The sequence below is a fragment of the Macaca mulatta genome, chromosome 6 (genome assembly GCF_049350105.2).
Source record: "Macaca mulatta isolate MMU2019108-1 chromosome 6, T2T-MMU8v2.0, whole genome shotgun sequence".
In the NCBI taxonomy this organism is placed as follows: domain Eukaryota; kingdom Metazoa; phylum Chordata; class Mammalia; order Primates; family Cercopithecidae; genus Macaca; species Macaca mulatta.
In genome coordinates this window covers 179640537-179712625 of record NC_133411.1, presented here as the reverse complement: position 1 = coordinate 179712625, position 72089 = coordinate 179640537, and the positions used below count along the sequence as shown (strand labels likewise).

The 72089-nt window shown below is 42.4% G+C and overlaps 1 protein-coding gene across 7 annotated transcripts; it reads right to left on the bottom strand.

Annotated features, from left to right (window-relative positions):
• Positions 1-45070: 45070 nt before the first annotated feature.
• GABRP (gamma-aminobutyric acid type A receptor subunit pi) lies at positions 45071-71763 on the bottom strand. 7 transcript variants are annotated; one of them, XM_077937441.1, is made up of 13 exons: positions 71576-71763; positions 70636-70716; positions 67585-67760; positions 66797-66891; positions 66217-66335; positions 62249-62316; positions 61168-61385; positions 59107-59189; positions 53325-53462; positions 50401-50553; positions 49373-49560; positions 47549-47668; positions 45071-47173 (listed from the first exon to the last, which is right to left on the bottom strand). In XM_077937441.1, the coding sequence occupies exons 2-13, from the start codon at positions 70685-70687 to the stop codon at positions 46871-46873; spliced, it is 1713 nt and encodes a 570-aa protein (XP_077793567.1). In that variant the 5' UTR covers positions 70688-70716; positions 71576-71763; the 3' UTR covers positions 45071-46870. The 7 variants fall into 7 exon arrangements, with proteins under 7 accessions (XP_077793567.1, XP_077793571.1, XP_077793569.1 ...); XM_077937445.1 differs by lacking the exon at positions 67585-67760; XM_077937443.1 differs by lacking the exon at positions 70636-70716.
• Between the last annotated feature and the right edge of the window lie 326 nt (positions 71764-72089).

Here is a 72089-nt window from a genome sequence, read left to right as displayed (position 1 = left end):
AAAAAAAAATGTATAAAGGTAAAATCCAGGTCTAAATAAGTCTAAACGATCTCTTTCAATAAGTACTTAGTAAGAATTCTAAGTTGTGTTGATATAGTTCAACTGTCAGAGTTTTTCTTTATTCATGGTATATAAAATAATTAGGCTTATTACAATTGATATGTGCCTTAGATTTGAAGAAAATCAGTCAGTGGTAATTTTTGTTATCCTTGAAATGGCATCACTTAAATAGTTGACACACATAGACAATAATCTGCAAAAACATGCCGGGTCCCTTGGATCGGTTCCTTATTACGGCAGAATTCATTTGGAAAAAATATGTAACCTCTGAGAGACTGTCTTCACCTAGGAGAACTAAAGTCGTGCCCATCATGTCTGCATCATTAGGAATATACTTGAATTGCTGTTTAATATAGGAAAAAATGAAGATATACTCTAGGCACATGTTAGTAACATTCATCATTAATTAACTAATAGGGTCCCACTCTGTAGTTGTCTGAGAAGTCAAAATATTGGCCTCAGGGGGCCAGGAGAATCTGTGCAAATATGGATGTATTAATATAATCAAATTTTAGTGTTAAAGGAGACCATGGCTGGCTAATGCGTTGGCCATGTGACTAAGAAGGGAATTCATGACATGATAAAAACAACATGGAAGCACTCTGTGGACTGACGTATAGCTGGCCACTCTGTGTAGTAATATTGAAATCTCCTCTGAAGGGATCCACTGACAAAGTGATGATAGAATCCATCTGGACAGTGGTTTTTATTTCTGTATGGTTTACCACAACCAGCATATTTGAGGCTGGGGAAGAATGTATGGCATTTCCAAAGTCCCATTTGAAACCAGATCATTTGAATTTAGGCTAAAGCAGAGGCATGTCGCCAAGGGGTTACCATTGGTCTGACACCTTCAGCAAGGACTCAGCACTGGCCATTTTACATGTGCCTAGCACTGGACATTTCCTGTGTGGGACCTCTTGGACTACCTTACCTGCAAACGATCTGATATTGACTGTTTTACAAAAGAAATATCAGAATTTTGAAAATGGGCCAGGAGAAGGCATATCTTAAATGAGCTATCCTAGCCAAGATTTTCACCCCGCTGTTTCCATTGATCCACACCCCTCCCCCCACACAATTTGGACAATCTCTTTAAAAACTGGATGACTTATGCTATTTTACATCTGTCTCTGCTGCCATGTTGACTGTAGATGAAGCAACCTTAGTCATTTCACAAACTGGTTAATCTTCCAATCATTTGCTGAGGGTGGGCTGTGGGCAACATTTTACAAATATCCAATTGCAAATCATTTTATTGATTCTTAGAGTATTTAAAGATTGCATTGTTAAGCTATGTGTGAAATAGAGAATTAAACTCATTTAAAATGTTAATCTTCAGTGCATGAATCATGCATTCAGCCTGTTTTAGTTCTTCCATAATGCTCATCAGAAAGTTTAGCATAGAAAAGTACTTACAGGACCACTGAATTATTCTTGTCAACTAAAGTGATATGTAGTCATCATGTGAGTAAGACAGGCTCTTAAATTGGGTGAATACTATTAAAAAACTAGATCCTATTTTGTCTGGAAAGAATAATAATATTTAACATTTTGATAGGAAACCTCGACCTCAACTTTCTAAAAAAACTATCGTAAGTATATAAGTAAATACACATATTTTATGTGAAATGTCTATACTCGTATAAATGTGTTTCCTTTTAGTCGATAGGTTCATATTCTCCCTCTTCTTCAATATAGTCTTGAAATCTTTTTTTTTTTTTTTGCTTTTTGAGATGGAGTCTCACTTTGCTGCCCAGGCTGGAGTGCAGTGGCACAATCTCAGCTCACTGCAACCTCCACCTCACTGGTTCAAGCAATTCTCCTGCCTCAGCCTCCCGAGTAGCTGGGATTACAGACACCTGCCACCATGGCCAGTTAATTTTTTGTATTTTTAGTAAAGATGGGGTTTCACCACTTTGGTCAAGCTGGTCTTGAACTCCTGACCTTGGCCTCCCAAAGTGCTGGGATTACAGGCGTGAGTCACCACGCCTGGCCTGTTCAATATAGTCTTCATAATCTTTATTATTCTTTGTGATTCAGTTCCATGCAGGAACTTGATATGTGAATGAAGAGCCTATGCATCCAATAGATTAGAGGTGACATAAGTGAAAAATAGAATGTACTTCATAATGTGCTACACTTAGAGGTTTACTCTCAGGCCAACAGTTATGAAATAGTGCTACCCCACTATTTCCCTACCCCTTGTTGTGGATTGATCGTTTGTGTTCCTCCAAAATTTGTATGTTAAAGCCCTAACCCTCAAGTGGCTGTGTTTGGAGATAGGACTTGTGAGGAGGTGATAAGGGTTAAATAAAGTGGGTCCTAATCTAGTACAGCTGGTGCCCTTACAAAATGAGGAAGAGATAGTAGATGTCTCTCTTTCCACCATGTGAGGACACAGTGAGACGGTAGCCATCCGCGAGTCAGGAAGACCACCCTCACCAGAAATCAAACACTGCTGGACCTTGATCTTGAATGTTCCAGCATCCAGAACTGCGAGAAAATAAATTTCTGTGGTTTAAGCCACAGAGTCTGTGGTATTTTTTTATGGCAGCCCAAGCAGACTAAGGCACTCCTATTTGGCCTTTCCTCCCCCAGTACACACATCCCTATAAATGTACTGGTATTTATCAAGCCCCCAGATTAAACTAGACCCGTGCCATGTTTGGATTACTTTATATTATTACTGGGTGTCTTAAAGTGTTTGAGTTCAATATTCCCTAGACAAATCACATTGTGTACCTTTATTTAATATACAAAAAACCTAAGAGCAAAGAAATTTGTGTTCTTAAGTGGCCAAGTTTTACTCTGACTTTTCAGTTCTAGAATCTATGAAGACCATTTCAAATTATTCACAAACTATCTTGGTTGATTCTAAGTTGCCATTCAGTCTTGTATTAGAATGGCAATATCCATTAGCTAACATTTGAATCTCTATTCTCTGTAAGTCATTCCACTATATATTTGGGCAACACAAAGTTTAAGACCATCTTTGCTTTTAAGAGACTTCTAATGCAATGAAGAAACAAATCATAAACTGTTAGAGGCTCAATTTTGCATTCAGATATGAGGAAAATAACAACAACAACAACAAAAAAGACATCACAAAGTCACAATCATGCCAAATGAAAGGTCACAAATGTGGAGTATTAGTATTCCTGAATGGAAGCGTGAATACATGCTAAGGTAAATATTTCACAGTATTCTTAAAGAAGGGAGAAGATATGGATCACATCATTCAAAGGACTGGGGTGAATCAGTTTGGTTTGTAGAGAGGACTTGGGAAGGTAAATAGTTGATAGAAGCTTGACGAGGTTGGCTAAAGCAAGGTAATGGAGGAACATCAAAACCAGCCCGGGGTCTATGGACTGTTCTTCTGCAGGTAATGGGAGAGAACAGGATGGAAACGAAGTCAAAAGATGACTGTGGTTATAATATTCAGGCCAAAGTGCAGGGGAAGGCCCAGAAGGTAGGTACCCCAGCTAAGGGGCTTTTGTAAGAACTGAAAGAAAGGATCAGGTGCAAAAGACAGCAGAGTGTAAGTTAAAGAAAGATCATACAGAAAGGTGGATGCCACTTGCTCTTTAATTATTAACTTTTAAAAGACAAAAGTAGTATTCCCATGGTATATATATATACCACAGTTTCTTTATCCACTCATTGATTGATGAGCATTTGTGTTGGTTCCACGTTTTTGCAATTGCAAATTGTGCTGCTATAAACATGCATGTGTATCTTTTTTATATAATGACTTCTTTTCCTCTGGGTAGATGTCCAGTAGTGGAATTGCCAGATCAAATGGTAGTCGAATGAATTAATGGCATTCACAGCAAACTGGATGACATTGGAGGCGCTTATTCTAAGTGAAGTAACTCAGGAATGGAAAACCAAACGTTGTATGTTCTCACTCATATTTGGGAGCTAAGCTATGAGGATGCAAAGGCATAAGAAAGACACGTTGGACTTTGGGGACTCATGGGGAAAGGGTGGGGAGGGAGTGAGGGATAAAAGACCACAAATTGGGTGCAGTAGATAATGCTTGGGTGATGAGTGCACCAAAATCTCACAAATCACCACTGAAGAACTTACTCATGTAACCAAACACCACCTGTTCCCCAGTAACCTATGGAAATATAAAAATTTAATAAAATAAAAAAAGACAAAAGTAATAAACTTTCATTATACAAGTTTAGAGTATTTATTAAACATTAGCATTGAATTAAAAGTGTAAATAGCTATTATTATCCCTTCTCATGCTGCATAGGGGTAACTACATTTAAAAGTACAGCAAGATCTTTCCACCATTTTTCCTGTTTTTGCCTCAATTTGAAGTAAAAAGCTACTTACCAGCCTTACATATGCATACACTATCCCATATTCATCTTTGGTGTGGCAAGCATCAACACATTCATCTGTTTTCCTGGTTCCTTAAGTTCGCAGTCATCACCACCTCTAATCTGTTAGAAACATTTTCTTTCAGATTTATGCATAACTTCCTACAATGGACATTTTAAACATATATAAAAGAAGAGAGGGCCAGATGCGGTGGCTCACACCTGTAATCCCAGCACTTTGGGAGGCTGAGGCTGGCAGATTACCTGAGGTCAGGAGTTCAAAACCAGCCTGACCAACAAACAGAAACCCCATCTCTACTAAACTTACAAAATTAGCCAGGCGTAGTGGTGCATGCCTGTAATCCCAGCTACTTGGGAGGCTGATGCAGGAGAATCACTTGAACCTGGGAGGCAGAGGTTGTGGTGAGCTGAGATCATGCCATGACACTCCAGCCTGGGTAGCAAGAGTGAAACTCTGTTTCAAAAAAAAAAGAGAACAGATTAGCATAATAATGAATGCTCCTATACCATCACCCACAATATACATAGGCCAGCCTTTTTTCATCTCTTATTCTCTCCTTAGGATCTGTCTATCTACCCGCTACTAGCTTATTGTAAAGCAGTTCCTAGATATTATACTTTAGGATGGGTCTCTGTGAGATAAAGATTCTTTTTTTAAAAAAACATAAACATAATTGTAGTATAGCTCTTAACATTTTTTTAACAGTTCCTTAATATCATCCAATGGCCAGTCAGTATTCACATTGATTCAATTAGTTCACATATATCTTTATATATAATTCATTTGAATCCAGATCCAAAGAAGGGCCACACATTGCATTTGGTTGGTATGATTTTTTCTTTTTGTTTTTTCTATTTTGAGACAGGGTCTGGGTCTATTGCCGAGGCTGAAGTGCAGCGGCACAATCATGGCTCGGCTCACTGCAACCTCTGCCTCCTGGGCTCAAGCAATCCTCCCAACTCAGCCTCCCAAGTAGCTGGAACTGCAGACGTGTGCCACCATGCTAGCTAATTTTTGTAGTTTTTGTAGAGACAAGTTCTCACTATGTTGCCCAGGACTGGTCTCGAACACCTGAGCTCAAGCGATCCTCCTGCCTCAGCCTCCCAGAGTGCTAGGATTACAGGCAAGAGCCACCACACCAGGCTGATATAATTTTCAAGTCCCTTTTAATGTATAGTAGTTTGCTTCCTGCTTTTACTTCTCTTGCCATTAGTTTATTGAAGAAAGCAACTTATTTGTCCTGTCAAGTATCCTGCATTTTGAATTTGGCTGATTACATCCATCCCTGTGGTATCATTTCACATGTTTCTCTAGCCCTGTGTTAGTATTTTTAGGAATACCTAAGTTCTAAACTTATTTGATGTATTACAATCCATGCTAGCCATTATGTTCTCTGATGTTTGCATTGTGTTTCTTTGGCCAGTGGGAATCCCATCGAGTTGGTTCCTGTGTCCTGTTGAGGAGGTGCCAGTGGAATGGTAATGCCCTTACTTTTTGGTATGACAAGATGTTCAGACTCAATCTGTGCATTTGCTGCCTCAGACCTGGAATCAGCCATTTCTCTAAGGAGCCTCCTTTCCTCTTAGTGGAAAATTATATTGCAAAACCATAATCTGGGTGCTGCAAGTGCTCTTGACTACAGGGCTGGCCACAACTTCTAGGCCTTTTCATTGCTCAGAGCTGGGAAATGGTTTTGTTTTGTTTCAAAAATAAAATTACATCCCGGATTTAAACTGATGTTTTCAATTCAAATTTAAGGTTACAGATTTTTCACTTATCTTCTTTCTCTTATATTTGTACTTCTTTTCTTTGATGCTAAAATCTATCTTGGTTTCTAATGACACTAACATAATTACTATTTGACTTACCATACGATATATATTTATTTGTTTCAAAACTGTAATTCTGGTAATTTTACTAACAGATAAATGATCACGCCGTCCCTAAGGAATACCATAGACAAATCCGGAGTATGGAGTATTCTGTATGAACAAAGCACCTGGTTTCTGTCATAAGCCAATGATATAAAAACAAGGATGAGGGAGAACACTTTTCTAGATTAAAGGGACTTGAGAAACCTAGTGACCAACTATGACATGTGAACTGTTTGAAGTCTAATTCAGAAAACCAACTGTAAAAAGACTTTTCAAAGAAAATTGGGGTGTGATTACGGACAGGCTGATAGATGATGCTGAGAAAATATCGCTAATTTTTTAGGTATGATAAAGGCATTTTATTTACGTAAGAAAGTGCAATACATTCCATAGAGACATACTGAGCCATGCAGGGTGACACAGCAGGAAATCTGGAGATTGCTTTAAGATATTTTGGCAAAGAAAAAAGTAAAACAAAAAAGGATGGATGAATAAATGTGGCAAACCATTGATAATTATTGAATCTGGGTGGTGGGTATAGACAGCTTCATTATATTGCTTTTTCTACTTTTGAGGATGCTTGAAACTTCTTATAGTATAGTTTGAAGTCAGGTTACAGTAACCAAAACAGCATGGTACTGGTACCAAAACAGAGATATAGACCAATGGAACAGAACAGAGCCCTCAGAAATAATATCACACATCTGCAACCATCTGATCTTTGACAAACCTGACAAAAACAAGAAATGAGGAAATGATTCCCTATTTAATAAATGGTGCTGGGAAAACTGGCTAGCCATATGTAGAAAGCTGAACTGGATCCCTTCCTTACACCTTATACAAAAATTAATTCAAGAGGGGTTAAAGACTTAAATGTTAGATGTAAAACCATAAAAACTCTAGAAGAAAACCTAGGCAATACCATTCAGGACATAGGCATGGGCAAGAACTTCATGTCCAAAACACCAAAAGCAATGGCAACAAAGGCCAAAATTGACAAATAGGATCTAATTAAACTAAAGAGCTTCTGCACAGCAAAAGAAACTACCATCAGGGTGAACAGGCAACCTACAGAATGGGAGAAAATTTTTGCAATCTACCCATCTGACAAAGGGCTAATATCCAGAATCTACAAAGAACTCAAACAAATTTACAAGAAAGAACAAACAACCCCATCAAAAAGTGGGCAAAGGATATGAACAGACACTTCTCAAAAGAAGACATTTATGCCAACAGACACATGAAAAAAAGCTCATCATCACTGGCCATCAGAGAAATGCAAATCAAGACCACAATGAGATACCATCTCACATCTGTTAGAATAGTGATCATTAGAAAGCCAGGAAACAACAGGTGCTGGAGAGGATGTGGAGAAATAGGAACACTTTTATACTGTTGGCAGGACTGTAAACTAGTTCAACCATTGTGGAAGACAGTGTGGTGATTCCTCAAGGATCTAGAACTAGAAATGCCATTTGACCCAGCCATCCCATTACTTGGGATATACCCAAAGATTATAAATCATGCTGCTACAAAGACACATGCACACGTATGTTTATTGCGGCACTCTTCACAATAGCAAAGACTTGGAACCAACCCAAATGTCCATCAGTGACAGACTGGATTAAGAAAATGTGGCACATATGCACCATGGAATACTCTGCAGCCATAAAAAAGGATGAGTTCATGTCATTTGTAGGGACGTGGATGAAGCTGGAAAACATCATTCTCAGCAAACTGCCGCAAGGACAAAAAACCAGGCACCACATTTTCTCACTCATAGGTGAGAATTGAACAATGAGATCACTTGGACACAGGAAGGGGAACATCACACACCGGGGCCTGTCTTGGGGTCAGGGGAGTGGAGAGGGTTAGCATTAGGAGATATACCTAATGTAAATGACTAGTTAGTGGGTGCAGCACACCAACATGGCACATGTATACATATGTAACAAACCTGCACGTTGTGCACATGTTCCCTAGAACTTAAAGTATAATGGAAAAAAATGGGTAGAACAACCTGAAAAAAAGAAACCTCTTATAATAAAAATAAATAGTCTTTCTATGACTTCATGGCTCAGTGTGAAAAATCCAACCTCTGGACCCTATTGGATCTTCTTATCCAATTCAATCCTACTTTTCCAGGTTTACCTGTGAATGCTGTCACTCATGCACACTGCACATTTGTAGTGAATGACTTGTGTAACATGACTGTCCTTGCTGCTTTGCTTACACTGTTTCCTCTACTTACGGGTCCTCTCCACCCATTATTCCGAGAAGAATCCCCCCAGAGAGATGGTTAAAAACACTGATTATAGTAATTACCATTAATTGAGTGTTTACACTTGGCAATGGAATGCACTCGGTAATGATTCATATTCTTTTTTTTTTTTTCTTTTGAGATAGAGTCTTGCTCTGTCACCCAAGCTGGAGTGCAGTGGTGCAATCTCAGCTCACTGCAACCTCCACCTCCCAGGCTCAAGCAATTCTTGTGCCTCAGCATCTCAAGTAGCTGGGACTACAGGCATGTGCCACCATGCCCAGTTAATTTTTTTGTATTTTTTGTTAGAGACGGGGTTTTGCCATGTTGGCCAGGCTGGTGTCAAACTCCTGGCCTCAAGTGATCTGCCCACCTTGGCCTCCCACAGTGCTGGGATTACAGGGGTAAGCCCCCACACCCGTCCAATATTCATTTTTAAACAATCCTGAGATATACCTGAGAAAAAGAGGAAACCAGATCAAAGAGGTGAAGTAATTTTCCCATAGTGCAATTCATTCTGAGGCATACTATGCCTTTTGTTTGTTTGTTTGTTTGTTTAACTGTATCAGTGGTTGTCAAATTTTAGAGTGGCATGAGGTCATCTGGAACAATTATTTTCACATGCAGATTCATGAGGCGCACCTCCTAATCTTGACTTTTTTCAGCTGCACTTGAGCCCTGCAGCTGATCGTTTCACCAGGGTGTCAAGAGGGTGCGGCGACTTGTGGTCTTTAAGCCGCACTTTGAGAAACACTGCACTACAGCATGCTGTAACCTCCTTTCATCCTTTCTGTCACCACCTGCAGACCCCTAGGTCCTATTAATGAGATCATATATATGAAATGATTTTGTATATCTTCTATCACCTTGAATATGGAAGGCACTATATTTCCTGACATGGTTACAATGGAAACATCTTAATATTTCAAACCTGGATTACAAAATGCGATCTGGGAAAGAGAATTCATTAATGTCATCAACAAATATATTGAGTGCCTGTGTGTTTTGTGCCAAAGATTCATGTACCTGAATTGAAATGCACCTATCATCATTGGGAAGAAATGTTTTATCTGCCTTTGCCTTCCACTCCAGATGTTTCATGGGGTAGGCTGAATTTTCACAAGCAAAAATGACATTAAGTATTTTCAGGAGGCAAAGAAATAACAAAAATGACATTATTTCCAGTGAAATTCTCTGTATTTTCAGGAGGCAAAGAAATAACAGAAGCTACAAAAAAAGTGAGAAATTTGTGTCAAAAATGGCTCCCATACAGTTTGGAGGCTCCTCAAAAAACTAAAAATAGAGCGCTCCCATATGGTCCAGCAATCCCACTGCTGGGTATATGCCCAAAAGAAAGGAAATCAGTATACCTAAGAGATATCTGCACCCCCATGTTTATTGCAGAGCTGTTCACAATAGCTAACATTTGGAAGCAACCTAAGTGGTCATCAACAGATGAATGGATAAAGAAAATGTAAGACATACACACAATGGAGTACTATTCAAACACAAAAAAGACAAACATCACATGTTCTCACTTATCTGTGAGATCTAAAATCAAAGCAATTGAACTGATGAACATAGAGAGTAGCAGGATGGTTACCAGAGTCTGGGAAAGGAAGCTGGGGGATGGAGAGGGGGGATGTGAGGATCGTTGATGGGTAGATAAAAATATAAAATTAGAAAGAATAAGACATGCTATTTGATTGCACAACAGGGTGACTATAGTCAACAATAACTTAATTGTACATTTAAAAATAACTAAAAGAGTGAAATTGGATTATTTGTAACACAAAGAACAAATGCTTGAGGAGATGGATACCCCATTCTCCATGACATGGTTATTTCATATTGCATTCCTGTATCAAAACACCTCATGTGCCCCACAAATATGTACCCCTATTATATACCCACAAAAATTAAAAATAAGAAAATCCTAAAAAGTGGCTCCAGTGTCTAAGGAAATATTTCTGGAAATAATTTGTGCATATGTAAATGCAACTGGGGACCAGTCTGACCAACATGGTGAAATCCTGTCTCTACTAAAAGTACAAAAATTAGCCAGGGGTGGTGACGTGTGCCTGTAATCCCAGCTACTTGGGAGGCTGAGGCAGGAGTATTGTTTGAACCTGGGAGGTGGAGGCTGCAGTGAGCCAAGATCGTTCCACTGCACTCCAGCCTGGGCAACAAAGTGAGACTCCGTCTCAAAAAAATTGAAACTAAAAATAAATAAATGCAATTGGAATAAATAATTGGGGTCTTTTTTCAGTACTCACATAGTCAATAGACTTTTAGTCAAAATTTTTACAAAAATCTGTATAGGATTTATGCAGTATGAAAAAGGGAATCCAACAGCAAAAAAACTTTGCTTAGAAACTCATTCAGAGATGCCTCTCATTTAGTTGAATATGGACCTTTTTTTTTTCCAGATGGATTATCTCTCTGTTGCTCAGGGTGGAGTACAGTGGCATGATCTCGATTCACTGCAACTTCCACCTCCTGGGTTCAAGCGATTCTCCTGCCATCTGAGTAGCTGGGACTACAGGCACAAGCCACTATCCCTGGCTAATTTTTGTATTTTTGGTAGAGACAGGGTTTCACCATGTTGGCCAGGCTGGTCTCAAACTCCTGACCTCAAGTAATCTGCTTGCCTCAGCCTCCCAAAGTGCTGGGATTACAGGTGTGAGCCACCGTGCCCAGCCAAATATGAACTGTCTAGAATGGGAAAAACTTTTATCCAAATTTCCAAAAGTCCTGGTGAAAATGGAAGCTGTGAAGAGCGTTGTGTTAAGTTGGCTGGGGACGCTGAAGAGGAAGAAAAAGTAGGAAAATGGTGTGGAAAAAGGGAACAACGTATCTGTTAAGGAACTCTTATCTAGAATATATAAATAAGTATTATAATTCATAAAAACACGGCCGAGTGCGGTGACTCATGCCTGTAATCCCAGCACTTTGGGAGGCCGAAGTGGGTGGATCACAAGGTCAAGAGATGGAGACCATCCTGGCCAACACGGTGAAACCCCGTCTGTACTAAAAATACAAAAATTAGTTGGGCGTGGTGGCGCCCACCTGTAGTCCCAGCAACTTTGGAGGTTGAGGCAGGAGAATCACTTGAACCTGGGAGGCAGAGGTTGCAGCAAGCTGAGATTGCATCACTGTACTCCAGCCTGGCGACAGAGCAAGACTCCATCTCAAAACAACAACAACAAAAACCAAATAACCCAATGAAAAATCGACAAAGGATCTGAGTAGACATTCCTCCGGAGATGATATACAAAAGGCCAATAGACACTGAAAAGATGCTCAGCTTCCTGAGTCATCTGGGAAAGGCAAATCAAAACCACAATGAAACAGCCCTTCACGCATACACTGGCAGGGCTACAGTCAAAAATACAGATGGTAACAAGAGATGATGAGCACCTGGAGAAACCAAAACCCTCACATGTTGCTGATAGGAATGTAAATATTGTGGAAGGAAAATAGTCCAGAAGTAACAAAGAGTTATCATGTGAGGCAGCAATTCTACCTGTAGGTATATACCTAAAAGAAATGAAAACATGTCCACAGAAAAACTTCTCCATGAATTTTCACAACAGCATTCTTCCTAGTAACCAAAAAGTGGAAACAACCCAAATGTCATCAAGGGATGGGTGAGTAAATAAAATGTGGTGTGTCCATGCAATGCAGTATTCTTCAGCAACAAAAAGGAATGAAGCACTGACCCATTGCTACAATGAGGATGAACCTGGAAACCCTTGTGTTAAGTGCAAGAAGTGAGTCACAAAGGACCACGTATTATATACGTCCAGAATAGGAAGCCTCTAGAGATGAAAATAGGTTAGCGATTGTCCGTGGCTTGGCAGGATAGAGGACTGGAGGGTGAGGGTGTATAGGAGTGAGGTTTCTTTGGGGTAATGAAAATATGCTAAAATTGAATGTAGTGATGGATGCAGAAGCCTGTCGATCTACTAGGGTCACTGCATCATACACTTTAGGTGGGTGAATTGTATGGCAGGTGGATTATGTCTCAATAAAGCTATTAACAAAAAAGGACCATATCAAAAAATACAAAAGATATTATTGCTACTATAATACATGGGACAAAAATAGCCATTACTCTAAGATCTTATTTTCACCATGAGGAGTGAAAATGAGAGAGAGAAAAAAGTATGTTTAATACCTATGCACCAAGCTTTATATTATTCTTATTTAACACTGACAGCTGGCAAGGCAGGTATTTTCTAATTTTACAGATTACTTCAAAGAAGCAGGTCAGTTGTATCCTTAAGTGGCAGAGCACAGACTTAAACAACGTTTGTCTGTCTACAAAGTAAGTATTTTTTCAATTACACCATTTGGTCTGTGTATTACCGCTAATTTCATAATTTTATTTCAATAATGGAGCTAAATCTAAAACAGAGCCTTTATTCTATTTGTGTTAGTTTTACTTTTAAAAAATTATATAAAAATGGGCTGGGCTCGGTAGCTCACGCCTGTAATCCCAGCACTTTGGGAGGCCAAAGCAGGCAGATCATTTGAGGTCAGGAGTTCAAGACCAGTCTGGCCAACATGGTGAAATCCTGCCTCTACTAAAAATACAAAAATTAGCTGGGCATGGTGACGTGTGCCTGTAATCCCAGCTACTCGGGAGGCTGAGACAGGAGAATCGCTTGAACTTGGGAGGTGGAGGTCACAGTGAGCTGAGATTGCATCATTGCACTCTACCCTGCCTAGATGACACAGCAAGACTCAATCTCAAATATATAGACATATTTGAGATATATATACACACACACACACACACACACACACAGAGAGTCAAATATATATATATATGTGCTAAACTTCTACCAGTTGACTCGGAGCACATTTTTTATCCATTTAGAAGATAAAATTAAAAGTATATGCATATGTAATCTGTTGCGGTGGCTCATGCCTGTAATCCCAGCACTTTGGGAGGCCGAGGCAGGTGGATCACTTGAGGTCAGGAGTTCAAGACCAGCTGGGCCAACATGGTGAAAACCCATCTCTACTAAAAATACAAAAATTAACTGGGTGATGTGACTCATGCCTGTAATCCCAGCTACTCGGGAGGCCGAGGCAGGAGAATCGCTTGAACCCAGGAAGCGGAGGTTGCAGTGAGCCGAGATCACACCACTGCACTCCAGCCTAGGCAACAAGAGGGAGATTCTGTCAAAGAAAAAAAAAGAAAAAGTATATGAATATGCATATATTTTATTATATATACTAAAATTTCTTTCTGAAAAATAATGTAATGTCATTGTTACACAGCTCAGTTTTGTCTTAAGTGATACAGCATCTTGGAAAATTGACTTTGTTATGACCCAGGGTAAAATAATCAAGACATCTTTAATATAGCTATGTGAATCATCTTGCCCACTTTTTAAATTATTTACTTGTTGTAGTCAACATAGCAATTGATACTAACTAACACCGTATAATTATTTCATGGCTGATGGGGTCCTATAAAGGTTGATAGATTTTATAAATTTTATATTCCATGGCTTCTATTTATTAATATTAAGTATTTTTTTCATTTATAGCAATCTCAGGACATAAGAATGTGGTCAGTCAATTTAACATTAGTTTTTATTTTTGTCCTGAGAAAGCAGAAATATCAGTGCCAAAGGCACACAGTAAAAAAACAGAAATCACATAAATTCCCCCTTTCAAGGGCAAAACTACTGCACACGGCCCTTGGACATATTAACTTGTCCACATCAAATCAAAAACAAATGGGATAAGAAATAAAAAGTGGACTAGTGTGAAATTGTTGCTTGTCAACATTAGGGAGTACGTTTTATATCAAGAAACTCATAAAGAATAGACGATGGCTTGGCTCTCCTGTTTAACCACCAAAAGTTTTGTTCCAGCTGGTGCTAAAAGCTCCCAATATTTGGAAATAGTTTTTTCCCTTCTCTTTTGGGGATATTTTTGATTGCTAACAATAGTAGCTTTTTCTTGGGCTTAAATGAATCAAATCTATTTGTTTTGATCCTGAATTGCCCACAAATCAATTACATATTCTTGACTAAGGGGAACTCTGATACTGACTCAATTTTTCCAGCTAATGTCACATATTAATCAGGAAGGCTGGCCCTTTAACTTCCCTGCATGTTGCAAACATAATATACTCACAATAGCCTGTGCCAAATCACTCATGATAAATCTACCTGTCTTGTCTACAAAAGGTCTCACAGACTTTCCATATCCCCAGCATGACCAAAGTTCAAATTCAATCCATCATATTATATGCCAAAACCCCAAAGAAAATCACACCCGATGGACTGTTAAACCATATTAGGTTTGTATTATTTAGCTCAAGAACATTGAATCAGATTTAAGTAAAGTGCAGCCTTGAAAGTATTTTAATGGATTTTGGCTTGTTGCTGCTAAGTGTGTGTGTATATACATATACACATGTATACATATATACATATACACATGTATACATATATATACATATACACATATATGTATATGTATATGTATATATATGTATACACACATATATAAAACGGTGTGTTAAAATAAGTATAAATTATTTCATATGAATGTAGGAAAATCATAATTGTATTGGTAAATTGGTCATTTTACAAAGCATGTGAATTCAGACCATTACAGGAAGGTATTAACATATTATAAATTAACAGAGTAATGGTTAACTATGCTTCTGTAAATGTGACTTTTTAAAGCCTTGTTAGAAAATTCTGAAGGAATCCTACTCACTGAATTCATTTTCCTCTACGTTAACTTCAAATAGTGCTATAATATCCATGTAGAAATTAGAGTGTAGAGCAGGTAACCAAATCGAGAGTGGTAAGGTTCCACACTCCAGAATAATTGATACCATTAGTTCTTTACACCCATATTCTCAGCTCAAGAAACTCACAAATGACACTGAGGAGTTGTGAATAAACAATTAGAAGTGATGTAGAAGATTTGAAAACTAGCTTTGATGACTTCAAATATGATACTAGAAGAGGTACCCTATTAAATTAGTTTTCTTTAAAAACTAAAAAAAAAGTGGACACTGGAAGGAAAACTTAGTCTTATAGTCATTAATAATAATTATAATGATAGGCCAGGCACAGTGGCTCATGCCTGTAATCCCAGCACTTTGGGATCACTTGAGCCAGGAGTTCAAGACAACATGATGAAATCCCGTTTCTACCAAAAATACAAAAATATTAGCTGGGCATGGTGGTGCACGCCTGTTAGTCCCGTTGGGAGGCTGAGGCAGGAGGATTGCTTGAGCTCAGGAGGTCAAGGCTGCAGTGAGCACTGATTGTGCCACTGCACTCCAGCCTGGACAACAGATAGAGACCTCATCTCAAAGTAAAAATAACAATTATTATTATTATCATCATCATATCAGGATCACTGAACTTACTTCAAGTGTCACTATGGTTCTATTATTCTGGAGAAAATGACTCTTGCTTCCTATTTAAAACAGAATACATACATAATAATAGGCTAAAGCAGATTGGAGAAATTCTTTTGAACACCTGGATCTTAGGCAAATCATTCTCTTTGCTGAATGTGTGTAATCCTCAGGAGTCTTGGATTTCAGCGCAGCCAGTACTGCAATCCTCTGCATACCTTGTGCATTTGTATTTGTAATTCTAGCACTGTGTTAGAATGGGTTGACATTGTTACAGTGGGGGACATCGTTGGCTAAGCCTTATTTCATTCTGAGAATCTGCCTCTTGAGATCTCACATTTTTTACTTGTCAGAAACAAATGTAACAGGGAAAATTATACCAATGGACTTTTGAAAACCAAATGCAATAATCACACATGAAATACATGTGTCTAGAGTGAGCCCATGTGATAAAGTGGATTCTGGGCCCTGAGAAAACTGTTGCACTTACACTGTTTCACTAATAGCTATTTCCAGACGTATGTTTTTAATAAGTGTTTAATAAGCCATTTAGAACTCCAGAGAGCATGCATTAGGACACTGGAAAATCTATAAGAAATTGGAGCAACTTGTTTGTGAAGAATGATTTATATTAATATAGAGTCATAAAACTATCTTTGTGAAAGTTGCTATTGTGATTGCTTTATTTTTTTTTTCATCTTTCCCAATGAGTATAGTAGTTTTATGTCTATGTTGGCTTCTTTCTCCTATCAAGAACATTGTAGCCGTGCGAGAACTGTTTTGTCTTCTTACAGTTCTTTAGTGTACCAAAATAAACGCAAATGAATGCAAATAAATTTTCCCTTGACACAGGAAGTCTTTTCTACTTACTTATCAAGTGTTGTAGATCTACAATCTATTTTCATGTGATTCTTTCAGAGGATATAAGTTTAGACCCTCACACCAAAATGCAATTTCATCCAATTAATTCATCAAATCATATTTTTAAATATGCTGAGTTCAGCAAAGATATAATTCATAGTTATTAAGGCATTTACCCTTCATTGCTTCTTATTATTTTTAATTCCACCTAGATATCACTAAATAAAAATTCTGTTACTATTATGAAATAAACACAGAAACATTTGCTATTACTCTTGAAGTCACACAGTTAAACTCTACACTTGCTAATTTTTTGATCCTTGAGTAGTTTGAATATGGAGAACCAAATCAAGCCCTGGACAAGTAACTGCACACTTGAGTTTTTTTAAATCTACTGGAGGTCAAATAATCTAGACATTAAATCAGATTGTGACCATAAAACATATACTAGGCTCTTATGTCATTTCAATACATAGAGTCAAGGTCAGAAATATAAAGCACATACAGAGATCTATATCTTTTACCCTTTAATAAGAATTGAGTGGTGTGCAGATTCTGTATTACCTGAATCACAAGGTCCTTTATGTTTCACGCCACTATTGGTGCTCTTCTGAGAGTTTAGCTTCTTGAACTGGCAGACATCCTCATAGTTTTTTCCTGGTTCACACAGATGCATTGTGGCTCAGTAATTCTCCATCTGTCAGCACCGCTGCATCCAGGACCACGCCAGGTTGTTAACACACTGATCATAGAAATGGCTGTTTTGGTCGGGTGCAGTGACTCACACCTGTAATCTCAGCACTTTGGGAGCCTGAGGTGGGCAGATCACTTGAGGTCAGGAGTTCAAAACCAGCATGGCCAAAATGGTGAAACTCCGTCTCTACTAAAAATAAAAAAAATTAGCTGGGCCTGGTGGTGGGCACCTGCAACCCCAGCTACTTGGGAGGCTGAGGCAGGAGAATCACTTGAACCCCAGAGGCGGAGCTTGCAGTGAGCCAAGACTGCACCACCGCACTCCAGCCTGGGAGACAGAGCAAGACTCTGTCTCAAAAAAAAAAAAAAAAAAAAAAGCGATTTCTCCCCATTTTCCACCATTCCAAGTAGAGCTGTATCGATTCAGCACAGTCTTGGACCAGGAGCGTGCAGGGTGGGAGCAGAGTTCTAAATCACATTTTCCACAGCTATCATCTCTCCAGAATGACCTCAGCCAGCACTCATGACGCAAAGTGGGGAGACTCTGCAAACCATGTAAAGGTTGTAGCAGGGCTGCAAACATCACTGTGCTCACCAAAGGCTTCATTCCAAGCCGTTCATTCACACCAGCTTTGAATCTTTGGTTTTAAGCTGAAAGAAAAGACATCCCAATTTTTCATCTTGTTTTTCCCTCTTTTCCCTCCAGAAAAATTATAAATCTGCCACAGATGATTTCAAGCCAATGTTGACATCAGATTCCAAGTTTAGAGAGGATAAATAGGATATTTAAAAATCCAAAAATGCTCTTCTGGGATGCAATTTTTTAAAAGACAGCTTTTGGGTTTAAAGCAAACTATAATCTTGACAGTGGAATTGTAGTTTTCGCCTCCTGATTGGTCCTGGAAGCCAAACCCTGACAGAGTTATTGTATGAGAATAAAATTGTTTTATAGTGAATTTCAAGAAATATTAATAAAGAAAAGTTATGTAAAGTATAAAAATTATGTAAAGTATAAAGTTTATAGTCATGTATGATTTAAAAATTGTTAGGGAGCTATCTTCCTTCTTTTTTTTTCTTCTTAGTCATAAGACTAACATGTCCAATACATTTAGGCTGCTATTTTATGAAATACTGGAAAGTATCTATGGCCCAACCTAATTGGCTTCTGTTTATTTGGGGGTCAAGTAAGGTTCGGGGCATTATTTAACGCATGACTGAAATAACTACTAAGTGACTGGGCATGGTGGCTCATGCCCATAATCCCAGCACTTTGAGAGGCCGAGGCAGTGGATCACTTGAGGTCAGGCGTTTGAGACCAGCCTACCCAGCATTGTGAAATCCCATCTCTACTAAAAATACAAAAAAATTAGCCAGGCATGGTGGCATGTGCCTGTAATCCTAGCTACTCAGGAGGCTGAGGCGGGAGAATTGCTTGAACCCAGGAAGTGGAGGTTGCAGTGAGCCGAGATCACGCCACTGCACTCCAGCCTGGGTGACAGAGCGAGCCTCTGTCTCAAAAAGAAAAAAATAAGTAACTAAAATTTTTTAAATAAAATAAAATAACTATTAACCAATAATAGAGGATAGGACTTCTTGTTAAACATGGTCAAAGAGTTCTCACATGTATTACGGTTTTCTCCTCAAACTCCACTAAATGATACCGAAGGAATTTGAAAAACACAAACTAATAAAGGCAAAGAGAAAAAGAGAGGGCTCCATGGCAAATGGGGGAACTCAACACAATGTTAGGAAGCTGGAAAGCAAATGAATAGGTGGTAACTGATTTAGTATAGCAGAGACAGAGTAGACCTAGAGATCCGTCGTAGGGGAAGATGACAAGAGGTCAGCCACATTGTACTGCAGAACTTCAGAATGTCAAGACTTGAAAGCAAAATGAGCCCCTGGAGGCAGGGTTGTGGACTGGGCCTGAAATCAGGATGTTTTGAAAATTGCTATATAGAAAAGTAAGATTACTTTGCAGGTAGCTCATTCAAGAGAATAAGAAAAAGACAAAGAAAAAAGGCTAGGAGTTTTATCTCTTGTAAGATTTGCTCAGTTGTGGCCAGGGATAAGATGCTGGACCAGGACATTAAGGGGAAGTCAGTGGACTGAACAGGGAGACCTCAGGCCATTTCCCTAGGGGCTCTCAGAATGCTGGCAGCCAGGTCTACATCTTCCAAGTGAGAAACCAGGGGATCCTTCTATGGGGAAACTGACCTATCTGGGAGATGTTACCTTCAGATAGTGCACACGTTACTTGGCTAAACCTAATTTTTAAATTAAAAGCAATAGTAACAAAACACGATCAGACAATCGCTTATGACTTTGAATCTTGACTTGCCTATTACTAATTTGTGACCTTGAGTAATTTCACCGACTTAATCTTAAAATTTCCTTAAAATTGAAAAACCTTTCACTGAGTTGTAATGAGAATGAAATGAGATACATATGTAAAAGCTTCTAGGGAATACAGAGGCACTTAATAAACAGCAGGGTTTTTTTTTTTTTTAATTAGTTCAGAGTGACCAATAATTATAGTAAAAGTAAGCCCTCTTAGGATAATTAACCTACTCTGGCACAGTAACCTTTGGCCGAATATTACTCTGGGCAGAATATTATATTGGCTTGCTTTAGACTCTTGCTAAGTGGCTTGGCTGTTGCCTGAGAAACGGTGATTGAAACTAGACATATGGATTTCTGTCTAAGTATGATAGATGAGGTAAGATAACAGTGGGAAAAGAGGGGAGCTCAAAGAAGAGGGGGAAAGAGAATTGATTTTGGTTTCCTTCAAAGGGTTGATGTCATTTTTCTTAGATTTGTCATCATGTCTTGTTTGATCACTTGAAACCTGGGTGTCAAATACCACTGCACGTTTCATAAAAGCAGCAGGTTTTATAGAGGAATTGGAAAAGTCTGCAGATAAAGAGGAAAGAAAGTAATGGTGTTAGACTCTAGGTCTATCCTGGAGAAGGACAGGTACCCCAGGACAGAGTGCACTGAAAGACCCCTGCACAGGAAGTAGAATTAGAGGAACAGGCTGATGTGGGTATTGAGGGGACACATACCAAAGGTCCTCTAGGTTCCAAGTATTGCCCATTCAGTTTTCTCTGAAATCTTCCAGCTACAACCTTTGTCCAAATAGCTAGCTCATGATGCCACTATTATACACCCTGTTTGACAGATGAGAAAATATAAGCAAAGAGATTAAGTAATTTGCCCAAGATGGACTTCTTAGCAGAGCCAGGATTTGTGAATCTCACTCCCAAGTATATCTACCTTTTTTTAAAACTCCATTATTCCATCTCTTCCCAGACGTGAACATATTTTTATGAAATAAGTGCATGTAAGCCCTTTGTAAGGCATAAAGTACTGCATAAGCTCAAGACATTTTAGGTATTATTTAACATTTGAAAGGCAAACGACCCCTGAAAATCTGAGGTGCGGTTGTGCTCGTGTAACACTCAGTGTATTTAGTTTGCCTTCTGCTTGTGAAGCAGGTTGAAATAGGAGAAGGGAACATGAGGCTGAAATGGAGATGAAGTGGAGATAGAAATAAAAGATGACGGGTTTTAGTATTTCAAGAGAAAAAGAATAATATAATTATTTTTGCGGTAGTAGAAATTGCTTAGCTTAAACATTTGTTCCTCTTGCATTACAAAATGATACAAGTATAATGTGGATTTTCTTGGCGTAAAATTAAAGGGGAATTATTTTGAGGCTGATCCACAAAAAGTTTAGGTTCTTGCTACTGAAAGTGTGGCCTGGGAGCAAAGTCCTCTTGGGAGCTTGCTGGAAATGCAGCATCTGGGCCCCACCCGAGTGAGACCATGCATAGGTCCCCAGGTGACGTGCACGCACATCGTGGTCCCGGAAGCACTGATTTAGGCCAAAAGCCAAAGGCTGTGGGTGGAGAGAAAAGGGCATGAACTTGGGCAAAGGCTTTTCAGGGTTACATATTTTCAATGAGAATAAGGATTTTCAGGAAGTATTCTGAGTATTTTTTAAGTGAATAAACAGACTGAACAGATCATTCCAATTACCACGGAAGTGACTGGACTGTGGCCTGAGAGGGGGCTATGGTGGGCACGTGTGTATAAATGAAGCTCATTAAACAACGACAAAAGTTTAGGTATTAACAGAGATCAGGACATTCAGTGCTGCCTCCTGTTTACCAGCAACATTTAATAACCCAAAGAAGATCTGAGTGAAATCTTGAAATTTTGGCTTAAAAATTTCCCTTTAATGTATTACGTAAGTTATAGTAAAACAAATGTGGATTTCTCTCTTGTCAAAGCAATTTAGTATTTTAAAATGCTAAGGAGGAGGAAAAGAGATATCCAACACCTTGAAGAAACCAGCAGAGGGGAAGTTCATGGTGCCCTTAGGTGTCCTGAGTCCCCGCTGGGAGCCAGATCCTATTTCCTGGTAGTTCGTTCTCACCATTTGTGACCTTGCAATCTGCAAAGCATGATGCTGGGAGCCATTGGTGGGGGACGTGAGGCAGAAAGGCAGTGATTCAAGGCTTTCCAGCAAGAGCTACAGGTCTCTCACCTAAACAAAATTACAATTCCTCAGGTCCTCAGGGAGTGAATTAAGAATTTACATTCTTTCAGTCAATTTATCAGCATATATTTAGTAAACATATACTTCTTGAACAGCTCTGTGCAAGAAGGCTTATGCCAGAACACAAGCCTTAATTGTTTTCTTCTAGGATTTTTAAATCTCCATGCCCAAAGCGGCAGAGTGTTTTATGAAGGGGTGGGTGACATCTGTTGGGATAGGAAAGAGCACTGTAATGATTCACTGCCTGTATTTAGGACTGAACAGTGGACAAAAGCACAGTCAGAGTCAGAGGGAAGTAGTCGGTTTTCCCATTTTAGAGCCATGGAGCAGGTTGGGAGAGGTTTAATAACCCGAGGTCACTCCTTGCTATAAACTAACAGAGCTGGAAATAAAATCTAGGTCTTCCATCATTTAATTCCATGAGGAAAGAATAACCCAGATGATGATCATGATGATGGTGGTGGTGGTGGTGATGGTAGTGGTGATGATGGTGGTGGGGATGATGGTGGTGGTGATGGTGGTGGGGATGATGGTGGTGGTGATGGTAGTGGTGATGATGGTGGTGGGGATGATGGTGGTGGTGATGGTAGTGGTGATGATGGTGGTGGGGATGATGGTGGTGGTGATGGTGGTGGTGGTGATGGTGGTGGTGATGGTAGTGGTGATGATGGTGGTGGGGATGATGGTGGTGGTGATGGTGGTGGGGATGATGGTGGTGGTGATGGTAGTGGTGATGATGGTGGTGGGGATGATGGTGGTGGTGATGGTGGTGGTGATGATGGTGGTGGTGGTGGTGATGGTAGTGGTGATGATGGTGGTGGGGATGATGGTGGTGGTGATGGTGGTGGGGATGATGGTGGTGGTGATGGTGGTGGGGATGATGGTGGTGGTGATGGTGGTGGTGATGGTGGTGGTGATGATGGTGGTGGGGATGATGGTGGTGATGATGGTGGTGGGGATGATGGTGGTGGGGATGACGGTGGTGGTGATGGTGGTGGGGATGATGGTGGTGATGATGGTAGTGGTGATGATGATGGTGGGGATGACGGTGGTGGTGATGGTGGTGGGGATGATGGTGGTGATGATGGTAGTGGTGATGATGATGGTGGGGATGACGGTGGTGGTGATGGTGGTGGGGATGACGGTGGTGATGATGGTAGTGGTGATGATGGTGGTGGGGATGATGGTGGTGGTGATGGTGGTGGGGATGATGGTGGTGGTGATGGTGGTGGGGATGATGGTGGTGGTGATGATGGTGGGGATGATGGTGGTGGTGATGGTGGTGGGGATGATGGTGGTGATGATGGTGGTGGTGATGGTAGTGGTGATGATGGTGGTGGGGATGATGGTGGTGGGGATGATGGTGGTGGGGATGATGGTAGTGGTGATGATGGTGGTGGGGATGATGGTGGTGGGGATGATGGTGGTGGGGATGATGGTGGTGATGATGGTGGTGGGGATGATGGTGGTGATGGTAGTGGGGATGATGGTGGTGGGGATGATGGTGGTGGTGATGGTAGTGGTGGTGATGGTGGTGGGGATGATGGTGGTGGTGATGGTGGTGGGGATGATGGTGGTGGGGATGGTAGTGGTGGTGATGGTGGTGGGGATGATGGTGGTGGTGATGGTGGTGGGGATGATGGTGGTGGTGATGGTAGTGGTGGTGATGATGGTGGTGGTGATGGTGGTGGGGATGATGGTGGTGGTGATGGTGGTGGGGATGATGGTGGTGGTGATGGTGGTGGGGATGATGGTGGTGGTGATGGTGGTGGGGATGATGATGGTGGGGATGATGGTGGTGGTGATGGTGGTGGGGATGATGGTGGTGGTGATGGTGGTGGGGATGATGGTGGTGGGGATGATGGTGGTGATGATGGTGGTGGGGATGATGGTGGTGGTGATGGTGGTGGGGATGATGGTGGTGGTGATGGTGGTGGGGATGATGGTGGTGGTGATGGTGGTGGGGATGATGGTGGTGATGATGGTGGTGGGGATGATGGTGGTGATGATGGTGGTGGGGATGATGGTAGTGGTGGTGATGGTGGTGGGGATGATGGTGGTGATGATGGTGGTGGGGATGATGGTGGTGATGATGGTGGTGGGGATGATGGTGGTGATGATGGTGGTGGTGATGGTAGTGGGGATGATGGTGGTGGGGATGACGGTGGTGGTGATGATGGTGGTGGGGATGATGGTGGTGGGGATGATGGTGGTGGGGATGATGGTGGTGGTGATGATGGTGGTGGGGATGATGGTGGTGGTGATGGTGGTGGGGATGATGGTGGTGATGATGGTGGTGGTGATGGTAGTGGTGATGATGGTGGTGGTGATGATGGTGGTGGGGATGATGGTAGTGGTGATGATGGTGGTGGGGATGATGGTGGTGATGATGGTGGTGGGGATGATGGTGGTGGGGATGATGGTGGTGATGATGGTGGTGGGGATGATGGTGGTGGGGATGATGGTGGTGGGGATGATGGTGGTGATGATGGTGGTGGGGATGATGGTGGTGGGGATGATGGTGGTGGGGATGATGGTGGTGATGATGGTGGTGGTGATGGTAGTGGTGATGATGGTGGTGATGATGGTGGTGGGGATGATGGTGGTGATGATGGTGGTGGTGATGGTGGTGATGATGGTGGTGGTGATGGTGGTGATGATGGTGGTGGTGATGGTGGTGATGATGGTGGTGGTGATGGTGGTGGGGATGATGGTGGTGATGATGGTAGTGGGGATGATGGTGGTGGGGATGACGGTGGTGGTGATGGTGGTAAGGAAGGGTAAAAGACAGGAAAGGCAGTGCTAGGGACCGTCCTCCTTAGATAAAGAACAGTACTGCTAGGCCTTCCACTAGTGTTTGTTCTGGCTGAAGGAGAAAAGTGGGTGGCTTCAACAGCCTGAAACTAGGACAGGCAGAGAGACTGGGGCATCCCAACGTGATCTTAGCATATATGGGGATTCCCAGAGCTTCATGAAGTGGATGTAACTGAAGAATCCTCATTGTAACCCACAACCAAGGTTAAAAAAATCAGGAGCTTCACTAAATGTATCTGGCAAGCATTTCGTCTTCCCTTAAATAAAATAAATTCCCTTAATAAAGCCAATGGAGGCAGAGTTGGTGGCGGGGGGGGGAGGTGGAGAGGGTATGTGTGATTTATTACAGAGCAAGAGGAGGGCCTTGATGGCACTGAACCATCTATTTAGAACTGCTGGCTCAAAAACCAACTTGTACACTGGTTTCTCTTTTTGTGCCAATCTTACATTTTTTAAAAAATATAACTTTTATGAATATCATCATTAGTGCTATAAGCACAGGGAAGTATAAGTTAATTCTACAGTAAAGTGATTATTAAATCCATTAGTCATATACAGGGAATCCATAATTAACTTATTCTCCAGCATCAAGTAAATGATTCTACTGTGTGCTTTAAGAAAGCAATTGTTCACTAATATGCAAAATACAGCAGAACTATTAGATCATAAAGCCATGCAATCTTATAATTAAATTATAAATTTTACATATTTTAATAATGTGCTTTATATACTTTAATTGTTTTCTATGCAAGATTAAAAGGAGGTGCCGTGGTTTTTCTCAGACATATTATATCTTGACCTGAACTGTGCAATACTTAATAAGAATTGATGAGTATCTACCAGGGATGACAGCAGTCTTTCAGTAGCATCAGATGTTCCTTTGGATTATTGCTGAGGACTAAAATGAAGATATGCTTTAGTTTTAAGTGGAGTTGCAGCTATGCCTTTGGGCTTTCTTTGTTTCCCCCCTTTTTGCTGTTATAACAACTATGGGCATCCATGTTCTCTCTTCCCAGGCCACGAGAAGGGACTGGCCCCATTCACACTGCCTTGGTTGTATATGTGGGTAAAGGCAGCACGCACATTAAATTCTCTGCAGGGGACTTATGTGCCCACATGGACAATCTATTGTGGTTATTGTATTTTGGATTAAATAATGATGCCATTTTTTTTCCCTGTGCAGAATTAAATGTGTTTGAAAGACCTGGGAAATACTACAGAGTTGGGCTGCAGGGATTGCCTCTGTAACCTCCTGTTTCTCCAAATCCTGATTGCTGCAGGCGGAACTGTAGAGCTGGTTTCCTTTTCTCTCCCTCAGAGGGAGCTAACCTTTCTCTTTGATGGTTAAGCTATTTCAGCCAGCTTTCCACTGGTCACCACATGGGGTGAGGATCTTCTCACAAAGTAGCAAAGATAGCAGCCACAACTCCTGGCTGACATCATCCTCTTGAGGATGCTGTAACTGGCTCTTATCCGATCAGCCTGGCCACATGCTTTTCTGTAAAGCTATCATGGTAGCCAATGGATGGAGCAAGCTGACGGTCCAGGCCTGGATCAGTTGCCCTCCTCTGGAGCCCAGCGGGAGCTCCAGGGGCAGGATCAGTCCCATCAAACCACATGGACAGAAGGGGAAGAGCGAGAATCCACAAAGGAAAAGTCGGGGAGTGTGAGGGTTAATTTTGTGTGTCAATTTGACTGCGCCACAGGATGCCCAGTTGGATTGCTAAACGCTATTGCTGAGTGTGCCTGTGATGGTGTTTCTGGGAGAGGTTAGCATTTGAACTGGTGGACAGATTAAAGCAGATGGCCCTCACCAATGTGGGTGGGCATCATCCATTCTGTTGAGGGCCTGAGTAGAAGAAGAAGAAGGTGAATTATCTCTGCCAGATTGCTTGAGCTGGGACATCGATCTTCTCCTGCTCTCAGCACTCCTGGCTCTGAGACCTTCAGATTCAGACTGGAAACTGAACCACAGGGTCTCTGGCTCTCAGGCCATTGAACTATACCACGAGTTTTTCTAGGTCTCTAGCTTGCAAATGGCAACTTGTGAGACTTCTCAGGCCCCCTAATCATATGAGCCAATACCTTATGATACACCTCTTTCTAGAGAGATATATATACATCCTATTGGCCTGTTTCTCTGGATGACCCTAATTCAGGTAATATCTGCCCCAAGAGGTAGAAACAGAAGCCTGAAGATTGTAGTAGGCAGCCTTTAAGGTGGCCTCCACTGACCCCTGCCTCCTGCTAGTCACACCATTGTATATTCCCCTCCCATGCTAAACCAGGGTTGATCTCTGTGACTACAGAATATAGCAGAAGTGATCATGTGTCACTTCCAAAATTAGATTATTAAAAAAACACAGTGGCTTCCAAAAAGGAAAAAAAAAAAAAAAAAAAAAAAAGGCCAGTTGCAGTGGCTCATGCCTGTAATCCCAGCACTTTGGGAGGCTGAGGTAGGTGGATCACCTGAGGTCAGGAGTTCGAGACCAGCCTGGCCAATATGGTGAAACCCTGTCTCTACTAAAAATACAAAAATTAGCTGGGCATGGTGGCGTGTCCCTGTAATCCCAGCTACTTGGGAGGTTGAAGCAGGAGAATTCCTTGAGCCTGGGAGGTGGAGGTTGCAGTGAGCCAAGATTGCACCACTGTACTAGCAAAAAAGAAAAAAAAATACTCTTACAATAGGGTTCAGTACATCATTAGAGTTATGGCAATCTCATCCAATTAGAAACCCATTCCTATACCTGAAATTATTATTCTAAAGTGTTCTTCCACTTTAATTAAAGGAGTCAAAATTGATCCCCTTGACTATGGGCCCTACTCTTTTTTCTCCATTTTCTAACTAAAGCTGTAGAAAGACATAGCAAATTGACACTGTATTTTAATCTGTTTCGGAGAAGTAATGAAGTATGAGTGAAAGTTTTTCTATTTTTAAACATCCTGGCTATTATTTGCTGTCTAAAACCAAAACGATCATGTCACTTCTGTTACCAGAAAGGGGTCCTGATCCAGACCCCAGGAGAGGGTTCTTGGACCTTGTGCAAGAAAGAATTTGGGGAGAGTCCATAGAGTAAAGTGAAAGCAAGTTTATTAAGAAAGTAATCTGCTGGGCATGGTGGCTCATGTCTGTAATCCCAGCACTTTGGGAGGCCAAGGCGGTTGGATCACTTGAGGTCAGGGGTTTGAGACCAGCCTGAACAACATGGTGAAACCCTCTCTCTACTGAAAATAAAAAGAAAAAAATTGGCAGGGTGTGGTGGCACGCACCTGTAATTCCAGCTACTGAGGAGGCTGAGACACCAGAATAGCTTGAATCCTGGAGGCAAGGGTTGCAGTGAGCCGAGACTGCGTCACTGCACTCCAGCCTGGGCGACAGAGCAAAACTTCATCTCAAAAAAAAAAAAAGAAAGGAAAGGAAAGACATAAAAGAATGGCTACTCTGGCTACTCCATAGGCAGAGCAGTGGCATGGACTGCTCAACTGAATACACTTATAGTTACTTCTTGATTACATCCTAAACAAGGGGTGGATTATTCATGAGTTATCTGGGAAAGGGGTAGGCAGTTTCTGGAACTGAAATTTCCTCCTCTTTTTAGACTGTATAGGGTAATTTCTGAACGTTGCCATGGCATTTATAAATGGTCATGGTGCTGATGGGAGTTCTTTTAGCATGCTAATGTATTATAATTCGTATATAATGAGCATTGAGGACAACCAGAGGTCACTTTCATTGCCATTTTGGTTTTTGGTGGGTTTTGACTTTTTTTCTTTTTTTTTTTTTTACACTACATCCTGTTTTACTAGCAAGGTCTTTGTGACCTGTATCTTGTTCTGACCTCCCATCTCATCCTGTGACTAAGAATGCCTAACCTCCTGGGAATGAAGCCCAGTAGGTCTCAGCCTTATTTTACCCAACCCCTATTCAAGATGGAGTTGCTCTGGTTTGAATGCCTCTAACACTTTTTTTTTTTTTTTTTTTTTTTTGAGATGGCATCTCACTCTATCATCCAGGCTGGAGTGTAGTGATGCAATCTCAGCTCACTGCAACCTCTGCCTTCTATGTTCAAGTGATTCTCCTGCCTCAGTCTCCCGAGTAGCTGAGATTACAGGTGCCTGCCAACATGCCTGACTAATTTTTGTATTTTTGGTAGAGACAGGGTTTCACTCTGTTGGCTAGGCTGGTCTTGAACACCTGACCTCAAGTGATCCACCTGGCTCGGCCTCCCAAAGTGCTGGGATTAAATGTGTGAGCCCCTGTGCCAGGTCACCTCTGATACTTCTCTACTTAAAAATCTTAGGCTTGGAAGCAGTAATCTTGGCTTGAGCTCAGATCATCACACATGTATTAGGTGACTATCATGTTCCAGGCCCTCAAATAAGATATATGAAAAGGTTAATAATAGGTAATCCCTGCCCTTAAAAGTAAATTCTATTGATGATGTCACACTGTTTAGAGCAGTTTCTCAAGGTGTGACCACTGATGTCCCATCCGCATTTCTGGTATGGACTAGAACTACAGTGGACAGGCTGGGCAGGGTGACTCACACCTGTAATCCCAGAACTTTGGATTCTAAGGATTGATTCACTGAGGTGGATGGGTCACTTGAGCTCAGGAGTCTGAGACCAGCCTGGGCAACATGACAAAACCCTGTCTCTACTAAACATACAAAAATTAGCCAGGTGTGGTGGTGCGTGCCTGTAATTCTAGCCACTTGGGAGGCTGAGGTGGGAGGATCACCTGAGCCCGGAGATCAAGACTGTGAGTAGAGATTGCACCACTGCACTCCAGCCTGGGCAACAGAGTGAGCCCTATCTCAAAAAGATCAACAATTGGGCTGGGAACGGTGGCTCATGCCTGTAATCCCAACACTTTGGGATGCTGCAGTGGGCAAATTACCTGAGGTCCGGAGTTTGAGACCAGCCTGGCCAACATGGCAAAACCCCACTTCTACTAAAAATACAAAAATGATCCAAGTGTGGTGAGGTGTGCCCATAATCTGACCTACTTGGGCGGCTTAGGCACAAGAATTGCTTGAGCCCAAGAGACAGAGGTTGTAGTGAGCCAAGATTGCGCCATTGCGCTCCAGCCTGGGTGACAGAGCAATAATCCATCTCAAAAACAAAAGAAAACAACAACAAACAAAACAAAATAGACCTATGGTGGACCAGGTAGGTGTGAGTTCACTTAGAGTAGAGTGAGAGCAACACAGGGAAGCTGCTCAGGGGAGATCAGGTTCCTCTTTGGTGCTGGAAATTGTTGATGAAAAGAGTCAAATTCTATAAAATATTTGGAGATTTATCCTTAGCCAAATGTGAGGACCATGACCCATGACACAGCCCCACGAAGTCCTGAGAACCTATGCCCAAGGTGTTAAGGCTACAGTTTGGTTTTACACGCTTTAGGGAGACATAAGACAATAGTCAATACATGTAAAATGCACATGGGTTCAGTCCAGAAAGGTGGGACATCTCAAAGCAGGTTGTAGCAGGGGGGGCGGTTCCAGGTCATAGATGAATTCAAAGATTTCCCGATTGGCAATTGGTTGAAAGAGTTAAATCTTTAAAGACCTGAAATTAATAGAACAGAGGGTCTGGGTTGAGGGGTTATGGAGACCAAGATTCTTATTATGCAGATGAAGCCTCCAGGTAGTAGGCTTCAGAGAAAATACATTGCAAATGTTTCTTATCAGATGTAAAAAGATGCCAGACTCACTGGGCGCTGTGGCTCATGCCTGTAATCCCAGTATGCTGGGAGGCTAAGCCGGGTGGATCACCTGAGGTCGGGAGTTCAAGACCAGCCTGGGCAACATGCTGAAACCCTGTTTCTACTAGAAATACAAAAATTAGCCACCAGGTATGGTGGCAGCTGCCTATAATCCCAGCTACTCGGGAGACTAGGGAATGAGAATTGCTTGAACCCAGGAGGTGGAAGTTGCAGTGAGCCGAGATCGCGCCATTGCACTCCAAACTGGGCGACAGAACAACACTCTGTCTCAAAAAAAAAAAAAAAAAAAAAAAAAAAAAGGTGCCAGACTCTCCTGGATCAGGAAAAAGACCTGGAAGATGAAGGGGATTCTCTAGAGAATGTAGATTTTCCCCACAAGAGACAGCTTTGCAGGGCCATTTCAAAATATGTAAAATAAATAAATTTGGGGTTAAAATATTTTGATTTCTTTCAGGGCCTGCTAGCTGTCATGCTGGTATCTTACTGCTACAGAGTCTGTTGTGTCAGTCTTAAGATCTCTGTTTTAATGTTAATGCTGGTCAGTTAAGCCTGAATTCCAAACGGAGGAGGGTATAGTGAGGCATGCCTGATTCCTGTTTCCCTTCGTGGCCTGAATTAGGTTTTCAGGTTTCTTTGGTGTGCCCTTGGCTGAGAGGGTGTCCATTAGTCAGTTGGGGGTCTTAGAATTTTATTTTTGGTTTTCAGAATCCAGGGCTTGACTCTGACACAAAGGTGTGGAGAAAGCTGTGGAAAAGGGGGTAGGAGGTGGACGCAGGTTGCTCCAGTGTTCTTTCTAAAGAACTGATCACATCTTATACCAGTGAAGAGAACTACTGAGGCTAAGGGAGGTCTAAGCTTTTGGCAAAAGGGAAATGCATGAGGAACTCAGGCCCTACCAGGTCCCCTTACTTGGACCCTCCTACACTGTGGCTGCCCAAACCAAACCTGGCTTTCCAGAATTGGCTGACAGAGCAAGAGCTTGTTTAATTTGTGAGTACTGGACACCAAATCATTCTTTGTGGCAGCTCTGATATTGGCAGATGGGAGATTCAGCTCTGTCCTGTTTATATAACAGCAGTTGATAGATAGTGACTTCATAGTTGGATATTTATGAGAGGTTTCATTTCAAATAATATAGTTTTGGCCCATGGCAACGCTAAGGCTCTTACCCATTATTACTGAGAAGCTAAATCTTTAGGATATTGTAACTATAACTGCAGGGTCCGTTTGATCTACCCGGAAGAGCTACAAAAGTTAATATTTTTTGAAGCAATGAAAGCTTTATTATAAAAAGTCTCATTAGGAAGTTATCTGTCCTTAAAACATATAGCCTATCAGAAGGTCAGGTATATAAAAAGGCAACGTTTCATACTTTTCTTTCACTCTGTGACTTCTATCACATAACAAGGTAATTAAAAAGAAAAAAAAAAGTCTCCTGCTTTCCATTACAAAAAACAAATGCCTTGTCATTGACTGAGTAGCAGCATAACCATCACTGACAAGCGCCTCATTTTAAAATTCACCTTAATAAAAAACCACCTAAATCCAAAGGGCATCAGCCTAATGACTAAGGTCAGCATGAACATAAACCACAAATAACATATCCAATCAGAAACATTCCAAACTCCTCCCTGACCAGAGACATGCTAGCCCCAAGATAACCCCCCACCAGCTTGGAAGATGCCAGCCTTGAGATAACCCCACTCCGGCCAGAAAGATGTCAGCCCCATGATAACTTCCCCTCCACCCAGAGACATTCCAACCCAGCCATAAACTTCTCCTCCACACAGAAACACGCCAAGCTTGTGATAAGCCCCCTCACCCTAAAACCAATATATACTCTTAGTCTGCAAGAGAAAGCACTCCCGATTGCAGTTGGCCAGAAGCCCCTCTCAGGGTTATCTCTCTAAAATAAGCCTGTCTTTGACTGTTAAGCCACGTTTTGTGTTTCCTGCCTCTTTAACTTTTACAGCCGTGCCCTCCAGCCAGGTCCCGTTTCTGAGGGAAGGTGGTGAAATCCATCCTCATTGTTTTAGGACAATAGCCATGGCTGTGTTAGGCACTGAGGCTGTTCACAGTCCTGTAAGCTGTCATCAGATTGTGAGTGCCCTGTGTTTCCCAGTTGTGAAAGAATATTATCCCTATTTTAACACTACTAGAGGAGAACTTTGGGATTCTGTGGGTTTTAAATCCTTATTCGGGGATAGCAGACACTTGGCAGCAGAGGAAGTGGCAGGATCTGAAAAGGATGATTGGGTTGGGTGGTGCAAAGACTCTTTAAGGATGGTCACTGGGAATCTGTGGAGAAGCACAATGCTGCTCAGCTGTTCCCAAAAGGAAGGTAGAGGCACTAGAGGACCTGAGTCACGGGGACTCTCTTGGTTTGTGGGAGACAGAGTAAGAGTTAAAATGGTTGGTGGAAAATTGGGCGAGAAATGATGGTGATAGGTAACTTAGCAGAGGGCTTAAATTCTCCTTTTTTGTGGGCTGGGCTAGGTGGCTCACACCTGTAATCCTGGCACTTTGGAAGGCTGAGGTGGGTGGATCACAAGGTCAAGAGATCGAGACCATCCTGGCCAACATGGTGAAACCCTGTCTCTACTAAAAATACAAAAATTACCTGGGCATGGTGGTGGGCACCTGTAGTCCCAGCTACTCAGGAGGCTGAGGCAGGAGAATCGCTTGAACCCAGGAGGTGGAGGTTGCAGTGAGCTGAGATTGCACCACTGCACTCTGGCCTGGTGATAGAGTGAGACTCCATCTGGAAAAAATAATAATAATAATAAAAAATAAAATGTCCTTTTTGTTTTGTAATGCAGGAAATTGAAAAGGACACACAGTAACCCCTCACTCTTTGAGGTGGCCAGTGAGAGGAGTCAGAGCTGGTGTTATGGGCTGAATTGTGTCATTTCCAACCCTTTCCATCCCTTGCCCGAAAATTAATATGCTGAAGTCCTAACCCCCAGGACCTCAGAATGTGACTATATTTGGAGATCAGGTCTTTAAAGAGGTAATTAAATTAAAATGAGGTCATTCAGGAAAACCCTAATTCTATATGACTGGTGTTCTTATAAGAAAAGGAAGTTTGGACAAGGACAGAGCAAAAGACCACGTGAAGACATCAAGAGAATGGCCACTTACAAGCCAAGGAGAGAAGTCTCAGAAGAAACTGGCCCTGCTGACACTTCAGACTTCTGGCCTTCAGAATTGTAAGAAACTTAATATTTGTTGTTTAAGCCACCTAGTCTGTGGTACTTTGTTATGGCAGTCCTAGCAAACAAATACACCTGGTTAGATTATTTGTGGGGAGAAGGAGAAAGGCAAACTCTAATTTGTGAGTAAGCATATCACCAGGTGCACCTGTGGGTGTGGAGCTCAGCCTTGTCTTGTGCCTGGACCCTTCTGCAAGCTCCCAAGCTTAAGCTGGGACTTTGCTCTCAGGTGCTATAAGGGGTCTGGTACCTCAGCCCAAGTAAGACATTGGGCTTTAAAGATTTAATGTTAGGCTGAGTGTGGTGACTCACACCTGTAATCCCAGCACTTTGGGAGGCTGAGGTGGGTGATCACTTGAGGCCAGGAGTTCAAGAGCAACCTGACCAACACAGTGAAACCCCATCTCTACTGAAAATACAAAAATTAGCCGGGCATGGTGGTGCACGCCGGTAGTCCTAGGTACTCGGGAAGCTGAGGCATGAGAATCGCTTGAACCTGGGAGACAGAGGTTGCTGAGGCATGAGAATCGCTTGAACCTGGGAGACAGAGGTTGCAGTGAGCCGAGATTGCGCCACTGTACTCCAGCCTAGGTGATAGAGTGACATAGTGTGTCTCCAAAAATAAATAAACAAAAACTTGGCCAGGCACAGTGACTCAAGCCTGTAATCCCAGCACTTTGGGAGGCCGAGGTGGGTGGATTGATTGAGGTCAGGAGTTCAAGACCAGTCTGGCCAACATGGTGAAACCCCGTCTCTACTAAAAATACAAAAAAATTAGCCAGACATGGTGGCAGGCGCCTGTAATCCCAGCTACTCAGGAGGCTGAGGCAGGGGAATTGCTTGAACCAGGGAAGTGGAGGTTGTAGTGAGCCGAGATCATGCCACTGCACAGAAGCCTGGGTGACAGAGCAACACTCTGTCTCAAAAAAACAAAACAAAACACTTAAGACTGGATGTTCCTTTCATATATTTTATGTCTCGTTAATTATATTTTAAGAAAGAGTTACTTTCTTAAATAGTATTTCTTCAATCTATAATTTTGAAAAATATTTCCTCCCAAATTTTGTTTCTTATTATTTTTCTTTTTGTTTTTTATTTTGAGACAGGTCTATCACTGAGGCTGGAGTGCACGGGCATGATCATGGCTCACTGCAACCTCCGCCTCCAGGCTCAAGCAATCCCTCCACCTCAGCCTCCCGAGTAGCTAGAATTACAGGCACGCACCACTACACCCAGATAATTTTTATACTTTTTATGGAGACAGGGTTTGCTATGTTGCCCAGGCTGGTCTGGAACTCCTGAACTCAAGTGATCTGCCCTCCCTGGCCTCCCAAAGTGCTAAAATTGCAGGCACGAGCCACTACACTCGGCATCTTGTTATTTTTCTACTAAAGAATCAAATCCAGCATTTCGCAGAATGTGTTCCATAAACTGTGCATGAGTTATGCTAGTACAATTTACTCACAAATAGAATTCTGTCATCAAATACATTTTGGAAACACTGTACATGATGTCCCCCTTAGACATTCATAATGCACATTAGTATTTTGAACGTTCTGACAAGTCTTGAAACAGGCTGCCCTTTAACTTTATTTAATTCAGTATTTTCCAAAATTGTTGGACTAAAAATGCCTTTTTATCCCCAGATCATCTAGCCAAAGAGGTGTTTGTAAGAATCATAATAACAGTAGGTTATATTTTCTCAGGGATTGTTATGTACAGGTCATTGCTTTAAGCAATGTGTGTGTGTGTATATATGTGTGTATATATATGTGTATATATGTGTGTATATATGTGTGTATATATGTATATCTATGTGTGTATATATATGTGTATTTCTATGTGTGTATATATAAGTATATATATATATTTTTCAAGAAAGAGTCTCTCTCTGTTGCCCAGGCTGGAGTGCAATGGTGCAATCTCGGCTCACTGCAAACTCTGCTTCCCAGCTTCAAGCTATTCTCTTGACTTAGCCTCCTGAGTAGCTGGGACTACAGGCGTGCGCCACCACGCCCAACTAATTTTTTGCATTTTTAGTAGAGACAGGGTTTCACCATGTTAGCCAAGATGGTCTTGATCTCCTGACCTCGTGATCCACCTGCCTCAGCCTCCCAAAGTGCTAGGATTACAGACATGAGCCACTGCCCGTGGCCTAAGCAATGTGTATGTTTTAATTCATTTTATCTATGTAATAACCCAGTGAAGTAAGAACTATTATTATCACCAGTTGACAGACGAGGCACAGAGAGAGGAATTAATTTGACTAAGACCACACAGCTAGTAAGTATCATAGCCAAGACTCAAACCCAGGCTTTCTCACTCCAAGGCCTCTTGGGGAAACACTACTCTAGTCTTCAGGACATAATTTGGTTCAATATTTCTGTACTCAATGAATATATTTATTAACTCTACAAATGTTTATTAGATTCTTTTTATGTGGAGTCACTATGTTAGGCATGTGGGGGCTCAGGGAATAAAGTCAGACAGAGTCCTTGCCTGTATGAAGTCCACATCTCAGGGAAAGACAGATAGTTAACAATGAATGATTTGGATACATGTACAATTACAGCTGCAATCACAGTGATGGGGCTTTTCGTGAAAGGCATGTACTGCTATAGTCTATGAAACACAGGACTTGAGCTTTTTGGAGGGGAAAGAAAAGCTTCTCTGGGAAGTTTTAAGCCTAAAAATAATTCCATAAGGACCCAGCCTATAGGTGATATTTGGTGAAAACTCCCATAAAGACTTTACTTATTGGAAACTGGGTTTTAACCTTTAATGCAAAACTTTGTGTTAAGTGCCTGACTTCTAAGTTATTTATGGTGTTAGGCACCCAATGGCTTCATTCTCCTTTCCCACTTCCCTGCCCAAATGTCTTCCATTCTTCATTAATCCTAAGGTAAATGTTTTAATATGCTTTCTTTCTAAGAGGACATCCTCATTTGCTCTTGTATTAAGCCATACATGGAAAGGCTGAAGGTCCAGTAGAGAATTTCCTTAAAGGAGACCTACCCAGATGTGGTCCCTATGTCAGCTCTATATGTTGATAGCCTGCTATTTTATTTTCAATAATATTATTTAGAACAATTTTTTAAAAGAACAGTTTGGGAATGGTGGAAATGATGGCTAAAATTTTATATGTAAAAATAGGAAAGGGAGGAATGTGCAGTTCAGGGACTGACCCATTCATTATAAATTCTAGAGATTTCACTTCACACTCGTAGCAGCACTGATTTCCTACTTAAACTTGCAGGAGAAATAAAGCGGGTTTTGATTTGGGCTGTCTGACTAGACTTCAGTTTTAGCTGAGCCCAAAAAAGAGCATCTGTCCTTGCAAATAGAAACCCAGTGTTTGATATCCACTCTTTGTTTTTAAGGCTCTCTTAAATCAAGAGGTGTGCGGCCATTAGGTGCCAACAAAAACCAGTTAAGCCAGAAACTGTGAATTTTGTTTTGTTTCACCAATAATGTGCCTTTTATTTTTATATAGCAACCTCACAGCCAAAGTTCCAATAAAAAAGAGATAACATTTATGGAGCATGCAACAATAGGCCAGGAACTGTGAGCGTTCTGCACACTCGGTATCATTGTGTGCACTGCACACAGTGCATCATTGGAACCTATGAGGACATTTTTCCTATTTTACAGAGAAGGAAATAAGGTACAAAGAGGTTAAGTCAGGTCACACAGCTAGCTGGTAACAGGCAGAGCCAGGGCAGAAACCTAAGTTGACTCAGGTCAAAGCCAGCCTCCTAACCTCTCTGGTATACTCCTTGAATTCTCCACAGGGTCAGTTCGTTTCTTCCCATCACCCTTATGAGTTACTGGCTTTGGAGATGGAAAGTTCAGTGAACATTTCTAAGGTGGGAAAGTGAAAGGGGCATGATCTTATTATTGTTTGCATTTCTTTCATTTCTATTATTATCTAACTTGGATCCAGATTCTGGAGACTTCTAGCAACTTGTAAGAATGAGGCAGTACGGTGAGGTGGATGAAGCACAGGTTTGTTTGTTTGCTTGTTTTTGAGACAGAGTTTCACTCTCATTGCCTAGGCTGGAGTGCAGTGGCATGATCTCAACTCACTGCAGCCTCTGGCTCTCAGGTTCAAGTGATTGTCCTGCCTCAGCCTCCCAGGTAGCTGGGACTACAGGCATGCGCCACCACGCCCAGCCAATTTTTGTGTTTTTAGTAGCGACGGGGTTTCACCATGTTGGCCAGGCTGGTCTCGAACTACTGACCTCAGGTGATCTGCCCGCCTCAGCCTCCCAGGGTGCTGGGATTACAGGCGTGAGCCACCGTGCCCAGCCCAAGCACATGTTTTGAGGCCAAATAGACCTGGGTTCAAATTGAAGCTCTGCCACTTCCCAACTATACAACCTTGAGCCAGCCATTGAATCTCCTTGACTCACTGTTTTCCTCTCTGCAAAATGGATTAATATCATCTGCCTTATAGGACTATTGTCAGGATGAGAGATAGGGTAGGTGAGGGGCTTAGTACATAGTTGTCACCTAAAAAATTGTAGCTATTAACTAGCATTTACACACTATGGACTCCCGTCCTTCCATGCAACTTGTAACATCAAGTGTCTCTATCTGAGAAAAAGCAAAATAAAAACACCTCTGATGGACTGCACTATGGTGATTATTCTTAATATTTTCCCCCAGCAAACTGCATAAAAGTTCCTTTACTCCTGTGTTCTATTTGGAAAGCATTATAAAACTTTGAGCAGACAGTGGTGCTGTGACAGCACAGTGCTTACCAAAGCACAGTATGCTTTTCTGATAAAGATGTAACTTTATGGCCCTTTATGTACTCTCTTGGTTAATACAGTAAGCAAATGGGAGATAATTTGAAATACCTTTACTACCATTTATAGTATCAGAGCATACAACTTACCTTTAAAAACGTCAAAGATTCATTGCAATGGAAGGCATTGTGTATACATACAAATGCATTTTTAAAACAATCACCAGTGTAGTGCTGAGAGGAATCATGAACTGAGATCTTTCACCTTTGTAGAGATGAAATAGGATATTCTTGTTAACTGCGTTTTCAGGGCAGCGAGCCAGGCTGCTCCAATATGTATCGTGGGCAAGATGCCGGCTTTTGTGATCTCCTTCGCAGGAACTTTCAGATGGAAGAGGTGAAAAGCAGGGTCCTCTAGGCTAACAAATGCCTTTAAAAGTCCTTTCTAGGGAAGAATGATCTGTTTTGCTAGTAAAGATTCCAGAGATACCCCTGCCTCAAATTTCTGGTGAGTGGGTGTGGGAGGGCGTGGAACAGTTCTGGCAGATTGAGAGAGATCGTCAAGACACAGGCCACAGGTAATGCCATTAAATCTTTATAAGGCCGCGGCTTGCTGTTGTACTGTAGATGTTGTAATCTTGCAGCACTGCTTCTGCATAGGCTGAGCGTGAAGCTGGGTGCACAGAATCCTTTGAGGAGGTCATGGGATCAGTGAAAAGATGCTAGGCTTAGGAGACACGGCTAGTCTTGGTTGTGCCCTGTCTGATTTTGGACGCATCCTGTGTCGTCTTCCACCCTTTCTACTAACATGTCATATAGGCTGGTTGCACTTCATCATGTCCCAGCTACTGATTTTCTGGGAGTAGCTAATATGTGTATAATCGTGTATCAAATTAATGAAGACCCATTTGTGTGACTGATATCCCATGTCCAAAATACTTTCACATTTATAATCTTAATTTTTAACCATACTACAAACCTGTGAGATAGAAAGGGTGAATATATTTGTTCCCTTTGACATATTGCAAAACTTAGTCAAATAGAGATTCAGTTAATAGTAGAGTCTAGGTCTCTTGACTCTCGTTCTTAGGTTCCTACTCTAAATTAAACTGGATTAGTCTTTTGGGATAAGTCTGAAATGGAATGCAACTAGATTCTTTGTGGAAAAATAACTTAATAAATTATATTAAATTCCTAAAGAAGTAGATAAAAAACAAAGTTGTATTTCCCTTGTTGAGAATTTGCCTTTGAACCTCTCTGTGAAATGAATCAGAATGTTTTGTTAGGATGTAAGAAATATACAAACTCAGAAAAAGCACATCTCATATATTTTTAAATGGATAATTTCTCCTGGGACTTCTTTACATTCTGAAAATTCACTTTACTATTGCATTCTAAAGTTTGTGGCACTAAATGCCACGGCATCTGAGTCTGAATTTTACTGGTGATATTTGTGGTTATCAGTTTCCACTGTCACCCCATCCCATTTCCTTTGTTTTGTTCCACAGATATGATTTGATTTATGAAAGAGGGCTTTTCGATCCTTCAAGATATATTTTAGTGAATTGGTTCAATAATTTGTTATTGAAAAGCCAAATCCATCAGAGACATATTTGCCTACTTCCCCTAAAAAGAAATATTTTCATAGAGACCAACTGTCTATTCATCATTCATGCCTCATCTCTGCATGTTTTAAGGACATAGCCACAATTCTTGTCTGTTAAATGTGTCCATAGATGTATTCAACCTGAAAGCCCAGCTTCAAAACTTCTAAAATTTGGAATTACACAAGTGTCTTAGTCCACAAAGAAACTGCGGGCCTCTGCCTTGGGTGCAGATACAGAGTAAAGTGGCAGGCTAGACTCAAAGAGGCCCTAAGAAGGAGAAGAAAGTCTGACTCTCATTCTTGGGTTCCCACATTAAATTAAACTGGATTAGTCTTTTGAGATAAGTCTGAAATGGAATGCAACTACATTCTTTGTGGAAAAATTTGGAGTTGCCTTTTTGTGTCACAACTCTGACGATTGCATATTTCTCAGCTGAGTGCTCCCTCCTTTCATTACTCTGAGAGTTCTTAGCGAAGCTTTTGACTCATACCCCTGACCTTGAGGGCTACCTGTGAGGCATCATTCAAGCCAGCTGCCCCCTCCTACCCGTTACAGAAAGCAGGCTCTTTGGTTGCAGGTAGTCTAACTTTTTGCATTCCTGTGAAGGTTTTTCATTGATTTATATAAACTCAAACTAACTTTAACTAAGGTTAAAGTTCAGTATCTCAAAAACTGGGAGTTGCAACAAAGACCTGCTGTATCCCTGTATACCTGCATCACTCTTCAGCCACAAATTTATCATTGGATGCTTTTTTGTCATGTTATGGTCACGTCAGAAATAGACATTGTACTAGTTTGTTTTTGCTTTGCTATAAAGAACTACCTGAGACTGGGTAATTTATAAAGAAAAGAGGTTTAACTGGCTCACGGTTCCACAGGCTATACAGGAAGCATGGCTGGGGAGGCCTCAGGAAACTTTCAGTCATGGCAGAAGGTGAAGGTGAAGCAGGCTCGTCTTACATGGCTGGAGCAGAAGGAAGAGAGAAAAGGGGGAGGTGCTACACAATTTTAAACAACCTCTCAGGTCTCGTGAGAACTCATCATCATGAGACTAGCAAGGGGGAAGTCCTCCCCCATGATCCAATCACCTCCCACCAGGCCCGTCTTCCAACATTGGAGATTGCAATTTGACATGAGATTTGGGTGGAGACACAAATCCAAACCATATCAGATGTCCTGTTCCTTCTTGGCACTAACAGGAGATTCAATGAAACAGAGGGAAAAATTTGCTTTCTGTCTGGTCTACATATTATTCATATTAAATAGTTTTATCCTGTTGGACTTTTCCATGTGGCAGACACACTGTATCATTTCACCCTCTTGAAAATATAGTTTTCATGAAGTTGTTGTCTTTTCCACCAAGGCCTGTAGCATCTGTCTTCCCATCTGGCTTCACATCTGGAGAGCTTGGAAAAATACAGGTCTTGAGTCTGTACGTTTGAGTTGAGACTCTGGGGTTGGTTGTCTATGAAGCTCCACCAGTGACTCTTGTGATCAGATGGATTCAGGAACGACTGCTTCAAAGCCTGTGTGTCCAGAGTCCCCACGACCACTGGCTAGGTTTGATGATTCACTAGGAGGATTCACAGGACTATGCATATAGTTGTACTCATGGCTATAATGTATTACAGCAAAAAGGTACACAACATTGCCTAGCTCTACAACTCTTTAACCCTTGGCTTTCATCTTCACTGAGAGAGGAATAGCTAGCTGGCTTGTAAATGCAGATGTCCTCAAAGATTACAGAGACGTTGGACCATCAGAGAGCTATTTACTCACTTTTCATGTTCTATTCTCTTTTCTAGTTTTCAAATAGGATTGCATTTTATCTAATGTCTGGGAAGACACAGTTATAAGAAATGATATTGGATGGTTAAGTTTCATATCATAGCCAAGTCACTGAAAGCTATGAATCACGTGATTCCACTTCAGATTCCCCCAAAAGAAATCATAATTTTGAAGTTCAACCTTGTGGGCCACCAGGAATATTCTTAGGCATTCGTTTTATATTAGCAATACTTTGACACTTTAATTTTCTGCAGCCAGAGGCATCTTCCTGCATCTACAACTTTCCAAGCTTACCTGGTAAAATACAGCCATCTGCTTTCAGGCAGGTGGATGGCAAAATCAAAGGGAGAGATGATTCTTTATTCTCATGGGAAATTTCCAGATGGAGAATCTGAGCATTTCATTATTCAACCTGCACATTTTCTTCCTTCTAAACAATTAGGCTTTCTCTGAGGTGCGTTTATGCCTACTTACTTTTATTCAGTTCACTTATTCAGGTGAATAATGCAACAGCATGTCCCTTTCACAAAATTTCTCTTGAACCTAATAATGACAGTCCTTTCCAAGGTACAAAAGCTTCTTCTTGTTGGATTTGTTTTCTATTATTTAAGTCATTTCTGTCATTCTTCTCTCTTTCCCCATTTCTGTACATCCCTAGAAGTATGGGCCAAAATTGAACTCAGTGTTTTTCAACCCAAATATACTACAGTCTGATATTATATTTAAATTATTTATAAAACTATTGAAAATTATATGTAATTTAATATATAGTTAATATTAAAAATAGAGTAAACATGTTTTCAATTTTTTTCTTTTAAAAGTATCACACATAACTTACATTGATCATGTATTAGGGTGTAGTTCCTTGTCTGTTAAGAGACAATTTTCAAAATGTGTACGTTTTAAAAAGCAAGGAACTTTGGCAGTAAATAAACTGATAAAAATTCACAATGGGCCAGCAGCTGAGAAGAACTGCTCTCTATGTGTAAGAGTAAGGCACAACATTGAAGAAAGACCATATCTTTTTATTTTTTTTCTTTGTTTTTGAGATGGAGTCTCACTCTGTCACCAGGCTGGAGTGGAGTGGCGCCATCTCGGCTCACTGCCATCCTGGGTTCAAGCAATTCTCCTGCCTCAGCCTCCCCAATAGCTGGGACTACAGGCATGTGCCACCACGCCCGGCTAATTTTTTTGTATTTTTGGTAGAGACGGGGTTTCACCGTGTTATCCAGAATGGTCTTGATCTCCTGACCTCATGATCCACCCACCTCAGCCTCCCGAAGTGCTGGGATTACAGGCTTGAGCCACTGCACTTGACCGAAAGACCATATCTTGATCTCGAACTCCCACTAACTGCAGATCTCTATGCTTGTCACTACATTTGCCTGATGTATTAGTTCATTTTCACACTTCTATGAAGATATTACCTGAGACTGGGTAATTTATAAACAAAAAAGGCTTAATTGACTCACAGTTCTGCATGGCTGGGGAGGCTTCAGAAAACTTACAATCATGGTGGAAGGCAAAGGGGAAGCAAGGCACGTCTTACATGACAGCAGGAGAGAGCGAGAGCAAAGAAGTGAAAACTCACTATCACGAGAACAGCATGGGAGAAACCACCCCATGATCCAATCACCTCCCACCAGGTCCCTCCCTCAACATGTGGGGATTACAATTTGAGATGAAATTTGGGAGGGAACACGGAGCCAAACCATATCACCTGGCACTGAAAGCCATCCTGTACTTTTCTTTGATGGGGACTCCTTTGCATTGCCTGCTCATTTCCAGCTTGAGGTCTACTGTAATCTCCAGCCCTTTTCTGCTATGCTCATTTCTCCCTTTTTTTTCTCTTTTCTTTTCTTTTCTTTCTTTTCTTTTCTTTCCTTTTCTTTTCTTTTCTTTTCTTTTCTTTTCTTTTCCTTTCCTTTCCCTCCCTCCCTCCCTCCCTTCCTTCCTTCCTTCCTTCCTTCCTTCCTTCCTTCCTTCCTTCCTTCCTTCCTTCCTTCCTCTCTCTCTCTTTCTCACTTTCTTTCTTTCTCTCTTTCTTTCTTTCTTCCTAGATGGAGCCTCACTCTGTCGCCTAGGCTGGAGTGCAGGGGTGTGATCTCATCTCACTGCAACCTCTACCTCTTGGGTTCAAGCAATTCTCTTGCCTTAGCCTCCCAAGTAGCTGTGATTACAGGCACCTGCCACCACGCCCAGCTAATTTTTTCTATTTTCAGTAGAGACGGGTTTCACTGTGTTGCCTAGGCTGGTCTCGAACTCCTGACCTCAAGTGATTCATCCGCCTCAGCCTCCCAAAGTACTGGGATTACAGGTGTGAGCCACAATGCCCCACCGTCATTTCTCCCTTTCATTTGAAATGAACCATCTGCCATTTAGTTGCTATTGAGTGTCTTCCTATATTTGTATGATTTCTTATATTGAGACTATTGCTAGTCTCAGTAGCAGGTTAACTAATAATTATATTTCTATGACTTAGAATATTCCCAGCCCTAGCTAGTTTCATATCCTTTGGAAATTTGGTGAGATTGTTCTTGATATTTTCACGCAAGAAGTAAACATTTTGAACAACACGATCAGTGGGACTGCTCTGGGTAGGGGATACGAGGGACAGATTTAGAATATTATAAGTTTTTACTGAGAACTCTAATGTAGTAGCTACACTTTAGTGCAGAGTGACACAAAATCTAAGAATTGATGTTCCCGCCACAAAGTGTATTCTCAAATTATAAAAACATCATTCAACAACAAAAAAGAGAATTCCAAGTGATAAAGAATGCTTAGAAGAAAATCTGTGACATTTTTCGAGAATTGGCTTTCTCACTATCACTAGGCTCAATTGTTTAACTGCAAGGCAAGTGTTGTGGTGCCGTGATGTCAAAGAAAACATTGGCTGTGTCACCAGCATTTACTATTTGCTTGGCAGAAGATATTAATGATAGGGTTAGTATGTGTGTCGTGAGCATACATGTGTACTGTCTGGGGTTGGGGGGACATGAGGATAGAAGAATGTGAGCCCACTGACTTTGCACTGTGACACATACCTTCTCCAAATTGGATCTTATAACAATCATTCTATAGATGACCACTTGATTTGGTAGGTAGCTAATATGGTATATTTATTTCACAGTTTCACATCTTTATCATTGTTTTCATATAATGCTTAAATGGGGTTTCAGAACAGATATTTCCTTTTAAACTTGTTTTTAAAAAATCACAAATATGATTGGCTCATACAACCACATTTCACCTCTTTTCACCAGCACCCCCACCCATTCCCATTAGAAACATTTTGTTAAAAAATCAGGTGATCAAACTCACAGAAACTGAATCGTGAGAAGTATAATGGGAAAAAGAATGAGAACCTGCGGCTATAGGGAGTTACAGAAGAGAAATCATCTTTTAGAGCCATGGTTTATTTCTGACAGGAAAGCTAAAGCCATGCATTTATTAGAACAGGAAGCTAAGAAATTAAAGATGGCGAGATTGTCTAAAATAACTGAGGCTGAACTGGAAGCCTTCACCCTGGCACTCTCAAAAAATCACTTTTGGTACTGTTGGCTGAGCCTGGCCAAGGAATGTGCATCTCTGGCTGGATTTGGAGAGGACAGCTCACCCGCAACCTGAACACAGGTTCTGTAACGTATCTCACTGTTACTCAGAAAGTTCAGTACTCAGGGCCAGCATGCTCCTGCTCATGCAGGATAAGCCACTCAGAGTAGACCAGCTGGAAGGATCCGGGATCCGAGCAAAGTCAAGTTTACTTAAGCTAAGCCACTCGTTCCTGGGTCATGCAGTTTGTTTTCTAATAAGCATCATTCCTGATCATTAGAGCAAAGGGATGAATGCTCCTCTTGGAATGATATAGGGGATCTGCCCCCAGGAAAGTGTTGCTCAGTGTTAGAGTAGCAGCAATGACAGAATGACAGCGACTCTCCGAGTCAACCCAGCACTTTTAGTACCCCATCAGTACGTGAATAAAGGCAGCTAGAAAATGGACTCAATTCTACAAGCCTTCATGGCAACAGCCCATATTAAGACTTCTAGAACAAGTTAAAAAAAAAAAACTTCCATTTCCATCCATGTGTGGGAAAGGGGCTTTAGTATTGTTTAGGGTGGATGTTGTTTAGGATGGATGTGTGTATAATAATAAAATGATAAGATATGTGTAGTGGGGGAATAAAGCCTCACAGTCCTTCCAGTGTGGGGAATCCATTGTACCTTAGAACCAAGGAATTTGTTTAGATTATTGATCTACTCACTTTTTCTTCACTTAAGTTTGAATTTTCAGTGATAGGACTTGCTGGAATTTGGGGATAATTCTGTTGTGGTATTAAGTAATATTCATTATTTAAAAACTCATCTTGGTATTGAGTTAGTGCATTGACTTCCAATGAATTGACATAAGCCCATATTTCATTTTAACCAGAAACAAAAACTAGAAAATGTTACTCCCTAAATAGGCAGCAATGTATTTTATAAGCACTGCAGAGCTTTAGTAAAACATGTATGATTACTTTAGAAACAACTTCTGACACTTGAGGGTTACCCAATAGTCTCCTTCCCATTCTTTATATGAGGTAAATGCAAACCAGGGAGCCACCGAGTAAACAGCCCTAAGTACATTTGTAATCTTGGGCTCCATGGGGATGTGCTTGATTAAGATGAAAGAGGAATGGACTGATATTTCTATTACAAGATCCTGTAATGCTAGGACTTCTACACAGCTTAGAATAATGGTTGGGGGTTCATTCTTTGAGCAGAAAGGCTCAAATATTATTTTAGTCACTTGTAGCACCATTGGATGTGGGTGCACACTTGACCTAAAATACCATTTACATCATTATCTTGTCCTGTTGAAGACCTATGGCATGCAAGAAATTTAACATCGACTCAAAAATACATGTAGTATGCCCAGTAAAATACATTGGCTAGCATAAAAATCAAAGGAAACAGTAGTTTGGAATAGCGATCAACATTACTGGGGTTTTGAATTGTGAAATAATCAACAATCCTGCCCATCTTTTCTCGGAAGACAAACTTGAACTTGTCGCTGGTTTTCATTGTCAAGTCACTGTAGTCAACATTGTCACTGGAAATTTCAATGCTGGCAAAGCTGATCTTCCGTTTAAAGCTGGAGATGGAGCTGTTGATGATGTTAGTAATACTGACTTCTTCCACTTCCTTTGTTGTCCCCTAGTTCATAGACAATGCAGTTAGCTTAAAAGACTTGACTTAGCAAAATAAATAAGTAGGTAATGAGCTAATAAAAATTTAGAGGCCCAAGGATTGAATAATTAGGCTTAATAGAGAGTGGCATTGAGTGCTTCAGAAACTGGCCAATAAGCCAGGCTTGGAGTGCTGTTACCCTGTTTGGAGATACCTATTTGTAAGTCACCAGCACATATAACAGGAGGAGTAACCATGGCCCACTGTAGATATCCTGAGCAGTGTGCCAGATGCGAAATACTCAGGCTTTGAAGTTAGTGGACGTGGGTTCAAATTCCATTCGGCCTTTCACTATTGTGAAACTTTAGTCACCTCAATCCCTCTAAGACTCAATTTCCTCACCTGCCAAATGGTGATTGGTATTGCCATCTTGAGACTGATGGGAAGATTAAATGGTAATAAATGGAAAGCATCTGGTAGGTGTTTGATGACTTCAATTCTGCTCCAGGGAGAAGGGAGTAACTGATTATGAGAGATAATAGAAATCAGCTGTGTCTTAAAGGCTTTGCCACAAAAGCAGAAAGAGTGATGCTCCCTGCCATTGCAAGGAGTTGCCATTCTCCAACATGGCTGGGGTCAACTCCCAGGAATGTGGGAGTGTAGTGAAGGCAGAGTGTGCTTTGGATCCTTGGCCAGGCCACTTGCTAGGTGTGGGGTCTTATGGGAGTTACCATGTCACTGTGTAGGACAATGAAATGAGTACCATTATTATCCCAATTTTACTCTTGAGAAATTTGCCACATCAATGAGTGGTAGATTTCTCAAGAGTAGAACTGGGATAACAATGCTGCTCATTTCATTGTGTTGTTGGATGAACTAAAGGAGATGTTGATGGATGTTTAGGACACAGCGATCACTCCATAGTGCAGTGATTATCACACACACAGCAAAATAAGGTCTTTCTGGTGTCTTCAGAGGAGGCTGTCAGTATTTCACCAATCCCCATTTTGCCAATCTAGCAAATCCAGATTTTTTTTTGGGGGGGGCGGTAATTCAGCTTCCTTCTTTCCTCATAAGGAAGCCTAAGAGAACAAAATAAATGAAAGCCATCTTCTCTTTGGCTGGCACACATGGTCATTGGCCTTTGGTTCTTGGATGACATGATTGTGAAACATTACTCACTGTAGCCAAACACAAGGGAAAAAGCAACTGGACCTTTGGGTCATTTTGATTCCTCATTCTTCACGATTATACCCTTTGTGGTCCTAGCACTTTGCTAAAGGTGGACACTTCTTCTGAACTAGATCCCTATCATTTTCTTGCTTCTTAGTATGAACTTTAGTAGGCCATTATCTATCAAATTTGGCTTCCAAATAACACTAGGGGTCCAAGGGCCTGTAAAGAGTGATAGTTAAGAGTATGGTCCAATGCTCACTGTAAGTGAGAATAGCGGATAAGTGCCAGGCTTTGGAACCAAGTAGGTTTAGGTTGGAATCCCAGCTCTACCTCTTAGTATCTATATCCCCTGCAGTAAGTCTCTTTCCCTTCTTGTTATCAGGTTTCATAAATTTTAAAAGGGAGATAACCTCATTGGGTTGTTATGAGCATTTACAATAATATAATATTTGCAAAAGGCTTGTTACTGTGTCTGGCACATGTAAATGCTTGATAAATAATGACTATTATTATTATTTAGAGAGCTGGACTACAGTGTTCCACTGCTAAACCAAATAATGACAGTTTTTCTCAATTAGCAGAAAAATATGCTAACCAAGAAATTTGTCACAATCTAATATTTCCATACATTTTTAGTAAAGCATTACTTGTATAATTTAAGAATACAATAATACAACCAAAGAATTACATTTTAAGTAAATATATATTAATGTGAAACTTGCAGGCAGCTGCTCATGCTTTGTTTCATATCGGATTCTTCGTGGATGCTTGCTCCTGTGGTTGTGATTTTATGCTGCATACAGATAACATATTTTCTTCCGGAAAATTAAACATATTAATATCTCATTGTATTTGGTGAAAAGAATGGTCTTTTTCAAGGAGCACCATGACTTCCAGCTGCTCCCACCTGAACAAGGATAAGACTCTCTGGAGCACAGGGAATCACTGGGGGTGGGGTGGGGTGGGGATAGGAGCCAGGTCCAGCCCATGTCTACAGACCAGCACTTGGCACCAGTGATGGATCATACACAGGGCCCTCAAGACTCTTACCCTATCTTTGGCTGCCATCTGCTGTAAGGAACTGTAGTGAGCAACTGCGTATTCCAGCAAGGCCCCAAACACGAAGCTAAAGCAGATCCCCAGGTACACATCGATGGCCTTTATGAAGCAGTTGGTGTTGGGAAGAGAAGTGCGGGACCCGATCATCAGTGTGGTCATTGATAACACAGTCGTCACTCCTGGGAAAACAGGCAGGGGACGTTCCTACAAAGTGACTGGTTAGCCCTCCACCATAGCCTGGCAGAGTGTCCCCGTTTGAGAATTGGCAGGGTGAGGACAAGACCCAGAAATGGAATGCATCTCATTTTGAAAAGTCTGTGACCTTCTAGAACAGGGTTGATTTGTCCATTTTGTACAGATATGAGTGATGTGTTTTTTTAAATGTTTCACGTTCTGTCTTCTCCTGGGAGGGGGTGATCAGTATGCAAAAGAACTGACAATAGACCATCTAAGCACAATGATTGCTTACTTGTCACTGTAAAACTTAAGTTTAAAAATGCACCACTCCTGGCACGGCATGGTGGCTTACACCTGTAATCCCAGCACTTTGGGAGGCCAAGGTGTGCAGATCACTTGAGGTCAGGAGTTCAGGACCAGCCTGGGCAGCATGGTGAAACCCCATCTCTACTAAAAATACAAAAATAAGTCAGGCATGATGGCACATGCCTGTATTCTCAGCTACCTGGGATTCTAAGGCAGGAGAGTCGCTTGAGCCTGGAAGGCTGAGGTTGCAGTGAGCCGAGATCACGCCACTCCACTCCAACCTGGGCGACAAGAGTGAAATTCCGTCTCCAAAAAAAAAAAAAAAAAAAAAACCAACCATCCAGACAACAACAACAACAAACCCACACTCCTAAAGTAGTCTCTTTCTGTCTCTCTCTCTTTCTCTGCAAAAGAATCTCCCAAGAAAACAACTGTTGGAACTGCCTTAGGAATATTAATGAAGACAATGGTAAAAGGAAAAAAAAGCAAGTACCTGACAAGCCAGTTCTTAGAAATCTCCTGTGAGAGCTGCTTACCAATGCAGGTTCTTGCAGGGACTGAATCGAGGGAGATCCAAAATGAAACCCAGGACAACACCACCAGGAAAGTGGAAGGAACGTAGGTTTCCAAAATGAAATACAGAACATTCCTCCGAAGCTCAAATTGTAAGATCAATCTAGTGTAATTTCCTGAAAGGGTAAACAACGGATAGGAAATTGTGTCTGTTCATGTAGCAAGTGGTTTCTTTATGGGATGCTTAACTTAACTATATGTACATTAAGCCCTCTGTCATTGATCAAAATCTGGTTCTGTATGAACTGTCATTATGATTTCCGCAGGAGACATTGCTGTTGCATTGAATGGGATTTATAGGGGCACTGCTCTGCCTCATGTCCATCTTGGGCTTTTCTGTATCACAGTATTCCTACAGCAGTGCAATCAATACTGGTTTTCTTGACGTCTGCCTCACTAGACAGTGAGTCCCTTGGGGGCAAACACTGAATCTTTCAGTTCTGCACTCACAAAGTAGTTGTTCAATAAATACCCATTTAATGAAGATTACCTGTGACCATCTGTTTCTCAAGGAATACTATGGAATAGACCTAATGGACCTATTAAATTTAAGTGAATTTTTGATGATTTCAGAGGCACCCCAGGTTTTATACTACTTCAGGGCCATCCTTAGGAAACACTGTATTCTAGATGTGGGAAAGGCATGTGTTAGAGAGCTATCATTAACAAAATTCTGTGTGGCAAATAGGCTACTGTAGCACAAAACATGTGTCCATGGGTTGGAGTCCCAAGCTCTGCTCCTGCTGTGCTTCTATTATGGGGAGGTGAGCAGTAGCGGCCAGCACTGGTGTGGATGGATGAATGAAGAAGTTATTCTCTGGGAACAGGAAAAGTCTGGCTTAGATTGGTATTGGGGAAAAGCAGGATAGTGAATGGGAGCTGCTCCAACCCCCTGTGACCCCCAAATTAAAGCCTGAAATTAGAAATTATGCCATTAAATAGCTAAACAACAGACATATGCCTGGATAATTATAGTATAGAATAAAAATACGTACTTTTAGAGCTTGATGAGACCCTAGAGATTACTTATTATTTTACTTTATTGATGGCTAAATTGAGACACAGGGAGTTTTAGTGATTTGAAAAGGACCTGGAGTTGATGTTAGAAGAAAGAATAAAAACCGGGTCTTTCACCCGTTGGTCCAGGGATGTTTTATCAGTCTACACTGCCTGCTTTATTTCTTTGATTTTGAAAGTCAATATTTTAAAAACAAACAAGCAAACCTTAGAATCAATATTTGACTAAATAACGACCCTCTTTTGTACCTGAAGGGGGTCATTATGTGCTACATGAGATTACATAATTTTGAAAACTGAAGCCATTTTTAATATGAACCCAATTTGGGAATCCAGATTTGGTAAACTATGACAGCATAGCCCTAATTTACAAAGTTGTCTTTAAAAATAAAGTGTATTTATTTGCCCATTACAAAAATAATACATGATAATTACTTAAAATTTGGAAAATAAGGCCAGGCATGGTGGCTCATGCCTGTAATCCCAGCACTTTGGGAGGCCAAGGCAGGTGGGTTGCTGGAGCTCAGGAGTTCGAGACCAGCCTGGGAACATGATGAAACCTCGTCTCTACAAAAAATACAAAAAATTACCCAGGCGTGATGGCACACACCTGTAGTCCCAGCTACCAGGGAGACTGAGGTGGGAAGATCACTTGAGCCCAGGAGGTGAAGGTTGCAGTGAGCTGAGATTGTGCCACTGCACTCCGGCCTAGGTGACACTAGAGTGAGACACTGTCTCAAGAAAATAAAATAAAATAAAATAAAATAAGTAAATAAATAAAAGAAGAAAGAAAAGAAAAATTTGGAAAATGAGAAAAATAGGGGGAAAATCACCTTTTCTTCCATTCCAGTCTTTTCTCTATACATAGCCTTTAATTTCTAATTTTCATGTAGCCACGATCTTGGTGTGACATATATTTTTAATGTCATCTAGGTTCAACTAAAATACACAGAATACACAGTAGGCTGGGCCCAGCGGCTCATGCCTGTAATCCCAGCACTTTGGGAGGCCAAGGCAGGCGGATCACTTGAGGTCAGGAGTTCGAGACCAGCCTGGCCAACATGGCAAAACCACCTCTCTACCAAAAATACAAAAATTAGCCTTTCATGCTGGAGCATGCCTGAAATCCCAGCTACTCAGGAGGCTGAGGCACAAGAATCACTTGAGCCTGGGAGGCGAAGGTTGCAGTGAGCTGAGATCGTGCCACTGCACTCCAGCCTGGGTGACAGACTTTGTCTCAAATTCTCAAAAAAATAAAATAAAATAAAATAAAATATGCAGTAATTTTTAAGGGTGCAAATATGGATAAGAATAAGCATTCTTAATATTATCATAAGGAAGTGAGAGGAAAATACCTGCTGCTTACATATAACATCACATCTTTCAAAACATGTCTATGTAAAATCACCAAAGACAAAGAAATGCATTTCTGGTAAATGAAATGAGTAAGTAATACTTCCTGCCACGTTTGCAATAATTAGGGTTTTCGTGCTCTTGTTGGGCATTGCTGCTGTCTTCTTCATCTTTGAGCTGTATTCTTATTTTCATTCTTCAGTGCTAAAGAACCAGTGTTCCAGTTAGAAATATGAATAAATTTTATGCATGAGGGAGGCATGGAATTTGAGCAATCATTAGCAAATATCTGGAGGTACATGGTGCAAGGCTTCAGAGCTGGTCCAGAGGTCTGTTCCTCAGTGGACCATTTTAATACTGGGTGTGGAGGAGGTGGAATTGCTCAGCCCAAACCCTACTGTCCCTCTCCACTGCATCCCAAAGAGGTAAAGTGAGCAGATGTTGTTTCTGACTTAGAGAGCAACCTTATACCTCAGTTCACTTATTTTTATTTCATACAGTTTGTCACATGAGTTACCTGTCTCCTGCTGCGATCTGGTGACTAAGGTGAAATATCGCTCTATGGTGTACTGAGCAAGCCGCAGGTGTTCCAGCCCACGCACAGAGTCGTTCCCTCTCAGCCAGGTGAACTCCACGTCATTTCCATCGTAGCCCCCTGGCAAATGAAATGGAGCCCTGGTCAGTGCAAGCGTGTTACAGATTGAACTGGTCTGAAAACTGCTGTGATACGGAGACAGCATGAGTTCCTTCTTCATGGTGATAAGCCCAAGGACAATCCCATGCAGAACGTGGCATGATTTCCCAAGTGCAGTTGCAATGTCTGCTCTGAATGAAGTGACCTGCTAGGACAATTTGCCGTCAATTGAGAGCTTGTCCTGTGTTAGGTATTGTGTAGACCTGCTGGATGATAAGTCATTAGAAGTGACCTCCCTCATTATTTAAATTACATTTATTAAGCACATATCTGTGAACACACAAAGAGACTGCCTTTCAAGATTGTATAATAGCTCTGACGATATTTTCAGGGACTTAAGAACTGATCTCTTCATATTTCCATATTGGCATACATACAAAAGCAAAAACAAAAAGCTTGCTTTATCAAAGCATGTAAAAATGCATGTTAGATAAGTCTCAAAGCAGTTTAATTAATATAGTTGACAATAGTAACAATAGTTACCTTTTGAACATTTATAAGTACTTTATACATTATGTCACTAATGTTCTTGTAAACTTGCAAGGTAGCCATTTCTATATTTCTTCAATTCTAAGATGGACATTTCTTTACATTTTCTGAAATTGAACTGCATCTTGTAGTTGATTCATATCTATAGAATATATATAATAGTGTATATATGTATTTTTATATATAGTAGAGCTTATTTTTTTTCCTGAAATGTTATTATTCAATAAATGCTGTTCCATGGAACTGAGTCACTATAATGATTTTCCCACATTATTCTTGAAAACTCTCAGATTCAGAGGGGTTGCATAACTTTCTCAGGATAATAAGGCAAGCAAGAAAGAGTTATCTTAGGAAAGTTCAATCCCAAAGTCTATGAGTGATGATGATAATAATACTTATGATTTAATAAGTGATTGCATTTCCAAGTGCTTTACAACATTATCATCTCACTTAACCCTCAATATAGCTCTTTGAGAAGATATATGAACGGTTCATAAGCCAACAAAAAGATACTCAACATCACTAGTCGTTAGGGAAATGCAAATCAAAACCACAATAATACGCCTCACACCCATTAGAATGGCTGTAATAAGAAAGATGGACAATAACAAAGGCCAGCACATGGAGAAGCTGGAACATTAGCTAGTGGGAATGTGAAATGGTACAACCACTTTGGAAAACACGAATGCGGTAACAATTTCTTAAAAACTTAAATATAAATTTACCATTTGACCCAGCATTCCACTCCTAGGTATCTGTCCAAGATAAATGAAATCAGGTCCACACAAAGTCTCACACAACCGTTTTCATAGCAGCACTACTCATAGTAGCCAAAGGGTGGAAACCAAATGTCTATCAACTGATGAATCAATAAATAAAGTGTGATATATATCTCTCACATGAATATATATACATATGCATACAAAGGAATGCTACTCAGTAATAAAAAGGAATAAAGTACTAATGCATGCCATAACATACGTGAACCTCAAAAACATGAGGTTGCAGTGAGCCTAGATTGCACCATTGCACTCCAGCCTGGACAACAAGAGCAAAACTCTACCTCAAAACCAACCAACCAACCAACCAACCAACCTACCAACCAACCACATAGTGCATGATTCCATTTATATGAAATATCCAGAAAAGACACATTCATACAGACAGCAAGTAGGTTAGTCGTTGCCTGGGAGCTAGTGATGGGAAAGAGGTGTGGCTGCAGAGGGGTACAGGGGTCTCTTTGGGGTGATGGGAATATTCTAACAGTGGCATGTGGTGATGGTTGCACTATTTGGAAATGTACTAAAAATCTTTGAATTGTACAATTAACATGGGTGGATTTTATGGTATATAAGTTATACCTCAATAAAGCTGTTACAAAACAACTCTGAGCCAGATACTATTATTCGTCCCACTTCACAGATAGGAAACTGAGGTCCAGAGACATTAGTAACTCACCCAGAGTCACAGAGCTAGTGATGGCAAAACCCAGTGATTTCAGTACCTGTGATCTTAAACATAAAGCTCTATTGCCTTCATTTTCAAAGGCTACTGGGAAATGTGATGCCGGTGTTGGAACTAACATTTTGTTAAGTCTCACAGTATGGTATCCGTTGTCTAGCAAGGGTTATCTCTCCCTCCCCAGGGAAGAGAAATATAGTCATGAACTCTTAGGAGATTTCCAGGTAAAAATTGTCTGTGGTCTTTCCCTTGGAAGCATCCAAACATGTACTGAAGTCAGCTGTCTAAATACGGCTACCATCCCACATTAAAAAAAAAAAAATCTATGAAAGTGGGTAGTACAAGTTTCTACCTGGACACTCTGCCTTTACAACTAGTAAACACATACAATCATTACATTATGGTCTCTCTGTCCCTGGGTGAATAAGGAAAACTGTGGCATGGTATCAGTTCTTTTCTAGAGATGGCACTTGGAAAAAAACCCATAATGAGGTTTCTATACCCAAACGCTGCTAATAAACATTCAGAGAAAGCTGCCTCCACTCACTGGGGATGGTCTTTGTGAAACAGAGGCTGAGGTTTCCAGGAGAATCTCTCTCCTGGGATTTGAGATGAGCCCAGCCATGATACATGGAAGGTAATTGCTTTTTCCACGTGGAACTGAAAATGAGTTCTCTTTTTGATAACCTCAAGTTTTATTCCGCCAGCAAACAGCTGTATTGCTTCAAGAAGGTTCTGCATGCATTTAATCAATGAGATAATTAATCTGTTTGTCTGGGTCTTTAATTAAATGTCTGCTTCTGAAAAACGGCTTCTGCTTCATAATGGCTGTGCTTCTCAGATGTTGCCCACTGTGACCTTACGTAAGGAGTGCCCACTGCTCTCCAGAGCTTGACTATAGTTTCTTGCTCCACACACAAGCCCTGCCTTGATGCCTTCATAAATCATATCTGCAATGTTGTTTGCCTATCACAGGTGCCCAAGTTTGATGGGCATTTCAGAGTGGTTTACTAAGGAACAATGGAGATTACTTAACAATGCTGGGGAGTCCATTCATCACACATTAACTTCATTCTTCATCACAGGCAAACCCCTAGATGACAGTTTAGATGCCCATTTACTGGCATGACTGTAAGAGCTTTATATCTATCAAGCAATTTCTTTTAAAAGTTGGAAGCACGAGTGATAAATGTCAAGGATGGCTTTGCATATTTGCCATTCCTTCTGCTGTGTTCCCTCTTGCACATAATCTGCATCTTAGTAGATTCTGAGTCCCACTCCTTGTCTCTTGGTCCATTCCAGCTGATCCCCTACGTCTCATTCCAAGTGACACTTTACCTAGGAAAACTCTGATTCCCCCTATTACTTTCCATTGTTGTAACTCATTCTGTCATAATTATTTAAAGTCCCACACCCTCTATTAGACTGTAGAGTTCTCGAAGACTGGAACATTGCTTTTATCTGTGTATTGCAAACATCTACCACAGTAGCCCACATAGAACAGTCATTTAATGGTTGAATGGATGAATTGAATGTATTTATATGAGGATAGACAGATGGAACCCACCAGCTATCCAGACTGGCTGGAGACGTTAGTGGGACAATATATAAAACTAAAGTATTAGAATGAGAAAAAAAGACTTTCCTTAACTGACACAGGAAAGGACAAACACTGGTCTTGGTCCTAAGTAATGCAAGGGAACTGGCACAGGGATATGTCTGGGACCACTGTGTGGTAATCAGGTTGCTATTCAGTTGAACATTCTGGCAGGATTTGGGGAGTCCAACAAAAGCGTCACATGGTTACTCAATTTGGGGAACAATGATGATAATAAATGGACATTGGAGAAACTGGAAAGGAGTTATTAAAAGATTTTCATTATCCCCATATTACAGGTTAAAAGCACTTTATGGTATACTCAGGAAAAATAAGCAGCTCAGATCACAAACAAGCCACTGGAAAAAACTTCCTGTGTGTCTCTCCAGCCCAGTGGAAGGGCTATTAGAGTTCAGGGAACTTTGGACGTTGGGGCCATTCTACCTGGGTTCAAGTCCCAGTGTGGTTACTTAACTTTCCACTGGGAAAGTTGCCAAATCCTAATTTTTCTATCTGCAAGATGGGAAAAACAATATATACATATATCAGGATTGTTTGGAAGGTATCTAGCACAGTGCCAGACATGGGTTAAGCAATTGTTAAATGGATGCTACAGTATTTATCGGGAAAAGAATATTTATTACTATATACATTTTTTTTGTTTGAGACAGAGTCTTGTTCTTGCTTGTTGCCCAGGCTGGAGTGCAGTGGCGTGATCTTGGCTCACTGCAACCTCCACCTCCTGGGTTCAAGTGATTCTCCTGCCTCAGTCTCCCAAGTAGCTGGAATTACAGGCACCCACCACCACACTTGGCTAATTTTTGTATTTTTAGTAGAGATGGGGTTTCACCATGTTGGTCAGGCTGGTCTTGAACTCCAGACCTCAAGTGATCTGTCCACCTTGGCCTCCCAAAGTGCTGGGATTATAGGCATGAGCCACTGTGCCCAGTCCATTTATTACTATTATTATTACTATTATTGTTAACAAAAAAGTTGTTCGGTCAAGGAGACTGGGGCAACAGCAGATTGAGGTCACAAAACACATTTTGTTACCTCCTCCAAGAAGTCTTTCTCCACTAGCCTCTCTACTTCCTTTGCAACGGAGAGTGAGGTTTTTCTTATTATCACAGTGCTTTGCATAGAAAAAAGAAATAAAATAAAGCCTTTGTGATTTTCTAGACCTAAAAAGGTAGCCCTGGACATATTTGCTGACAAATGAAGAGTACGTTGATGAAAAGTCCATGACCTTTTTCATCAGCTTCTACTGAGACCCGTGGCTGACTTGATGTTGGGAGAGTAAGGGTGGGTGGGTGGCAAAGAACATGGTCATAGAACTCATCTGGAACCATAGACCCTTCGAGAGTTGGTAACCAGATAGATGGCATAAATTCGATATTAAAAGTTTAGGTCTCAGGGGCTAGTCTCGATTTGTTGTCGCCAAAATGTTTTTAATAAAATGATTGTCTCACAAAACGCTCATGAAAGGGATTCCATGGTTTAAAACGTTTGTGGAGTGCTGCCACTCCTTCTTGGAATTTCACGTGGAAGTAGCTTATTAGAGCCTGTTAAAAACTCTGCAGCAAAGAAGAACATTAACACTTTAGGCTTTCTGAGTCATCTGGTCTCTATCACAAATACTCGACTCTGCCACTGCAGTGCAAAAGTAGCCACAGACAATATGTAAGTACATGGGCATGACTGTGCTTCAGTAAAACTTCCTTTGCAGAAACAGGTGATGGGCTGGATTTGGCACACCAGCTGTTGTTTGCTGACCCCTGACCTAGACCACCAACTACATTAAAGCATTTCCTTTGATTTTCTTGTCCACTCACAGGTGGAGATATCTGGTACTAATGCATAATGGTTCTCCCCAAAAGATATTAGGCATGTCTTTGAGAAGTCTCTAAATCTGTCTGGAAGTACAGTCAGAAGGGCTGAATCCACAATGAATCAACATTAAGAAAACAAAGGTCACTATGTAAGAGATACTTTTCATGAATACACAGACCTAAGTAACCCAGGAAAATCATCTCAGAAGTCTGTAGGATGTATACTTACAGCTTTCCAGCTGCAACTTGCATGTCTGTGTGTCCATGGGGTATTTAGACAGATCCATGTTACATGCAACTGTTGTTGTGATTCTAAGAAAGAAAAGTGGATTCAAAAACAGTATTATGAGGAAGCTATAGAAAGTTCACATTCCCTTCCAAGGCCCACTCAGAGGGGACTTTCACTTGAACTCTTACAATGAACATGTATGTTAGAGCCTGCATCTAAAGCATCCTTGAGGTTCTGTGTGCTAAAGAATGCCCATGAAGCTTGGTTAAAACCTGGGTCCAGAGTGGAGGAAGTTAGAATGCTGGCCATTCAAGGGGCAAAACTTCTGGCAGTATCACAGAACAGACAGATGCATGGGCCCAAGATGCTTTAGCATCTTCCTGACAGACCTGGGTGGGCCTAGAACAGTGTGCACCGTCAGTATCGTCACCACCTGACAGCAGGTGTAGGGACCTGCATAGGCTCACGTGGCTCTGAGTGGCAGAACTGAGACTGGAGCCCAGGTTTCCTGGGTGTGGTCTTCTCATGAGGCCCTGCCTCCTCCAGGATGCAGAGGCAGTGGGGGGCCCAGGCACTGTGGGTTTGGGGGCTTACCTCCAGAGATGTTCGATTAAAGGTCAGTTAAGCCCTTAGAGTGGAGATTGCATTCACTAGGCCTCTATCTTCCTTTTTCTTCATTGTCATACATTTTTATTCAGCACCTTTATTTATTAAGCACCGTGCTAGGTACTTGGGGGAAATGGAGGTGATTACCAAACGGTGCTTACCTCCAGGATGCTTACTCATACCTCCTTTAGGGAGACAGAGACTAACAATAGTTGTGGTTTACTAAGTGCTTACTGTGAGCCAGACCTTGGGCTGAGTGCTTTGCATACATTACCCCTTTGAATAGCTCTACTAGGTAGGAAATATTTTAATTCTCATTTTACTGCTGCTGAAACTGAGGCTCTGAGAGTCAAGTAACTTGCCTAAGGTCACAGAGCTGCTGAGGGACACAGCAGGGAATTGTACCCAAATCTTTATGATTCTAGAGCCAGGCTATTAAAACATCACTTATTATTTGTAATCCTTACACAATATTGATTGTGTTGTGTGCCATAATATAGACAGACACAAATGCACACACAAATGCATGCACATGTGCTGTGGGAACGTGGGGAAGGGGGACATTAATGATGATTGGAATTGAGGTCAAAAGAGAAGTCTAATTATGTTTCATGAAACAAGAATTGGGCTTTGAGATGGTCTTTGCAAAACTCAGTACAGTTGAGTGTGTCCAGAAATTCAGTTTATTGGTTAGCTCAACCCTTGTTTTATAACTTCAGACTCTTACTTAAGATTAAACATCAGCCCCATGAATATTTTGCTCCTGGCCTCCTCCCCAAGGCCTCTGGGAGCTTTAGGTTTGCACAGTCTTTGCACAGGCAGAGATGAGTCCTGTTGCATCCAACCCGGCTCCATGAACAATTGGGTGAAAGGAACTTCAGCTTCAGGAATTTGGGGAGAGGGCAAAGGGGAGCCCATGGCTGCAGGTGGCAGATGCTTTGGGGCATTGCACTTGGTTTTCTCTACAAACATGACTCAGACAAGTACAGTTGTGTTCTGGAGCTGCCACAGCTCCACTAAGCCCCATGAAAGGAAAGTTCCTTGCATGCACCTCTCTGTTGGCTCTTGCCATTGCCCCTACTACTTCCCTTGCTAACTTCCTTTTACCCTTTAAGACACAGCTCAGAATCTTGTAACATCACCCCCAAACCACTCACCTACTCCCCAACTTGGGCCCCAGCACTGGGGACCTCATTTGTTTCCATGTCCATGTCTTGAGGACAGGGCAAGGCCTTACTCAGCTCTATCCTGTGGCCAGCATGGGGCTTGACACAGAGCAGGTGTTTGGTAGATGATGAATGGAGAGAGGGACCTTCTATTATGGGTGCAAGGATCTAAGAAGGCATGGGACCTCACAGTGGCTATCCAAGTTCTGGTCACAACTACCCAAGACACATCTGCATGTTTTCTCCCAGCTGCTGCCCTCCAGCCCTGAGGTCACAGGTGTCCGCGTACCTGAGGGCGTACAGGACCGTGCCATTGGAGAAGAGGCGGATGAGCCTGTTTCCCACAGTGACTTCATGGAGGAAGGACTTCTTGGACTCCACAATGTAAGTGTCCGGCACCCAGAGGAACTCCACGAGGCGGGCATCCAGAGTGAAGCTCTTGTTGCCTTCAAACACCAGCCGCTGGTCCATCCAGCGCTGTCGGAGGTATATGGTGGCTGTGTAGTCCTGGGACGGGGAGGCAAGGTATGGAAATGGATGGGGGTGGTGGGTGAGAAAACCCCACCAAACAGGAGAAAAATGGTCAAGGTTTATTCCTCTCCCCACCTCCACTTAGAGCAAGAGTACACAGATGTTGGTGAATAAAGGTACCATTCTAATTGCAATATGCCACTACCCCAAGACTGGGGTAACTGATAAGTCACTCTAGTTACCCTAGTCTTGGGGTAGTGGCATATTGCAATAAGAGAACAAATCACCTTATTTATTTGAGATAATAGCTCCCCCTGCCAAAAGGGAGCCCTATGTTTGAGAATTTAACTTATGTGGCGTGACAGCTCACATTGCACTGATCACTAAGGCCCCATCAAATGGTTGAATTTTTTGGTGGGCTAAGTGCTCAGGTTGTCCACAATTTATCTGGAATGCACAGCATGCCCTCTTGGCAAACTGCCTTTAGTTTGCCCTTGTCTCGAATGTGTTCTCTTAAGGGAGAGGGTCGTTGTCAGCACCAGCTGTCAGTTTTCCTTGGGTTGTCTCTCCTGTTATGAAAGACCACGTGATGGCCTGGCTTGCCTACTACACTTCTATTCCTTTTCCCAGATTTTATCCATTACCAAGTGTACCCACTTCATCGCCTGGTTTCTCTCCTCCTGGCTCTTGAACCGATTTTCTTCCTGATACTCAGAAAATCGGCTCTATAAGAATCTTCCATTGTCTTGAGTTTGGAGACAGCACTCCAACTTCTGCCATTTCAAATGCAGGAGGGCCGTGAGCCATTTTTTTTTTTTTTTTGAGTGGCTAGAAAGCATATTCCCATTAAACACACGGAGAGGGACTACTTCGGTGGAGTACAAAGGAACAGCACTTACCATGTTACTCTCTGAAATGCTAGAGATACTTGCAATGTCCAGAGTCAGCGCTATCTGAACGGGTTCTCCTAAGATGAAAAAGAAAAAAAAGCAAGAAAGAATGGAAACACAAACATGAGACGTGTGACAGTGTCTTTGTGGGGTAGTGGCAATAGCGAGTATAAGAGAAGTGCCTGCCTAGCCGGACATCCTGAAGGTGTTCATTACTGGTTATCTGTACAAATCTCCCAGCATCACATCCATCAGTCACGTAATAGCAGGCACTCAATAATGGCATTTCCCTTCCCTTCCCCCTCTCTTCCGTAATCCTAGCTAATTTTGGAAAAGGGACAATTTTGTTCACCAGGCTAATAGATGGAATAGCATTCACTTGCAATAAATAACTCCCGGGGGTGCCTCAGGGGACTGCGATAATGCATTAACCAGGAAGAGGCCAGGCGGAATTCAAAAGAAGCTTAAAAACATCTCATCAGTAGGAACAGGGCAAAGCAACCTACTTATTAATCTAAGGAAACTAAGCCATAGGATATAGGTAGGAATTTGGAAATGAAGTGTTAGAGCCAACGCAATTAAACAATACTTGCATGTTAACATCTGGTGGAAAAGGGCGAGATCTTTGAGGGCAGAACCTGGAAGGTGCTGAAGCGGTGTGGTGCTAAGTGGCTTTCTGCCTCGCAGGGCAGCAAGGTGCAGCTCTGAGACTAAAAGCCTGGAGTCAGAGACAGGTGTCTGAATTCCACTCGGGCCACCTAACAGCTTTGTGACCTTGAGCAAGTTTCAAATTTCTCTGTGCTGTGGTTTCTTTTCTTTTCTTTTTTTTTTTTTGAGATGGAGTCTCCCTCTTGTCACCCAGGCTGGAGGTGCTGTGGTGTGATATTGGCTCACTGCAACCTCTGCCTCCCGGGTTCAAGTGATTCTCTTGCCTCAGCCTTCAGAATAGCTGGGCTTATAGCACCCACCACCATGCCCAGCTAATTTTTGTATTTTTGATAACGGCGGGGTTTCACCATGTTGACCAGGCTGGTCTCGAACTCCTGACTTCAGGTGATCTGCCCACCTCGGCCTCCCAAAGTGCTAGAGCCACTGTGGTTTAAATATCTGTCCCCTCCAAAACTCATGTCGACATTTAATTGCCATTGTAAGAATGTTAAGAGGTAGGACCCTTAAGAGGTGATTAAGCCTCAGGGGTAGAATTGGTGCCATCATAAAAGGGCAAGTTCAACCCCCTCCTGTCCTCTCTCTTACCCTCTCTCCTTCCACCATCTGATGACACAGCAAGAAGGCCCTTGCCAAATTCCAGCACCTTGATATTGGACTCCTCAGCCTCTAAAACTGTGAGCCAATAAACTTCTGCTCATTATAAATACTCAGTCTCAGGTATTCCGTTATAGAAGCACAAAACAGACTAAGACAAGTGCCTGCCATCGAGGGTTGGGTTGGCACAGTTACAGCATCTGGTTTAAGTGCCATAGATCCGTGTTAGTTGCCCTCCCTGAAGAATGCAGAGAATGCAAAAGACATGAGAGCTCCAGTCCCACTGTGCTTTCTGTCCAGTTTATTTTTACACGGTTTTGTCTAGGCTTTGCCTCAATTGACTTTTTTAGTAGACCAGAGTGTGCTCTTTTCTTCCCCTTGAGTTATAAAAGCAAGCTGTGCCACCAGAGGGCAGCTTTCTCCTAGGAACGAGGTCAAAGCCGGCTCCTGGGTAGTGTTCACTAGCACCTGCTTACAAACCTTTGCTTTATCTAGCTCAGTCCCTGAGAAATCCTATGAAGGTCTTGTCTCTTTTGGACCTTGGGGTCCTGGAAACTGGGTGCACAGATATTACAGAAAGCAATGGCCCTCCACGGGCCTCCAGGCTGCCATGCAAGTATAGGGATTTTCAGGAGTGAAGTGCCAAGAGGCACAAAACAAGGGGCATGGGGTTGTACTGTTCCCTTTTTAAAACTGAAGACTCCATGCCCCATTTTCACCCCAGGTGGGATGAGGCATCACATCCCTTTAAGCCCACCCCAGCCTCCCTGTTCTCAGAATGAGCTCCTTGCCGGAGAACCCTGCACCTTGTTGGCCAGTGAGTAGGCAAACAAGAAGGGGTGCGTTCTGGATTAATTGTTTGGGGTTTGGGAGGCAAGAGAAATTGTTGAGTGGCACTAACCAAGGCGTGCAGACTCACATGCTTGTCATTCGTGTTCAGTAGGGCCTGGGAAAACCAGGGGATGTTGAAGCCTCTTTAGGTTCCTGAATGTAAGGATCTCACATCTTAATTGTGTCTCAAATCTGAATGAAAATGCATCTCTCCCATCTCCAACGGAGCAGGTGTGATTGACTGAGGGCCCCGGCTGCTGTGCTTTGGAATCTACCACCATGCTTGCCCCAAGGCCACACTTCTCATGGGCCACGGCCAACCACAGACTGAACGCAGTGGGCATATCAAAGTGGCCTGATCCTGGGAGGCACACAGACGGGAGACTCCTCTGAATGCAGCCGTAGCTCAAAGACTCCCTGGTGGTCATTCCAAACACACGAGGACTGCCCTACCTTCTAAGACACTTCCACCCAACCTCCCTTCCTTCCCTTTCTCTTTCCCTGGGGCCAGACCTGCAGGTCTGACAGCTCTCCTAGCTTCCCTCTCCCCCTGCCCCATTCTCCCTCCTAGACATAGTCCGCCTAAATAGCTTGAAGAAGTCACTGGCTCTTGGCATCTGCTGCTCAGAGGATCTGGACTACCGCATGAATCCTAGATCAGACCACAGAGTTTTATCATCTGAGGGGAGGAACAGGGAGGAGAAGGGATGAAACTAACCCACACTCTGTTGAGGGGGTAGGCACCGTGCCTCAGGCTTACACACTTCACTTCATTCAGTCCTCCCGGTGAGATAGATGGGATGTCCCCATTTTACAGAAAGGGAAACTGAGGTACAGAAGGCTAAACTACTTGCCAAGCAGGAAAGCTAGGAGCCAAACTCAGGTTTGTTCAATGCCAAGGCTCTTTCTGTTGCTTTCTGCTATGGAGAGCTGTGTAGTTGGCCTCACTCCTTTCCTCCTTGCTTTATTCTTTCAACAGATATTAATCAGCAATTTGTTATATGTCACACACTGAGCTTCTATGGGAGATAGTGAGGGAAATAGACTCCTTCGAGGGCTGCAGCCTGGAGCCAGGACAGACATTAATCCAGTTGTAGCATAATGGGGATGGCTATGATTTGGAGACATGTTCACAAGGAAGTGTGAAGAAAGGAGATGGGGCCTGGAGGAATCAGGGGAGGCTTCTCGGAGAAGGCAGCCTTTGCTCTGAGACATGATGGAAAATTGGCATTTTCCCAGGGAGCCAAGTTTAAAGAAGCAATTCCAGGAAGATAGCCTCTGTAAAGGCATAGAGGCAGGGGAGGCCAAGGATGTCAGGGAGCATTCAGAGTACACTGGGGAGCATTGTAGGAGGGGAAGGAGCGGGGACTTAGGCTGATGAGAACGGCAGGCAGACAAAGGCTGCACTGGGAAGGGCCTGGTGTGCCTGGACTCTACGCAAGGATGCTGGGGCACATACGGGTGTTCCACACAGGGCAATGACCCAGGAGGCATCCAGATGGCAGTTTGGGGAGTCAGCTGAGAGGGGGCAGGCTGGAGGGGGAAGACCAGGTGGGGTAGCCTGGTGGCACACGGTGAATTCATTGAAGAGTGACCCTGGAAGTGGGGGCAGGGGGAGGACAGGGTGTGAGTGATTGTTAGGAGGCTCTCGCAACCTCCTCAGTGAAGAAGAGCATTGCTTTATCTTGCAGGTGGAGAGGCAAGGTGCCTTTTTCCAGGCAGTGTGAAAAATCATTGGTAGCCATCCTCATCCATCATTGCCAGTCCTTAACAGGCTGCAGATAGAAAATGGAGTCAACTCAAACCTCCCGAAACCCTGCACTGCTTATTGTCTCTGTTTTTGTCCCTTTGAATTGATGTCCTGGACACAGAAGATGACCTACCACCAAAATTGGGCCTGAGAAATTTGTTATATCCTGCTGTGAGGTTCTCAAAGCCAGGCAGGGAAAGCTTGTCACTTCTGCCGACCTCGACGTTGAGCTGATTCCCCTGGATGCACATCCTGGAAAAGAAATGGACTTTGTTGCATTTGCTTGCTTATGTGTGAATCCACACGTGTACACACGCTTGAGCTTGTGTTTGCCCATGTGTGTGTGGATGTATGTGCCGTGCCCATGTACCAGCAGTGACATTCCTACAGAAAAATCTCTTAGTTTTCAGCTATTGAGTTAGTATCTCCATTTTTTACCCATTTGCAATAGATCAAAATATCATGGTAATTTGGGGACCCTCCAAATGTCTTATTTAAAAACATAAGGGTTCATCCATCTATGACCATATTGGAAGCTTGTGTTCTGTAAAGAGAGTACATGGCGGGAAGTTTTATTGTTCGGTGCTCCAGGGAAGTGAGGGGACCAGGTTTTGCCTGGCTGTGGGTGAGTAGGAAGAGCTGGCCCCTCCCACCACATGCCTGAATGCAAAGCAACTCAAGATGGGGGCCATCCTGGGGGTAGCAAGGCTCACCTTTCAGTGAAGAGACTCAGACACACGAAGGCCAAGTGGAGGCTGTAGTTCATGTTGAGGAGCTGTTCCCACCGAGGGGTTGAAGGAGGAATCACCTGGGAAACAGAGGGGGCAAGGTAAGTGGAAGGCAGTGCAACAGGCTCACCGGCTCCTGGCCAGCCTCTGTCTCTGGTGGGTGGCCGGTGCAGCATTTTCTCAGCATGCATAGGAGGCAGCCTCTTTCCATACCTTTTGGTTACAGCTCCTTCTCCCTGTGTTCCCTCCAGGAATGACTTCATTTTGGAGGATTATGGTTTTTTTTTTTAATTTAATTTTTATTTTTTTGAAACAGGGTCTCACTCTGTCACCCAGGCTGAAGTGCAGAGGCATGATCTCGGTTCACTGCGGCTTACTTCCTGGGCTCCAACAATGCTCCTACCTTAGCCTCCTGAGTAGCTGGGACTACAGGCATGTACCACCACACCCGGCTAATTTTTTTTTGTATTTTTGGTAGAGATGGGGTTTCATCATGTTGCCCAGGCTGGTCTCGAACTCCTAAGCTCAAGTGATCCATCTGCCTTGGCCTCCCAAAGTGCTGGGATTACAGGCATGGGCCACTACGCCCGGCCCAGGATTATGTTTTAAATCTACCCCAAATTAAGACTGGGACCTCGTGTGGAGAGTGGTTCATTAGCACCAGAAAGGCAGCCAGTTTGTCCCCTGGGCCACATCTGCTAGGAGCCAAGGCTATCCTTGCCCTGTCCTTGTCCCAGCTTTACCAGGAAGGACCCTCTCAACTCTATACTCACCTCGACCAAGCCAGACATTCTCTTATTTATCCCTAGGTCTCGGCTTGTGGGGCCAGTAACGTAGACAGGAAACAAAAACCTGAGAGCCTCCAGTGTCAGGAAGTCATGAGTTAGATGCTGTCCCACAGAGCTCACTCCATCCTCACCGTGGCCTTGTGTAATGGGCGGGTTAATCCCTGTATTATTACGACAAGGAAACAGGTGCATGGGAAGGACACATGCTAGTGAGTGCCAGGGGAGACTTTGAATCCAGGGCTGGCTGCCTCCCCTGGGTACTCTCTTCCTTCAGAGCAGGCTGGGGCCTGGGTCTTAGTTGACCCAAGGATCCTTGCTGCTGTTGTGACCTCCTAGACCTTGTCCCTGTGTCTCCTGAAGCCTTCCAGCTGGTGTGTTCGTGAGGACCATTCGTGGGGCATGGCCCAGGGGCCCGGCCTCCTCAGATTCAGGAGCTGCTGTCAGGCCTCCCTCTGAGAGAGCAGGGGGCAGCCAGGCAGGCCAGCCTGTGACCTGTCATGCTGGTGACAGTAGAATGGGGGTGCTCAGGCTCAGGCCCCCATTCTCAGGCAGCCCTGGGTTGATTACCTTCTCTGTGGCAACCTCTGTGAAATAAGCCACTTTCTAGAATCTGGCCATTCTGGAGCTTAGGGTGTGATTCAGCCATTCATTAGTATTATTTTACTTTCAAAACCAATACATGCTCATTGTAGAAATGGCAACAAGTCAGAAATTAAAAGTGTAAGTCCCAATGATGTGTTAATATGGATTCATCGATGGAAACAAATGTGTCCCTCTGATGTGGGATGTTGACAGTAAAGAAAGTTTTATGTGTAGGGAAGGCTTAATTTTGCTGTGACTCAAAATTGCTCTAAAAAAGAAGTCTATTTAAAAACAAAAACAAAAACAAAAAAAGCACCCCCCTCATTTCTTCTCTTTTGTCTCATATTTCAGAAATAACTACTGATAACAGTTGCTTTATCCACAGATACACATATATATTTATATACATACATATCTCTGTATCAAAAAAATTAAAAAGCAAAATTGGGGCAATAGCATGCTTTTTTGCTGCTTACTTTTTTTACTTAATAATTATAGCAAACATTTATTGAACACTTAATGCATGCTTACAACTGTGCCATGCATATCTACAATCCTCACAACTCTTTGAAGTAGGGTCTACCATTCTGCCCATTTTACAGATGAGAAAACTGAGGATTAGAGAGGATAAGGAATATTTCCAAGGTTAAGTAGCACATGAGGGGCAGAAAAGTGCATCTAAGCAAGCTGACCTAAGTCCTTTTAATGAGTGCACCATGAAACATGCTGTGTTGCAGTATCAGTGACACCTTCCATGTCAGTTCCTATAATTCGCCTTATTCTTTCTAATGGCTGCAAGGTATCTCATGGTCTGAATATACCAACATTTCTAGAACACAGCTCCTACCATGAATGTTGTTATTTCCAAAGTTTTTACTATTACAAAATCAGGGAAGAACAGTTTTGCACACAGGTAAACTCTTATCATTCTATTCTCTGTTGTGTTAGCTCTTTTGTTCCACTCATTGAAAATACCAGCTATAAAATCAACATTATAAATCTACCAACAATCATATCCACATTTTCTTCCTTTAGTCCATCTCCCTAGTCCCTGTCCTTTCCCTGTCCAAGCATCGAGTTTAAGGGGGTGCATGGAGCAGCTCCCATGCTCTCCATTGCCTCATTCAATTTTCCAAAGGTTTATTGAGCTCCTCCTATGAACTAGGCATGTGAAAGGCACACCAGAACACCCATCTAGTGAGGAAGAGACATGTGTGAGCGGTAAATGAACATTCCCTATAGCCATCCTATAACAGGAGCAGAGGACAGGGGATACTTGGTATGAAAAAGAGCGGGGAGGATGGGGCAATGTCAAAAGGGAAGTCACAGAGAAGATACTTTGATTCTTGAAGAGTGTGTTGCATTTGCCAGGTGGACAAAGGAGAGTGGGGGCCCTCCAAATGTTGGACAGAGATGTGGAGGTTTGCCCATGGCCTCTCTCCCACATGCTTATCAGCCTCCTCCCACCAGCCCTTGGCTGTCTGTGTCTTTCTCCTGGTCTGGCCTGAATGAACATGGTTCCATTTCAGCATATTCCTCATTTCCTCCTCCTCCTGTGGGAAACGGCCCTCGATCAAGTGAGTTGGGGAACCATCCAGTCTTCAGTTCCAAGACTCCTCTTGAATAGTGCTTTCCTGATGGCCAAACTGCTGTTAGGAAGATGTAACATTTGGCCCTGGGCCTCTCAACCTCCTCTAAGGAGTCTCGTGATCTGAGAAGGTTCGCCCAGGCTAGAGCCAGAAATGGAATCCCATCCTACCCTGTTTGCTTGGTTAAGTTGCTAAACACGTCTCATTTTATAAGGGAAGAAAAGAGAAGAAGGAACAAGCCTTCTAAATGCCCATGAATTGTTAGAAGCCATGTCTGGTGCCTAATTTCATTTAATTCTCATGGCTGTTGGCCCAGTAGGTGTTAATTTTTAGAGTCAAATCTCAGATTTGCAAAGGGATTTGGCTGAGGTCACACAGTTAAGTGGCATGATTTAAATCTGTTTTCCAAGTCCCTTTTCTTTGCCGTGCATCTAGGAGGAGGGCCTCCAGCATCCCCAAGCTGAACTGGATTCCACTTGAATCTTGTCCTTTTTATACCAAACCCATCTGGGGGATGGAGTGTTGGATTCGCAGCACATCCCAAGTGACAAGTGCAGCTGATGCCATCAACCCCTGTGGCAGAAGAGCCACAGTGGCTATTTATGTGTTGGCTAGCCTCCACTGGAGGCTCAGGCCACCAGTTCTGGTCCAGATGCTGGGGGAGGGCATTTAGTGGAGAGGTACTGAGCCACCAGAGGGCAGTGTCTTAAGGGTTGTCCCCAAAGCTGCAACACAGACGTTGACTGAAACCACCTGGTCTTCTGCATCTGCAGAGACGTGGTACTCAGGAGGTCCTAGGAGGCTCCTGAGTAGGGGTAGCCCATGCATTATTCTGCCCCGAGGGCATCTCTGGCCAAGGTCCTACCTCCACTTGTAGAGGAGACCTTGAGCTCTGGATTCCGACACACCTGAGTCATTTAACCTCTCAGAGTCTCAGTTTTCCCATCTGACAAATGAGAATAGAAAACACTCAATAAACATTCGTTTTCACTCTCCTCTGCCTTCCATGTCGTCTATGGGAATTCAGTGATTCCACTATGGCTAACAGAACCTTAGCTCTTCCTAATACACCCCAGGTGCCACTCAGAGTGTTAGCTAACTGGCACCACCCGAGGAAGGACAGGGTCAGGCACAGGGCATTAGGGTCGCGTAGGGAGCTGATGGCGCCTTTTTCTGAACCAGAAATCCAGCCCAATGTCTCCCAGTCCCCCCCGTCTCTTCCTGGGTTGGCCTGCTGGGCCTCCATACTCCGTGCTCTTGGCCTCTATGTCTCTTCAACACTTCCCAGGCTGGAAGCAGAAGTAATTCCAATACGTGCAGGGTTCTACTCCCGTTTCTACTCTATTCCCAGAATTTCTAACATGTAAATACAGTGACTCTCCCAGTTGTCACCTCCAGCTTCCTTCCTGTGCAGGCGCTGTTTTCCTATCCTTGTCACTTCAGCATAGACAGAATCATTTGTTGGAAAGCAGGAGTAGAGCCCGAATCAGGTTAAGGTGAGGAAAGGCATTATTGCCATGGGTCCTCCTTAAGAAAATCCCAGAAGATAAAGTGGTGCGGCCCGTGCCCTGTGTCTGCTGGGTCTTGGCCGGCTGGTGCAGAGGAGTGAATGACTGTGGCTGCAGTGAGGACAGCAGGGGCTCTAATCTTGGCTCTGCTGCTCGTCCTGCAGTGGCACTCCCTGACACACATTAGGTGTTCAGCAGAGACCAGACCTGCCTCCTCCCTCAGTTCCAGCAGGGCTTGTATTTAGAACTCCCTCCCTCCTCTCTCCAGGCACCTGGAGGGGCCAGCAGTTTCCTTACCAGGCAGTTGTTGAGGCTCCGTTAGGGCAAGTCCTTCAGGCCTACAGGCAGGACTTTCGGGCAAGGCACGGTCTTCTGGATCCCCAGAGTTCTCCCCATCCTCAGCCCTGTCCCCTCGTATGTGGACACGCAGCCACCCTCAGATGGAGTGGCTCTCTGCGGAAGAATGGAGCTGCTGAACCTGCTGTGCAGAAACAGAGGTGGGCGGAGCCTCTCAAAGCCCCGTCCTTGGTCAGGGCACTGACTGGTCCTGAGTGTCTGGAGGTCGTCTGGTCCTGAGTGTCTGGAGATTGTCTGGTCCTGCGTGTCTGGTGATCGTCAGCTCTTACTACAGCTACTGCCTCCAGGGGTTTGATTCTGAGATCATGTCTCAGTCATGCTCCCAGACCTCTGCCAGAAAAGACCCCTGAGATCAAGGACCCATGAGAGTCAGATAAAGTGGGTGACCCCACCTACTATGCCAGGTCCTGAATTTGGTGGACAGCCCTCCATCCTGGTGCAATGGAATGGCTAT

What these genes read in the sequence shown, in the direction of transcription:
- GABRP (XM_077937441.1), bottom strand. Translation starts at nt 70,687, where the DNA reads ATGACTCAGGTGTGTCGGAATCCAGAGCTCAAGGTCTCCTCTACAAGT. An exon ending in GAATGTCTGGCTTGGTCGAG is followed by an intron (nt 66,892 to 67,584) that starts GTGAGTATAGAG and finishes TCTGTTTCCCAG; the next exon opens with GTGATTCCTCCTTCAACCCC. An exon ending in TACCAATCACCATTTGGCAG is followed by an intron (nt 47,174 to 47,548) that starts GTGAGGAAATTG and finishes TCTATGAACTAG; the next exon opens with GGGACAACAAAGGAAGTGGA.